Genomic DNA, 72,089 nt, shown 5'->3' on the forward strand with positions numbered 1-72,089 from the left:
CATATTCTAACAATCATATCTTTCACATAAATAATAATTTTTCCCTCTGAAATAAAATCAAAAAATAAGTATACCTTATTTTATTCTTTCGAATATTTTCATCTCACACTATGTAAAATGCTTAAAAAGTGATTCACTCTATCATTCTTTCCATAAAAATATTTTTTTATTTAATAAAAATAGAAAAATAATTTTATTTTTTTATTTTCTGACATTTTAAAATTTTTGTTAAAATACAAAAAAAACTTAAATACTTCATAATATAAATAATTGATTGAAAAATAGGGGATGACTCATGTTTTTATTTTCTATTAATGTTGTAAATCGGGAGTAGTAAAAAATATAAACTCACGTAATTGAAAAAATATTATATTATTTACTTTACGTACAACGTGGAGTGAAGTGCAAAAATTTCAACCTATCCGGATTAACTTCTGCATAAAATATGCATCTTCCTGCATGTCCGATGTCACCCCTGCACCATCTTATTTTTTGCACGGAACATTTTTACCAACATTCGCAGCCCATTTCTCTGCACCGTTGCGGGTGTCCATATAGTCACCAATATAATGCGGATTTACCTTCAAATAGGTTATTACATGCGTGGGTCCGTAGGTAGACCCTTTTTTTTTTTCTGATGCAAAATAGGTGGACTTTGTTTTGATGCACCGTTGACCGTTGCAACCTGTGTATCTCTATACTCAGAGTTGCTTCCCTATGGAGATATTATGTATCTGCATGTACATGCTCGTGATTTACGACTCAAAATGTATGGTTGGGTACATGTTTTGCTTACTTTTTTTTGTGGCCACCTGATCTGGAATCAAATCATGGATATTTAATTATTTTTATTTCTTATACCTTTTTCTGTAATGTTAATGTTGGGGGAAATTAGTCCTACATCAACTATAAATAAAAAATAACTCTATCTTATATGGTTGGATCCTTCTCTTTTTTTTGAAACTTCTTTTGGACTCTAGCCCGAGAAACAAAACTGTGTAGTAAAAGTATGCGAAGCAGCCCCCAAAATGAGCTTTTGCCTATGGAAAAATCTTCTTAACTCGGATGCCAAAGGTGTATAGAAGATTCTATCATCTTTGAGCTTAACTTTTTTGGGGGAGTCCGTCCAATGCCAAGGGTTCTAACCCAAGGGGCGACCATGCTAGCAACAAACTCCTCAAGGATAGAGCACGCTAGCAATTTCATTCAAAGGGAGTGTTGAGATCTAAGGTCCTATTTAGAAATTTAGTAGCATTGAGCTAGATTTCTCATTGAAATTAGAGAGTAGATAGTCTATTTGAGTAGCCCTGTATAAATCCAATATCTTCTCGTTCCAAATCTTGTGGGAGGGAAAAAAGGCCTTCTTTTACTAAAAAAAGCCAATAGCCCTATAAATAGGATTTAGCCTAAGAATAGGATAGACCTTTGGAAGAATATAGGGTGGGCAGACTAACAAGTTGGAATTTTTGTAGGAAATCCAGTCTAATTTTATAATTTTTGTAGGAAATCCAGTCTAATTTTACTAAATTTTCTAAACAGATCCTAAGGTTATGTTTGACGCGTGAAACAAAATATAGAATAGAGAACTTATTGCACCCCTGGCAAACTTTGTTTTTTGGAGATTGGAATAACATATTCTTTGACATGTACCATATTCCTCGTGAAAGGTAATAGGAGGATAGGATTGCTATGCTCCTCATCAAACTTCCAGACTTACCTACTGTGCCGATTTCCCTCTTTTTGTTATGCTATTGCTCCCATGCCAATTTCCCAACCTTGCCGTCCCCCTTCGGTTGCTGGTGAACTGATCAAACTCTGTGACTTCTCTGTCCATCACATTTGCGAGGTTGGCAGGTTTTGTCTCCCAGACCCACACCTATTCCTGTATTGTTGCTCCCTTTGTTGATGTGGATTCCACCCAGGTCCTCAACATGCTGTAGATAAGCTGATCCAGCATCTTGATTCTTTGGATATCAAGTTCTTTTCATTTATATGATGTGGATTCCACCCAAGTCCTTAACAACTGTAGATGAGCTGATCCAGTGTCTTAATTCTTTGGATAACAAGTACTTTTTTATTTATATGGATGTATATTTAGTCCTATATCGATCATTCATTAGAAAGATCTTCAGTATTTATATCGGATTAAAGAATCTGTTGCAGTCATAGGTCAAGGGGTTGAATCTCTGCATACGTGAGGTATTGTCTGCTTTGGTTCATGATCATTTTTGGATTTCAGTGGGCTTTGATCATTTAGAGCCTCATGGTTTTACCTTTTAAAAAGTGCATCACTTGGGAGAGAATGTTTCAATCTATATAAGTTATATTTTCTCTTAACTCTAACCAATGTGGGACTAAAGAAGCTATCTCTACACCACAACATAGCCCCCCAGATAAGAGAGAGTATGTGTAGATAGGTGGCTTCCCACAGATGGCGCCAATATTGCATTTATGGGTCAAGGGGTCGAATCTTCACATACGTGAGGTATTGTCCGTTTTGGCTCATGATCATTTTTGGGCTTCAGTGGACCTTAGGTTTCAGTAGGTCTTGGTCATTTAGAGCCTCATGATTTTGCTCTTTAAAAGGCGCCTCACTTGAGAGAGAATATTTCAATCTATATAAGCCATACTCTCTCTTGATTTTAACTAACGTGGGACTAAAGAAGCCATCTCTACACCACAACAGAACCTAAATAACATCTTCTGACTGATCTTTTTAAGTAAGATCCTAGATGGTTATAAATAATATGAAAGCCGATCAATCCATAGCCTCTATGACTAGGAGCTACTGCAACACGGATTTATTGGAGTTGACTATAGATCGATCATGGTGTTTATGTTTGGATCTTTATATTGGTGAGGATGTAAGGGCTTAAATGAGAAAAGTATATGAGGATCCATGTGGACTATTGATGAGCTAATCTGGCTCGATGACATGTCAACCGATCACCCCATCAAGGTTTAGAGCATCATGTCCCTGTTAGATGTGTGCCCTAGATGCCAGATCGGCTGACACATTCCTGTACAAATTTAAGGGCAAAATTATAATTTTGACTATAAATGAATAAAAGAGTTATTCTTCTATCACATTGTGTATATTGTATCTGTGATACATCCTTTAAGTTAGTGAGAATGTTAATTCATATTTTCAAGAGTTGAAAATTTAAAGCATGAATTTACATAACTAACTCATAAACTGCTCCTGACCATAGGATCATCACGAGGATGGTGATCGATCCAGAAGGTTGGTGTACGATCGCTTCCTTAGGGTAGATGAGTCTTGAGTCTACAGTGTGGAGACACCAGAGCGAGAATACAGGTATTCATTGAGAACGAAAGTACTGAGCATGACTACCTCGAGCAGTCATAAGGAAGTCTACCTTCTCGTCGATGACTAGCTCGATGCTATAACTCGATCTCCTAGCCATCCAGAACCCTGAGGTGTATGTTGACTGTAGCATATTCATTGTAGGAATCAGATCGCATCAAGATGAGATCTATCAACCTCAGTAGATGAGAGGAGTAGTCCTATGGTGATCGAAAGATCGAGCCCTTAAGCCCATGGCCATGATAGAGTGAAATAATGGAAAAGAGTTTTTCATTGGGGTTTCACATCGGACTCGGATCGATCGATTGATTCATATGACTGATGTTGGGTTTGACGAGTTCACCTTAACCCTAATTCAGTCGGGACTCATGATAGAGGAACTCAATCACACAGGTAGCTACACCGAGAGGTTCGTCTTCAGTTCTGATGGATTACCATTATATACTGCTAGGTGTCACTGATGGATTTTGAAAGCAATTAGAATGATTTTGATAATCGATCATTCTAATTATCTGAATCGGAAGAGTTCTGATCCATCGAAAGAAATTTCGATGATGTTGATGATGAGATCACGACATGTCTCATTACCATACAGAATTGAACCTAACTGGGTCACACAAACAAGGGTTAGGGTCTGGATGTCATCAATTGGCTAGCCCAATTGATTTGGATAAGATCCAATTAGGTTCAAAAAAATCGTGCTAGCACTCGATTGAGCCTAACTTTCTCCTCATGTAATCTTTTCTGTCTCTACTGAGCCAAATGTGATCTGGCTCATTCAGAGAACCTTGGGAAGGTTTCTCTCAGTTTAAATGAAGCTTGTTCAGCTCAAAAAAGGCTTGTCTTAATTCATGAGATAAATTTAAGACAACACCTGCTAATTTCTAGCACCTGCCAATTTCATTTTAGGACATCTGTCAAAAGTTGACATATGGGTCTTAAACTGAAGAGAACTTATTGGAGGATTTTTGTGGAGTGTCCATATGCCTAAACCTAATCAAATTGGATGCCATAATCAGATTATGGCATGAGCCCAATTGGATTTAAGTGGGTGCCCCAAATGGATAAGAACCAAAGAGTCCCGATAAACTTGGACTCTTTGGCACCACCTTATTTGAGCCTATCCATTGTTAGCGCCAACATAGGAGAGAGCATGGGGATTCTTATCTGATGTGATCAGATGACATCACTCCATCAATCAAATTTTTTTCAAAATTTATTGAAATTTTTTGATTGGTCGAATGATGTGGCACTGCGCAGCATACAGGGTCTATAAAAACCCTGCTGCACCTAGGGTTTCGGGGTAGAACTTGTTTTATACAAAAAACCCATTGGCTGCTGCCCCTCCCCTCTTCTCCACATCCTCCCTGCTCTCCTTTCTCCCCTCTTTACGTCCAAGAAGTTGGACGTTCATCTGGCATAGGTGCAAGACGTGGTGACGCCTGGAACAGAAGGCTGCAGGACTTCTTCGACAGGTTGCTGCTCCAACTTCAGGAAGACTTTTGAAGATCTTTCTAATCAGATTTAGATCTGATTTTTGGAGTGTAGAATCGCGAGGAGAAGACGTTCCAGATCCTACCTGAGTGGATATTGGTAGAGGCCAGGCACTTGCGTGGCTACATCAGAACCTCAGGCAGTGCTGCGATCATCTACAGGGTAATTAGATTACCCTTGAGATATGTCTATGTTTCTCATACTTTTAGATTTAATTTTAAAATTAAAATATCAGATAATAAAATTAGATCTAATAGATATTAGATCTGAAATAGCGTAGGATAAAAATTTAAAATTTATTCCGCCTCAGATTTGATGAAATCTGGAAGATCCTATACAGAAAAAATATGATTTTTTCTTCAGTCCCAAACTCAATGCACTATCTTGTGTTGTTGCTCCCCCATTGGTTTTGAGGCCCACAGGGATCTCATTCGGCTAGTGGCACACCAAGGTGAATTGGTTCTTTGCCCGACTAGCTACCACATCAGGTTGGGGGTTTGGTTTAACTGTCAAAGGATGGCTCTTTAATTTCTATGGCTCCAAATAGTTATCAATGAAAGTTGCTTGGTGTTTGAACAATATTTATACGCATTTGTTTTATTTGACACTATGATTTTGCATATATTGTATTAGGATTTTTCTATAGTACTCCAAAGGGCATTTTAGTATTTTTACTTTGTATCTATTTTTGATCATCGGATTAAATAAGGACTACTCAAATTTCAGCTCAGTAGAGTATCCATGTACATGGTTGGTGTGGTAAATATTTTAAAGTTAAGATTCATTTATACCACAACTAAATTGATTTTTTTTTTCAAAAATTATTTTCTATGGGCCATCGAAGGCAAAAGAGGCATAGAGAGAGAGGATCGTGGAGAAGCTACGGGCTGTCGGACGAGTGAGGGTGCGTAGAGGAGAAACTGCGGGACATTCGAAGTGGAGGGTAGGGATGTTGGTGGTAGCAAGAAGATGCCTCGAGTCACGTAGGGTGGGGGTGGGGTCAGGTGGAGGGGAACCACAAAGAAGCCATAGACTCCCAAAATGTGGGGGCGTGGAGAAGCCCCGGGCTGCACCCGAGGGGGGAAGGGGGGAGGTGTAGAGGGGAACCGCAAAGAAGCCACAGACTCCTGAGGTGTGGGGGCATCGAGAAGCCCTGGGTTGTGTTAGCAAGGTGGATGGTTGGTAGAAGAGCCATGGTGCCCTGGAAGGGGGGACAGGGGCATGCAAAGAAGCCGCGATGATAGGTGGGGAAGAGGGAGGGGGCAGGGGATGCAACCGAGAGGGGGGGGTGGTGGGTTACAGGGGTGTGAGGAGCAAAGGCACCAGGGGGTGCGGGGGGTGTTTTCCACAGATGCAAGAGAGTGGGGTGGTGGCATGGAAGAGCCATCGGTAGCATTTGAAAAATTGATAATGTGCAATATCTAAAATATTTTTTATAATATTTTATTATAAAAAAGTACTATAGTAAAACTCTTTGCATTAATGGTGGGTTGGTTTACATATTACACCCTTGTAGAATGTGTTCTTGGTTGATACACGTATACATTGTGAGAGGGCAAAACACTTCCTATGCCTATAAATATCCTTGATAATATGCTGCGAATCTTGATTTTGCTCTTAGCTTTACTTACATTGGATATCTTTCAATGATTTAGCTTTCTCGAAAAATTTCAAATGCTACCGGATGGTCGGAAGTTAATCATTGCACCTGCACTTAAGATGATGATGACACACCGAACACAAATGTCCGAGTGATTTACTTGGTTTGCTATGGATGTGGTGTCGCCATGATCTATTGGTTGGCAGTTGGCATAGCATATATTGCATGAAGCCGGCATTATCATAGTTCGCTGGTCAGCTATCTACTATGGCATGCATCCTATGTAAAACCAATAACAATGACATTTTCTTAGCCCGAGCCTTCATCATCTAATTAGGCGCTACTTATTGGATGCTACACAAACAAACAATGGATTAACTACAAGTACAGTTTCTCTCAAAATATTTTAAAATACAATTTCTCAGAGTAAGAACATTGTCATGTCATCTCAGTAATTCTTTAAAGAAAAATAAATGTCCCAGAATAAAAGATATAAAGAGAAAGAATGAGTTATCCAATATATATAAAAAAGAAAATATAAAGTCAGAAAAATGAACCAATCGTAACAGAGAAATAAATCAAATGAGTGAAAAGACACGCAAAGCTTAGCTAGATTCAGAAAAATGGTAAAGAAACTTAGCCATTTACTTGCGACAAGCTTGGCCAGACATATACAAGCACAGCGGTACCTGATTTTGCTCTGCCGAAGGGAAGTTAAAAGTTAATGAATTAGATAAAGGATGGAGCTGAACATATACTTGTTAATCTCCACACCCATTAGTCCAAGTACCATACATAGAGGAACCACATCTTTCCTTTCCCTATGTTAACTATGATGACAATCTTAGAAGCAGGAAACAAAAGCATGTGTGATGTCTCACTCACGCATAAACTTTCAAACTAAAGCTCAGTACTTTCCATACCTGTGCCAACAAAGAAGCATCACCACACATCTCCACACAATGTAGAGCCTTGACCGTTGCTCCTTCGCTGCAGCAAAGCACCCCATCCTCTCCGCCGCCACCTCCCTCTTCCTCCCCCACCCTTCCCTCCCCCGTGGCCGCCTCTGAGACTTTGCGCATTGGCCCATCTCTATAACTCACAATGAGGCTTGTGTCTCTCTTAAGACCCTTCTCCTTTAGAGCTATGAAGGGGCAGAGGAAAGAAGGGATAGGGGTCTTCTCCTCTGCTGCTCTTCAATTTCTATGAACGGCCAAACTGCCTTGCTACACTTTTCCTCTTGTCCTAGCTTGGCTCCATTTTTATCCTGCCTTTTGTCCTTTAACTGCCTTCCCCCATCACCAACTTACCGACCGGCTTTCATCTCGGAGGAGGAGGGAGCAAAGAGTAGTGGGTGAGGGTTGTTTCACGAGGGTGGATGTATCAACACAAATTTCGTAAATATTTCGTAAATATTGACATACTTGGAGATCCTCTGTATTCTTCTGGATCATTTGGTCCCCATCTTGCGTGAGCCAATCATTGTGGTGGAGGCAACATGAGAGTATTGACTCACGTACGGAACATGACAAATTAATCTTGAATCAAATTTAGATCAAGTTGAAGGTGCCATTGGCTCAAACTTTGTCTGAACACAAAATCCAACATAGGGATATATATATATATATATATATATATATAGTATATTTAATGACTCAAGTCTAGTATGTGATGCTTGAGATAGAAAAGCGATATATGACTCTGTTACCAAACATGATGAAATTTGTTAGTATTTATATATTTCATAAGCACACTTTTTATTGTTTCTTCCTTTCAAAATTAAAAAAAAAAAATTACACAAAGTAAATACGCTTATTGGGCAGTAATTACATGGTAGGAGACACAGACAAATAATTGAAATGTTGGCTGAATATTAGAATACTATGGATTTGTTTGTGGTTACAAATAACTATTAGCTGTGCTCGATTCACGGTAGCCATCCAGATGTATCTTGATCTGGCAGGGAATGTGCAAGGGTTGAGTTATAAGTCTAATTTGGATTTGAGATTTTAGTTCTCTTGCTCCTTTAGGTCAAGTTATGTTCGATTAGAGATATGAGTTAAACTTTATTGTTCTCATTTTCCTTGCCAAGAGATGACAAAAAGTGATTTCATTGGTTTCTATACCAACGGATAGCTTTCTTTCATTGTTATTGTTTAGAAGCACCAGGGGTGCCAACTAGCAAACCCAAGCCATTGGCAGATAAAGTAATGTTGGTCCAATCACAAAGTAGAAATGGCTTGAAAAAAAGTGGACCACCTACTTTGACTACGTTGCCTAACATGAAGTGGCAGTACAATTTCGATGCGTGTTTTTCATTAGTTTAGGCTGCGCCCTCTTTCCTGCAGCTGGGACTTTTTCCGGCATTAGAAAAAGACTGGTGGTGTTTGGATGGCACCTGTGACTCGGCGGGTACAAGCTTTTGGCTAGGAAAGGGACAGGTAAGCTTTCTTGCAAGTTACAACCCTTCCATTCATGAAGCTCCATCTCTTCTCTCTTATTGAGAACTTAAAGTGATAGCAATGTTCCATTACTCCATGATGTACGCCAGTCTCTCTCTCTCTCTCTCTCTCTCTCTCTCTCTCTGCGACATATCAACAGGAGTCAAATAAAGCCGTAAGTCAAGAGGGAGCATGTGGTCTAGCTTGGGGTTCGAGTCTTGAATCGGAGACAGCATATTTGATCACGATCTTGAAATGGCAAAAGAAGCACAAGTCAACATGAATCCTCAGGTCATGAGGGAGCATAAGGGCCCAACTTGGGGTTTTATCAAGGAAATGTTACCAATCTTCAATCGGAAACATAGCAAATTTGGTCATGATCTTGGGATGAAAAAAAAAAGGTTGGGGGAAATAAATCCATTAGAATCAGAAAATAAAATACTCAAAAATTGAACGGGAAGATTTATTGTGGGGTCCCATAGAGTAGTTTGGCCATATGAGCCACCATTTAGTTAGCCGCGCACTCTAAGCCTCCATATAAATACGAGATATGTCAAGTGAAAGCAAAATGTGCATCATTTACCAGCAGTCTTATAGAAGGGGATACAGTCTACGGGTAGAAGATGAAGGATCAGAAAGCCATCTGATGGTAGTCCATAAATCCCCTTCCAAACAAATATAAGAGGACCCTCAATATCTGTATAGCAAAAGTCAGTCCTCCTCATGCAACATATGGTTCAGTTATCAATATTTAGTTTGGGGGTTTTCGAGTAACATATATGATCATGGTATTTGGAAAAGAAAAATGAGATGATACCGCATCAAGATGGTAGGTCCAATTGATACCATGAAGTCCAACTTAGTAGGTGAATGGCGTATGAACATAAAAATTGTTGGAGTTTTTAATTTATAAAAAGATCTAAATTTTTAGAAAAAATATCAATCTTTATCTCCTAAATTTTAGTTGTTTAGAAGCTTTAACATACTTTTTAGTTTGACGCCTCCTTCCGAAGAGTTGGGACTCTTTAAAAGAGAGTGCTAATTTTTAATAGATTACGATGTTTCTAAATTATCGTATCAGCTCGAAGCTGTTGCATCTCCTCGATCTTTGGATGAAGTCTATAAATAGACTCTGAATTTAATTTTTCTGAAAAATTAGAGCACCATCCGATTCTTCTCTCTGTTCACTGTTCTGAGAGATAAAGATTTTATTTTTTTTTATTTTTTTTTATTTTTTTTTTCTAATCTAAAAATCTAAAAAAAATTATTTGGATTAGTCTCCCCAACGATTGTGCTCCTTCGAGGAGAATTGGGCTTAATCGGACTGTTGTATCTTACGGACGAAATCGTTGCCAACCGACAAATCACTTTTTTAGGACATTGTTCTCAAATATCCCGATCGCTCTTTTCAATCTTTTATTTTATTTTAAATAATTTATTTATTTTATAATCTTAATTTAGAATCACTACAAAAGTAATATAGTAATTTTTTTTTAAAAAAAAAATTCAACAAAAATCTCCTTCCTATCTAATATGAGGTTATTACCACTCTCATTAGTCATATTCTCATGGAGCATGGCTTGAGTATAATGGATAGCAAGATTAACGCCATGTTCTTGCATTTGATGCATGATAAATTGGCTGTTCAAGCATGAAAATCTCCCTCACATCTTTCCCGTTGAAGTGCGTGAAGGACGTGACATACGTCAAAGTTGTCAGCGATGCATGTGATGCTAATGTACATAGGGGTACCAGCACCACATGATGTTGCCACTTGGGGACCATGAAAACCTATTCCCATTTATGATTTCAGGAACTTTCTGTAGCTGTCCATAAACCTTCCATGCTGGTAGTGCGAAAGCGATGGGACTAGGCCTGCTGGTTTTAGGTGAACGAGAATCTGGTTTTAAAGCCAAAGAGATAGAATGGCTTTGTGATGTGGTGATCAGCCATCGGCGAAAACAATGTATAGGAAATCGGCTACCATCGATTTCATTTTCCTCTCTATTTAAACTCATTGTGCGAAAAGTTTAAAGATGGATCTTACAAGATGGACAAATGTCTGTAAGAGAGAGTTCTCAGCCACATGCACTTGCGTGAATGATCAGAGCATCTCTCTTATTAGTTTATTTGTAGCTCTATCTTCGCATCCCAAAATAATAGAATGATATATATTACAATATGGATCTTTTGGGTCGAGATAAGTACCGCATCATGCACCTTTGTCAAGCTATGTTTTGTTGCCTTTTTTTTATCAAATGCTTCGTATTTGGATCTAATTCTCCTCAACCGTGCGTTTTTGTAGCTGTCCATGTAACTGTTTCGTTTATAACAACACATTCCATTAATTCGAATGGCCGTAAAGAGGCATATGAGTTCGTTTTCTGCTGTTAAATCATATTGTGGTAAAGCAATAGCCATAACCCTAACTGCCACGTAGCACAATTTATAAGGAAGTAGATATTTAATGCAGTTTATTTTTTTTTGATCAATATATATATATATATATATATTACTCTATTTTGCTCAACCAAGATGTCATAGATAAGAACAAAACGTTATAATAATTCTATGGCATCATGTTGCATCCTATGACATTCTATTGTATTTGATATACAATTATTATAATATTATAAAAACTAACAAGATGTTATAATAATATTATGATATTTTATTACATTCTATAGACAATCATCGGGATGTCATAAAAACTAACAAGACACTATAATGATATTATGACATCCTGTTATAATCCTATGACATCATGTTGCATTCTATAGATAATTAATAAGATGTTATAAAAACTAATAAACTATTGCAATCCTATGATATCTTATTGCATTCTATAGACAATCATCGAGATGTCATAAAAATTTATAGGATGTCATAATAATATTATGATATCCTATTACAATTCTATGATATCCTGTTGTATCCTATAAATAATTATCAAGATGTCATAAAAACTAACAAGATATTATAATAATATTATGATATCCTGTTGTATTTTATAAATAATTATCATAATATTATAAAAACTAACATGACGCTATAATAATATTATGACATCCTTTTTGCATCCTATGACATCTTATTGCATCCTATAAATAATTATCAGGATGTTATAAAAACTTATAGAATATCATAATAATATTATGACATTCTATTGTAATCTTACAACATCATGTTGCATTCTATATACAATTATCTCAATCGGAAGGTCATAAAAACTAGCAGAACATCATAATAATATTATGATATCTTATTTGCATGCTATGACATTCTGTTGCATCTTATAAATAATTATCGAGATGTCATAAAAATTAAAAGAATATCATGATAATATTATGATATCCTGTTTGCATCCTATTACATGCTATTGTATGTTATGAAAAAGCAACAGGACGTCATAATATTAAAAAAAAATATTTTGGTTAGAAAAAAATTTGAGAAAAAAAGTTGAACTATATTAAACGTCTGTCTCCTTCTTAATTACGTTACGTGATGGAATATGATAAAATGGTATATTTTTTCTCTACTAGATGTGGTGGATAAAAAATTACTTCTTGAGACACTACCCGGAGGCTTTGTTGCTTGCTTTTGACTAGAACTGATGCATCATTGGGCTAGGCTGGGATCAGATTAGCCCTATGGTAGATATTATGTTCAATGTTTATAGCCAAGCCCGACCTGACGCAAACATCGGGTCCCTATGTTTTCCTTAGACCCAACTTGGTCCTAGAAGGTTAATATCCAGTCCCAACAATTCTAATATTGATATATTCATCAACGTATAGTATCAGATTTTATTATTACAATATATATTAGTTAATATAATTAATATATAAAAATATATTATATATAATTAATTATCTCGGGTTGGATCAGGTCAATTTTTAATTTTCCGATCCCTGGTCCTATATATATATATATATATATATATATATATATATATATATATATATGCATGCACGTGTGTGTAAAAGCCTTCGAAACGGCCATAGAAATCATAGAAATCTCGTGTCACCCACTATACCAGATCAACACGGATCCAACCATCTAAACAATGTAATGCGCACCACGTGAGCTCCCATGCTCGATTCCAGGTCGCAATCCCTCAGCTTTCTCCTTGATGTTAACAATCAAATCAGAAAGATAACATATGTTGCCTGCCATGGCGGATCAATGACAAGGTTACCCACCCTTCCAAAGATATCTGCAGGTAGAAATATGTGACGGTGGTTACTTCATAAAAATTTTATTATTTATTCGGTCCTCTGAAGATTTCCATCCTGTTATATTTTAAATACCTATCAGATCATCACTCGATGTCACGCTCAGGGATCGTTACAGTATACTATATAGCAAAAAAAACTTTAGATTTTTCTGCCGTGCTGCAAAGAATAATTTAATTTTTTTAATTTTTTATTTATTTTTAATTATCTGATTAAATATAAATTATTTAGATTTCAACTGAAGGACTCGTAACCGGCGCAATAAATATTTCAAAATCTAAATTGTTTCGACGTTGTAAATGAAGATTTTTTTTCTTTCAAAATCTTTGACTGGTTGAAGCATTGAGAGGGGTAGTGGCAGAGACGAAGGCGCATCAAGAATATCGTAGGTGAAGGATGGAGTACCGATGGATGGAGGATCCGACGGAGGATGGTGGGGGCATCGTGGGCGAGGGAAGGGGGCGTGATAGCGGAGTCATACAAATGGGAGAGCATCGACAGTTGGAGGACCCACAGGTGAGTAGTGGTGGAGAAGAAGAAAAAATAGAGGTGGGGTGCAGCGGAGGAGAAGAAAAAAGAGAGGGGGTGCGTTGCAGAAAAAGAAAGAAAAGAGAGGGGTGCAGCGGAGAAGAAAAAAGTAGAGAGGGAGGGGGACTGTGGCGGAGGAAAAAAAAAAAAAAAGCCACAGAAAGATGGCGTAGTTGAGGGAGGTAGGGCATGAGCGTCAGTGGAGGAGGGTCGAGGTATGGGATTGAAGGCCGCAGGATGGGGCGGCATGAATGCCGAGGGGGAGGGGGGAAGACCGTTGGAAAGGTAAAACCATGGAGTGGGATGGCACGAGCATCGGGGAAGGGGGAGGGAGACCGTCGGGGAGTGGGTAATAGGGCTGGCATGTGAAATGAGACGAATGGAAGAAGAAAAAAAATAAAATATCTAAAATATGTATTATAATAAAATATAATAAAAAAAATACCGTAGCAAAATCCAAAAATTTTTGGGGTGAAACTACTTTCTGGCTCACCATAAGTTTGTTTGGGATACCAAGGAATACCGAAAGCTAATTGGAGGACAGCGCATCCATTATCCCGACTAAAGACCGTGAATTCATCGTTCAGAAGCTGCCCTCTTCCATCATCTGCTCAAAGTCCACTAATTTTTAAGTGATCATAGTATATTCCTACATAATCACAATGTCAAAGTTGCATCACCATTATAATTGTGGTCTGTATCTTCCTAAGTTAGAATGCGATGCATCCTCAAAGCAAATCATCCTGATCGCATTTTAGTATAAGCAGCGTGTTTCGCATTCTAATATCACATATCTGTATATGCTTCCGTTTCGAATGAATTCAAGCATCTAATCTGTTGCATTTGCCAGGCCACCTGCAGCATTGCCGTCTGTCACCTGACCATTACTTGGGCCTATACATCGTGATATGGGGAGCATCCCTAGATGCCTGCATCATTTCTAAACGATATATCTCAGATAAGTATTAAAAAGAAAATATCCCTGCTCCCATAGGGGTCACCTGCAATGTCACCAGTGAATTGCTATACTAATTAAAGGGTCAAATGGGGAAAGATTCCGGGTTATCCGGACAGAATAAAGAGAGCACAACTCCTCTGGAATGGTCGTTTAGATTTCCTAACATGCGGAGGGAAAGCTGATGCAGAGCATCGATTGCTCCACCCACACGCAGACACCACTCCTGAACCACTAACACAATTCAGAAATACCTTTCCTATCTACTCTCATGCGCAACTTTGCTGAGAATTATTCACATTCTTAGTCACTGAAGTCAATTAAGTCAGGCAGCGTGGATACTGGGTAGAGATTGCTTCTAACAACAGCAATGCTATTCTCTTCAGGGCAATATATTTAGAACGTGGGTAAGAGTACCTTTGTGCGAATTCTTGTTTTTGTCAAAAGCAAATCCCACTAATAGAGACCTTGCTTTATTCTCTCCCACTCTATAAATATGTTCATATTCAGAAGGAAATAAGAGTGCCCACTGTACCTGTTTCCAACTTCCAGGCATCTGCTGCACCAGTCTACCTTCACCTCACACCTCGTCCCCATGGCTGGAGGAAGCCCCATCCAGGCTGTGCTCCGTGCCCGAGGGGTCAAGGGGAAGAAGGTATCAAACCTCAAAAGAGGCTCAAAGGAAGGTGTAACCAGCCTCATTCAGTCCATCATCACCAAGAAGCAAGAAGTGAAAGACCCCTTCTATATCTTGGACCTCGGTGTGGTTGTGGATCTCTTCAAGAAATGGAGCCATCATCTGGAGAAGGTCCAACCCTTCTATGCAATCAAATGCAACCCAGAGCCTGCCTTCCTTGGAGCAATGGCGGCCCTTGGCTCCGGCTTTGATTGTGCTAGCCGTGGGGAGATTGAGTCAGTCCTAGCCCTCGGAGTCTCTCCAGACCGCATCATCTACGCTAATCCATGCAAGGCTGAGTCTCACATCAAGTATGCCGCCAATGTTGGTGTCAACCTCACAACATTTGATTCCAGGGAAGAAATTGACAAAATACGCAGGTGGCATCCACAATGCGAGCTCTTAATCAGGCTTAAAGCTCCGGATGATGGTGCGGCCCGATGTCCCTTGGGACCCAAGTATGGTGCACTTCCTGAGGAGGTTGTTCCCTTGCTTCAGGCTGCAAATGATGCACGGCTTGCAGTTGTTGGTGTCTCATTCCATGTTGGGAGCGGGGTGATGCGATCACAGGTTTTCCATGGAGCGATCGCAGCTGCTAAAGCCGTGTTCAATGCAGCAGGTCAGCTTGGGATGCCCCATATGCATATCCTTAACATTGGCGGGGGGTTCACAGCAGGTGCACAGTTTGATGAAGCTTCAGGTTTCATCAACTCAGCGCTCCTTCAATACTTTGCTGATGAGCCCAGCCTGAAGGTAATAGCCGAACCAGGAAGGTTCTTTGCTGAGACTGCATTCACACTTGCCACCAACATCATAGGGAAGAGGGTGCGTGAGGAGCTGAGGGAGTACTGGATCAATGATGGGATATATGGTTCCATGAATTGCATCTTGTACGATCATGCAAGTGTGAATGCGCTGCCATTGGCTTGCTCCTCAGACAGCGATAATCCAACATGCCAAGGGAAGAAAAGGTACCCATCCACAGTTTTTGGCCCCACATGTGATGCACTTGACACAGTCCTCACTGGGCACCAACTTCCAGAACTGCATGTCAATGACTGGCTTGTGTTTCCCAACATGGGGGCATACACAGCATCTGCTGGGTCCAACTTCAATGGGTTCGCCACCTCTGCCATATGCACCTACCTGGCTTACTCCAATCCATTCCAACATGAATGAAGTGATCCTGTCCATGAAACCTTCTGTCTGCAACCCATGCTTGTGCGGATGAAGTGAACCCTTGTAACCCTCTTCTCATCTTTCCTTCACTCATAACAGAACAGCTGCAAAGGTAACTTTAAGTTGGTTTATATTTGCAAGAAGATTCCTACTAAATGGACTTTGATCATTCTCTTTCAATAATATGCACAATGATGATGGTAGTTTACAGTAAAATTTTACAACAGGAGCACTCAATTTTTTACGTAAGACCTTATTTTTAAACATAAAGTTCTGAAAAGTGATTTCTGAAACTCAAAACATACAGATAATAGGGATTTCTAGACATTTTCCCAACTGCGTTTACGATAACCATTCTGCTCAAGACAATCAAGGTTTTGTGTCTCTTTAGTGTGAGATGATAAATGATATTCATGGCTTAGGGCATGCATTAGTAGATCAACACATGACAAGGACTAAAACAACGACTGCCGACTTTGATTTTGTGTGCATGCCGCTGTTGCTACCATATGTATCAAAAACATATAGTAGAATACAAGAATAATCAAATATGCAACAATTCATACCTAGTTTATGTTTTCTGTCATTTCCTTCTGCTTGTTATCAGGAAAAGAAACACAGAAAAAAAATCCTATTATCTAAGAAAGGCCAAAGGAAAAATAAAGATTAAACAAAAGAAAAATTGTGCATGTACCTTTTCCAATCTTGGCAGTCATATCATTAGACAAGACCAATGATGTACCTCACTATCATATGATCCTCAAAAAAAAAAAGGCTATCATATGGATTGCCTTCAAAGTTCATCATCATTAAAGCCTTTCTTCCATGAAATTGAGTAAGCTATAAAGCAGAAAGTTGAGAAGATTTTGTGGAAGGACTCCATGCTTTCAATCAACAGACTAAGAATTCTTTGGCCAGCATTTCAGTACAAAGCGCACGAGAAACATAGAGACAGAGAGAGAGGACCAATGCTTTCAATCAACATACTAAGAATTCTTTCGCCACCATTTGAGTACAAAGCGTGCATGAGCAAGTGAGAGAGAGAGAGAGGTGCACACAATGGAGCTTATAGATTTGTAAATCATTCCATCATGAAAAGTGGTCAAAAGATTTCCACAGAAAACATTCTTATTTAATGTTTTCTTCATAAAATAATTATTTTCTGCATTAATAAAAGGCTGACAAAAGGAAATTTTCTGAAGTATAAGAGATGAGAAGTGGGGTCAACGGTTCAGCATGAGGATGTGTCCTCAACTTTATTACAATAACAAGGGTAAGAGTTATGAAGGCAGAAGACAATGTTGCCCTTAATAAGTTAGTGACCACTCTTTTTCTGATACTAAGTTAATGACCACTTATTTACATTTTTACATGGTTATGGGTGTAATTATGGACCAATTAAATGAAAATAAGATCAGAGAAGCCTAATAATCTGTCACATCCTGCAAACTAAATTACGTGGACAAAGAAAATAGATCAAACTTGAAATCATTAACAACATGACAGTGATAGATAGAAATAAGAGAGATATATGAGATGGTAGATGATTAGAAATAATATCAAGTACTTCAGCCATGGTATTCTTATTCTCTTTATCTATGTAGTTGATTTACAAGGGCAAAACAATATGCATCAACTCGCCATGATGCATTTTGTTAATGAATACAATTGGTCCTCCGTGGTCCAACATAGCACACCATATCACTGACCAAAAAAACAAAAAAGAAAGATACTGCACGATAATCACACTTACTGCCTATAGGACAATTCCAAACTCACTAACACTGTTCTGTTATATTGTCCTATAACATGCTTACAGAGAGAATGATTTGTATTCAGATTTGAGATATAAAAGAAGGCAATAGGATGCATATTTACCTGTAATGATATATCGATTTCCCAGGAACATGTAATCATGTAGGACAGCATCAGATGTGGAAATGTTTTCTGAAGCCATCTTGCCATCAACAGGGCAGCACAACTTTTCATTGTACATAGCATTCTACAGTTTGGGTGAGACTAATGACATCTTATTTGACTCCAAGATATGCTCCTCAAGTTGAACATATCTTTTTCAGAAAAAAAAATGCTTATTGTTAAGTTGAAATGCAATTTCAGATGTCGCAGTTAAATTTGAACAACTCTTTAATAAATTAGATAACAAACTTTGCACATTGCCTGCAGGTATGGCAAGCATGCATCTTGGATCTTAGACTTCATGCCAATAATCTGAATAAACAAGACATTGCAGCTCTCTGCGATTCTTTTGCAGCACTGTTTTCAACCTAAGATATTCTAGTGCTACAGATGCATGGTCTTGGTTTGCAAGACTGCATATGGACTTGCTAATGACTGGCATCCCAAAAAATTTTACTTCGATCCATGCTTGAGAACATACAGCTATGTTAATGCGGTAATATGACCTGATGAAGTACATGTGGATGACCTGTCGTAATCTAGTCCTATAATAATGAAGTTATTCTTCTCTGAAGAAATTATAGGCCCAAATTCATGTTAGATGGAAGAACAAAGATCATCTTCATACATATGCATTGTTTCGATGTCGGAAGAGAGTAATATGCAATAGACACAGGGTTAGATTCAACTTAAATGGCATAATTGGCAGGAAGTAGTGTGTAAAAGGGCCTAGAGAAAGTCACCAGACCTATCTATTATTGCATTCAGGAAAATAGCAATTTGAACAGGATAAAAATCTAGTTTAGGCACTACTCAGAGTTTTAGGATAGGTTGTCAGCAAGGTCAAATCAGGTACTACTTAGAGTTCTAAAGCTAGCCAAGAAAGCAATGCTACTTAGATCAGTCTGGCTAGCTGAAGAAAATAGTAAAACTAAAGGGAAGATCCCAATTGGTCCTTAGAGACTGCATAAAGCATACACTGCCAGGCTCTGGTGCCTTCAGATTGTGATTTGCCTGCATTATCCAGAGAACAATAACAACGACAATGAGAGTAGCTCCAGTGATGGGACTTCTGATGGCAATGGTGGTGTGGACACGGGGCCACCACATGTGAAACTAAGCTTATTTTTTTGCAAAGACAATTTTAATCACCACATCCTAGATTTGATCATAATCCTAGAGACAGTCATCTTCCTCCCTTTAGGCGGTACCAAAGAAGCAAGGATATGGAGAAGGGAACCTACAAATATCCATAAGGGGTACTATTAGGTCCATTTGAGGGCATCAAGAAGGCTCAAGTGCCACCAAGAAGGGAGTTGGATTGACAAGGTGGTTAAGTGTCATCAATCCTTACTACCAATGGGACGAACCATCCGAACACAATTCCATCATATTAGCATGGATTCCATGACACCTCCAACTCAAGATCAGCATCTGGAGGACCTTATATCATCGTCTATGATCTGAATCAAGTTTAGGTCCATATATGACTCTCACGTCTAGTTCAAGGCATTTTTAGTTGAGGTTCAGGATATATGATAATTGGCATGCCTACTTTGCACACAATCAGATTAGGCCATACTAGCCCACAACAGTTGATGTTCCAATGCTAATGCACATGCAGATGGTTTAACTGATCTATAGCATGATCCAAGGCAATGTTTGGAGTACATAAGGCAGTATCATGAGTGGCACCATAACTACATCCACTCCATCAGTACCTATGAGGACTCTCTATCAGATACACAATGTGAAAGTGGTAACTGAATGATTTTTATGAGCCTACCAGGCATTTGATGTGATAACAAGGTAAGGACCAAGGTTTTACAAGGCGGATTATAGCACTTCCTATTATTTATAAGAGCTCCTTGTTGGTGAGTTACCACATAAAAGAAAATATGGGTAAATGTGGAATAAAGAAGCAAAAGGAGAAGTAGGTGAGAAAGAAGAGAAAGAAACGAGGAAGATGAAGGATGTTTTTTGGTAAAATCGAGGAGCAAAACTAGATTAAAAAAGATAATACAAGGTTTGGATATTACAGATAGGAAGATTGAAGGATGTTAGTATAAGTTTAACTTAGTTGTGTTGCTCCTTGTTATCTTAGAGAGTATAAAAGATATGGAATCAGAGATAAACAATACCATTAACACTACTCCAAAAGCTAGTAATGCATACAGAGATCAAGCATGTCCAACTTGGCCACTAAGGGATGATCATGAGTCCATCCAGTTCCCTTGGCAATAATATCCACCACTTGATATAATGAATAATGAAGGAAATAGTGATTTTAATGATGAAAATTTTACTTCAATCAGAAAGGTATTTCTGGGGTGTCATATCACCAGAAAAGTCTTGGAAATACAAGGTAAGACTTTGTAAAATAGCAGTAAAGCAACAACCTGGCAATGCTGTTTAGTTCAACATGTCGAAAAGATTGTGTGCAAATAAGATGATCAAACAGAAACAATAATTTTAAGATGGATTTATTGGTAAAATACAAATCTAGAGAGTGACAAATGAGTATGTCAAAGGAAGTATATGGGAAACATTAGTTGAAGATGAAGTGGTGGAGAAACAACCGAGTTCAAAGAGGTCCTTGAAAATACACTGAAGTACCAAAAATAAGAGGAGACCTAGGTTAGCATGGATGAGAATTTTGAGAAAGGATTTACACAACTTTAGAATAACATTTGATGTTACCTACTTACCTTTAGTAGGAATTATTAATGGATAAAGAATCAAAAAGCTCATCCAAAACAGTTTTGGACAAGGTTTGGCAGCTATGGTTATAAGGCCATCATCATCAAGATGCTTAGTTTGTATGCAGGATTGTTCTAGCACATATGGTTGCATGTTCTAACTGTAAGGTAAAAGAATCTTTACTATCTAAATTGCTATACTCCAAGCACTGAATGGTTCAACGGGCTGCTCCTACACTTTGAATGAACATTTAATTACATGAATTGGTCCAAGAAGGCCCATGGACAGAAGCATAGTTGATCTCTTCAACAATCAAATTCGATTTGTTGCTTATGTGTCAAGCAGGCAAGAATTAGGAAACACAAGGTCACGAGCTTGAAGCACTGCAGAAAAATTTAAGCAGCACACATGAGTTTCTTTTTCTTTTTGCTTTTGAGAATGGGCATATATGAGTTTGCTTGTGCATGTATACACATTATATGAGACATTATATGAGTTTTTTCTCTCTTTTTTTTTCCTTTTTCTTTTGAGAACTTGCAAATATGAGTTTATTTGTGCATGTATACACATCAGAGAATAAATTAATAAAAGAGAACAATGATTTGTCAAGTCTGTTATTATAAAGTTACTCCATGCAGCATATGTGGGAATGTGCAAGGTTCCCATGACTAAATGCATAACATACTGCATTCATTCACTCTTATTGGGACATAGGGAAGAAGGTAATTGCCTAGCAGCCAACGTTTCAACACCATGTAGAAGGGGACCCAAAAAAAAAAAAAAAAAAAAGAACAAACAATTGTGTACAAGAAAAACATATCTCGTTGTCTACAAACATCAAATGTCATCAGATGAAGGCCTGATAGAACAAAGCCTAGCCAAGATTAGTAAAAGCTCAAAAACAATGATCCTCTGTTACTTACAAAACATGCAGCATCAGCGACATTCTTAAAGAAAATGATGAATTTAGAATGTGGACTTTGAATCGGTATAGCAAGCCGCAACAATCTTTTCTTCTTGATGGGATGAAACCCAGCCTAAATCACTGGGGGGCAGGACCAAACCCACGTCACTAATAACAATTTTTTCTCTCATTACATATTGTACAGAACTTATATTAGAAACAACAAAAGGTAATTTTGAACTTCAAGACTGATTTGGAAATCATTAATTAAACACCAGTTGTTTTTCTTAGGTTGCAAGAGTCAAAACAATGGATCATTAAAAAATTAACAAACAAGTTGAAACTGTAACCAAATCCTCATCAAATTCTTGAACCATGCTAAGCATTGAACAGCACATAATATGGTATGCCACATGTCCAAAATCCCAAAATTTTTACAAGTCCGGTAGACCAACCTAGATCGTCTTTCACACATTTATTGGTTAGTGTGTTCTCGTGAAGACATACATCCCCAATTCAATTCCTAACCAAAAACGAATACAAGCATCGACGCTTTTATACATGGAAGCAATCCGAGAAGGTTTCTTGGCAGTCCAAAAAAATCATTTCTTTTTGATCGAAAACAAAACAGAAACCATGAATCAACACAGAAAACCGACAAAGAACTGGTTATTGATAAATTCCGCAGCAATTCCTACCAAAAACCGACCTCTTGAATACCGAGAGAGACAAGAATTAAGGGGAGAAAGAAATGGGACCTGATAAGAAGAGAACGGCTGGGAGCAATTGGTCATCGTCATCGGCACCGCCCGCAACCGCCGCCATCTCCGACGGTCCCTTGATCGCCATCGCCAAGGGAAGCCTTGCAGGGGCGGAAGAGATCTCCGGTGGCGATATCCATCGAATCGGAGGACAGAACAGGGATCGGGTTCGGGAATTTGGTGGAGAAAGAAGAACCGGGCGTTGGCGGTCGGAGAAGACGAGGAGGAGGGAAAGGACGGGCGGAAAAGCCACGATGGGAGTGGATTCGAAGCATAATCGAAGCTAAAACAAAGAGAGAAAGGGGAATAAGGAGGAGAAGATGAGAACGTGGACTCCATGGTTGGTCAGGGAAGTTCTTAGCTTCCCGGCGACGACGGTGGGTAGACCGTTATTTCCTATGGACTGAGTACCGTGTGGTGTTTCGGTAGCGCCCGATATCTCCCTAGTAACAGCCGTTATTTTCTGGACTGACCGTAAAAAATGAATTTATTTTAATTGTTTAACAAAAACGTTGGAATGTAGTAGTGGCTAAATGACAGTCATTAGACAAAATTATATAGCATGACTTCTCTGGATTCATTATAATAGTCTTGGTACCAGCTTGTGCAAATCTAAAGAGAAAATGAAGCAGACTAAATAACACGTGACGAAACCTTTATATTTTTTAAACTATCTATAAAATTATTGGACCTTTTGATTTTTTTTTTTTTTTTTGGTCTTCAAAATCTAAAAAGAAAAGTAAAATAGATTAAACATGTGTGGTGGAACCCTTTTGTCTTTCAAATTGTTTATAAAATCTTTAGTGCTTTTGATCGCAAAGGTTTATTGTTTCGAAAAAAAAGTGAAAAGAAGAGACAGTAACGGGACTTTTCGTGTAAATGCTATTTTTTTTATCAATCTTATTATGATATTTCACGAATTTATTGAGAAATAAAAAAAAAGAAAAATAACAATAATATCAAATAAATGATGAGGAAAATCAGTGCATCTCATGGAATGTGGCCAGCGGATGCTTTACAATTCAATTTCACATTGATTAAAATCATTATATAACCAATTATTGGAATTCTGTATGCAATATAGGATCGGATTTCCACCTCCAAATGGAGGCTTTATTTATCAACGCCTGTTCCTATAAACCTGATAGTAAGATGGCAAAAAAAAGGAGACCATGACTTTCCAATAATCACATTGCAGAAAAGTTCACAAAGCTTTGTATTAAAAACTAGTACATTGTCTTACCAAAAAAAAAAACTAGTACATTGTAGATTTTGTTGGAAAATTTTTGCCGATATCTGCAAATAAATGGAAAATTAATGCTAAACTTTGGAAGCTATAAAATCGGGATTAGGAAATGGCGTCTGGATTTCAGGCATTTGGAGTATATTTCTCTGAGAACAATTTTTGCACCCTCATGCATGTATTCAGAAATATTGTGTCCAAGGTGCAACAAACTTAACACCAAAAGCCTCCTATCAAGAATTGATACGATCGTGTAAAAAATTATGACCCAAGAGCTTCCTTGTGTCATCCAAAAGAAAGAAAAGCAGAGAGAGCAGAAATTAGCATGCAGCGTGTAGAAATGCTTAAAAGGCCTCGATGGCTAGCCTCTTGAAGGCCATAAAGGCTTGCTAGAAGAAAGAAATGGAAGAGTACCTTATTAAGACCTCTAAAGCCTAATGCCTCAGCAAAGCAAGAATTAAATCTGAGTTAAAATGAGATTTAAAAGTTTCAATTTAAAATGGAGAAACATCTAAGTTATGCAAGAATAAAATAAAAATAATATTTTTAGCAGTATGCAAGAGCTTGATCCTGGTAACCTCCCGAGAGGCCCATAAAGATTTTAACAGTTAGCTTCTAGCACCTAAGGCTTCGAGAATACAAAAATAAAATGAAAGTTGTTGTGGTAATAGATGCGGTAACGGATCAAGAGATCGAATATCTCAGATGGTTAACTTATGTCTTCATCTTCGCATACATGAGGTATTGTCCATTTTGACTCGTAATCATATTAAAGCTTCAGTGAGTTTTGCTCATTTAGAATCTCATGATTCTGCTCTCTAAAAAATGCTTCACGTAGGAGAAAAATTATAACCTATATAAGTTATATTTTTTTTGACTCATAATCGATGTGGGATTAAAGAGATCTTTTCTGCACCACAATAAAAATTAAAGTGAGATTTGAGAGTTCGAGCTTAAATCGAAATAACACTTTAGCAATGCGGGGATAAAACAAAATCTTAGTTTGAAATGGGATTTGAAATTTGGAATTAAAGTCGGAGTGTGCACAAAAAGGTTAACCATGTGCTCAGGTAGTCTCCGACCAATGACCCACAAACGTAACTAGCCTTGAATTTAGTACACAAGTTAGGCCGATCGGTTTGAAGTTCAAGCAAAGGGGACTGGTTTTACTTGTTGCCTTTATGTCTATGTCAGTCTTGATCTTGAGAAGATTGAAGTGATGGATGTCGATTGATTTAAACTTGTGATGAAGTTTTATATATCTCTAAGGTTCTCTTAATTTCTCAACTTCAAATCTAAGGATCTCTCTCTCTCTCTCACACACACACTCCATAGCAAAAGGCCCAACATCCTTTCCACTCAGCCCAGTCCACGTCAATTTCATGAACCTCCTCACCCTTATATCACACAACAACTGCCCAGTGCAACTCTGAGAACAACCTGAAAATTCCTCCAAACCTCGATGATAATATTTGGTCATGACACTAACAATGCCAACCACATCAATTAAGCTCAAATGAGCCTTTCAAGCAAATCGATACTTGTGATGAAACACCAGAGAGCTTCACAATTGTTCTGCACAAAAAATCTTTTAAGCAACTTTTTAAGAGCATTCTTCATCAGATTATCTTGGTAGAGTTACATAGTGCTCAAGTGTACCTGGTATAAAATGATTGTCTGATCCTTTCCTTAGCCATCCCGTCTATCAAACTTAACATATGATTACCTCTCAACATTAAGATGCTGTTGGAAGTATCTGCTGGTCACCTTAGCTGGCCTGGCCAGTACGTCCCCTACTTACCACCTGCTCGCAAACCATGAATTCTGAAGCAAATTAAAGCAGTCCCTTAAGGGGCTGGGATTTGCTGTTCAATCTGAGCAGCAAATTCGCTGTGCACCATAGTAATAGCTATAGATTCACTGGTGTCAGGTACGTACACCATTCATGCCACAGTTGACCATCAAGTGGACTGGCAGCTATCATTACGTTCGACAGTATCCTATCGCTGCTCAGAAACAAAACAACAAAGCTTCTGTCTTGGCAGTCCAAATCATTCAGTGCACAGCTGAGGACCCATCTGCTCCTCACCAACCTCTAAGAATTGAGAGGGTGGGCTTCACACTAAATGTTTGGGTTGAGATTATCCTTTGTTTATATTATGAATTCAAAAGGTTTATTGATTGAGATCCTTTACTCTCCAACTTCTTTGCTCTATAAATATGTTTGCTTTGTTCATAAAAATGAAAATTTTCACATCATCATTCTTAAAGAGGAGATTAGGTGGACATTCGACCTTTCTGCAGGTGATAATATTAGTTTATGGGCTTCTTTTCTGATGTTTGTATCGTGTTAGAAACTTAGAACACGGGGTAGAGGAATGTATAATGCAGAGGGAATAAATAATGTAAGGTTCATGATAAAAATGGAGAGACGAATGGTGCTAAAAATAAGAGAAAGCGTTGAAAGCCAAGTCATTTCGTGAGATCTTTAAGCTTAAACTAGAAGATTGGCCTGGATCTTGCTCTTTGGAGCAAAAGATGGATTTAGACATGGTCCCCCCAACCTACAAGGTCATCACCAAGGCCAAAGAATAAGACGACAGTTACCAAATTCTTCTGCTGATTTGAATCTCTAATCTATTGCTTAGAAGACTGACACAAGAAAGAAAATGAGAAGCTACAACTTGGAAATATTATATTATTACCATGACAAGTCTCAAATTAATAGTTCCACCATCCATGTTTGGTAGGATGGTCTCAGATAAACGTCATAACATATAGTAGGAATTAGGATACTAGTGGGAATATTATAGCAAGAACTAAAACATAGTAGTTGGGAGCCATTTTTTTAATAATTTACAGAGAATGTTAATTGAAAGTTAGTAGTTGGAAGCTGAGAAGAAGCACTCGGGAGAACATATTCTGGTCAGTTATGCTCATTTTTTTCACAAAAATTATGAACACACAACCCCACATTACAAAAACATCTCAATCAGATTTTCCTTTTTTTTTTTTTTTCTGCAGTATGTGAAGGAGAGAAACACCCTCACATTGATGGTCACCTCTGAACTAGTAGTAAGCAATAATAACCAGGTACTACAAGTCATATAGGCTGGGGAAGCTGCCAGCAACCAAATCTGTTATTCACCTCCAAGCTTCTCACTGAGACAGAGATGCGCAAAAGCCCTGAAACCTGCTCCCCCTTGAATCTCTCTTCTACAAACACCTTCCTCCATATCCTGCATTCCTGAACAATGCCTGCTTTATCTCATCAGAGCTTATCACAGCCCTCTGCTCCACATCCTATCACAGCCACAATCACACAAAGATCACAGTTCAGAAACCAAGACACACAAACATGAACATAAAGTTCAGGTAATGAAACCCCACAACTATGCTCTATGCTAACCATCTTACCTCAGAGCAAGAAGCTTGCATTCCAAAGTCATTGAAGCAGCTAACAACACACTGCTGGATCTCCAGTCCCAGAGCCTCTAGAGTGTTCACGGTCGACAGCAGCAAACCTGGCTTCGCTGTACAGCAAATCTCTATTCGGGTGTCGGAGTCTCTCCTTTCGACATCAAACTACAACATAATTCACAAATTAGACTCACTGCCAAAGCAATGGACTTCAACCAGAACCAAGCACAAGACTAGCCATTTACCTTTGGAGAGTTCCTCACCAATATCTCATTGGGATTCAACTCCTTGAAGATGCCCAATAGATTCGGCTGATCCGGCCCCACTTCTATCTCTTCCTGCAGTCGTTTGATCCTTTCCAGCAGCTCTTTCATGTAATCTATGGTGTCACCAAGAATTGAAGTCCTATCCATCTGCCAATATCAAGTCTTCTCATCAACTCAACTACTCAACCATATATGATAGTGTTTATAAGTTCCAAAGCAACAATACTTCAAATTTAAACATCGAGGCCAAATCTGATCTAAGCCTTAACATTACCTTGCTGATCTTTGGAACAACAGACCGGAGCATCGACAGGCGATCGTTGAGCCGCTTCCTCCGCCTCCGTTCGGCCATCAGATTCTTCGACGGCAGACCCTCAGCTCTCTTCTTCTTCTTCCTCTCCATGCAGCCACCCATCCCAAACACCGCCGGCGCCTCCGCCGACGGCCCCATCTCCACCTTGCAAACTGCCTGCCCATCTCCCACCACACCATGCCGATCACCATGGACCAAACCAACCTTGGCATCCTCCAACGCCGGCCGGACCGACAGCGACTGGATCTCCGGTGCTGCCGGGGCAAACCCAGCACCAAACGGGCAGTAGACTTCACTCAAACAATCAAAATTCGGCTCCGCCGGCGGGGCGAGGCCTCCAAACGCTGAGAAGCTGGGAGGTACCAAGCCTTGGCCCTCTTGGAAGCAGTCCAAGCTGCCTTCACTGGAGAAGAACTCACTCATTCCAGTGGGAAGAGTGTCCCATGTATCCCTCCTGAGAGCCAGAAGCTCTTCCAGGAAGCCATGCTCATCGAGCTCCATTTTTCTTTTTTTTTTCCCTCCAAACCCTCAGAGACAAGAAGCGTACAGGAAAAAGAAGAGGGTGGTGTGAGGCTGCACCAACCTGAGGAATTATATATAAAAGCTTAGAGGAACAATTATTCCTTCTAATTAAGTAATGCAATATAGTATATATATCTATTAAGGTATGTTGGATGGATTAGAACCTATAGGTGGCTTAAGATTGGAATGGAATCTCTCTCTCTCTTTTGTTTTTATGATTTTTTTTTCTCTGTCACTGTGATTAATCTGCAGTCTTTTTCACGGAAATCTGCGATCTTGGGGTGGTGATAATTAAATGGCATGGGGCAGAGGCGTTTGACCCACAGGGCTGTCTGAAACGAAAAGGATGGGGAGGGTGGCAGAGAGTCAGAGGTTGTGTCAGGTTCTTTGTACATTAACATTCGCGTATAATATCATAAACAAATTGCAGGGGGTTCACGGCAAGCTACTGAGTGGGGCCATGTGTTCGTGGGACCACTACTTGTACTGGGAGGGAGAAGCCCCTGTTGGGTTTGGCCCTTGGGTGAGGCCAAGGATGCAAGTGGGTGTCGTGGATGGTGCCTTCTTTGGGGTTCTTGTAGAGTCGTTTTGTCTACATCTGTCTCTGAGTGCGCGCTGCTTAGATAGACCCATGTCTCTCAAATTTGTTGGTGACTGGTGGAACGTATGGGCGCTCCTATCTTTCCCTGACTTCACTGGCAAAGCATTGATTAGGATGGTAGTTAAGTACGATGGCTTTTTAGTCGATTAACTAAAAAAATTTAAAAAGGATATCTATCAAATTATTGGCATGAGTTCAACCATGCAGGCGCACAGCTATATTCATACCAAGTGGACACATTCTCTCCTAATCCTACTACAGGGTTAACATATGACGGCCTAGGATCTCATTAAAGAATATATATATATATATACACACACACACACACACATATATATATATATATATATATATATATATATATATATATATATATATATATATATATATATATATATATATATAATTTAAATTTTTTAATTTTATATAAAAACTAAAAATTTATCTAATGCACCCACCATATAAAATTAAAAATACATTTCTATTATTCTCACATATTTTTTTTATTAAAATTTAATATTTTTATCAAATTTAAAATTTAAAATTATATAAATTTACTCATAAATATCATAAATCTGATCATAAATATATGATTGAAGTAGAAATATTCCAAACATATCTTGTAGTTAATTAAATTTTAAAAAAATAAAAAAATAAAAATCAAAGCTAACATATGTACCGACATGAAAAATGTTAGTCATTACGAGTTGATCGCATATATTTCATATGCCAAAGGCTAAATTATCCAATGGAGACAAGTGGACAAGCATTTGGCCATGTTTAGCCACTAGAATTCCCCAACAGTGGTTGCATTTGTTGTATTATAATTTATATTAGGGTCTTCCTGCGCCCAATTCGCTCTTGCATGAATACTTAAGAAAACTCTTGGTCCAAACTTCTTTAACCTCTATTCCTTCCTTATACTATTATTTGTGCTTCATGCTCTCTTTGATTAATTAAGCTGGTCATGACTAACACTTCTCTGATACACCCAAGTTGCCCATGACCCGGGCATTATTATAACCAAACCCGATAATGATGGTTCTGCGCCATAGAATTCTTTGCCTTCGTGGATCAAGCAACAAGCAAGAGTGTTACCCAAAAAGAAAAAAAGGCAACAAGCAAGAGCCAATCAAAACAAGGAAAATAGATAGTGATAACAGGGTGATTTAAAGGGAAGCATTGATTTCGGAGTGGTGTTCATGCATTTAAACAAGAGTTCTTCCATTCTATCATCATCATCATCATCATCATCATCATCATCATCATCATCATCATCATCATCATCATCATCATCATCATCTTATACGTTTCATGTTGGCGTGGGTTTCTCCATTGCAACTTGCCAGGTACCTTAGCAGCAAACAACCCGGTGGCGTTCTCGGCCTATTTCTTAGGTGCACTGACATAACCCAGAGAATGGGCACATAAAAAGGATAGCGTTACTCCGAGGGCACATGATTGGAATCCTTGGATGGGGCCCAAGCCATCTCACTGCAAGACCTAGCAAGTCTATAGGGCGATGGGCGTTGGCACGAGAGACCCTATATCTCTCGAGAAGTAGGCGAACCATTGTATCAAAAAAAAAAAAAAAATAGACGAAGTACGTAGGGTATGCAGGCAACTGGCCGTAGATTGTGGTTGCCGTAGCTAAATGTTATCTAACCCATTATTGGAGTTTTAATATTCATAGAACATTGAGAGGTGTGTGTAGGAATCCCATGGGTGAGATTGGGAGTAGTGATAATGGGAGAACCATTGTACGATGTGTACTACTATACTGTGCTTGATTCTGTTTGTAACTAGGATTGCTTGGGTTTTCCCCAAAAATAAAGAAACAGGGTTAAAGTCGTGACTAGAAAAAACATTTGAGGAGTTTACTTTTCGCTGAAAAGGAATAGTAGAAGATCTGCCAGAAGAGGATTCTGGAGCAGAGACACAACGCACGCACTAAACGCATGGGAAGAAGCATGCAACCATTAGATCCCCTTGTGTTTCAAAGTTGCATGATGGTAACATGATGGTAATACGTGGCTCCTCAATCAGTAATGTTGCTCCTTTTACGCACGCAATATGAAGCAACAATTCACCACTCTATTATTTAGGCAATATCGAGTTGCATCCTTTAGAAGATGACTTAATGGATGGTTGTCAGTTAAAAATGTACGATAAGTTCATAACTTTGCTCTGCATAGAATAACAGCTAATGTATGACTTCTTATTTTAAGTTCGAAGTTGAGAAACTAAGTGAATACTATCTCCGAATTATAGAACTACTGTCTTAGTGTAGATTTCTTTGAATAAAACCAGTTTATCTCTTGTGCATGTTAAATCAGACACATCCTTCCATCCACCTCTTTTAGGAGAATACGAGCAATCATCTCCTGCTTCTTGTTTTATTATTATAGTCCAAAAAACTTTTGTCTTATGATGCTGATTATGGCAGTCTTCTCTTCTTTCAGCGTAGCTCTGCACCAAAGTGTTTCCTCTTGCCTTAACACGATCATGGATTTCCAAATCTTTTACAAAAGAGTACTGCAGTCACAAGCTGGCTGATTCCTCCCTCTCCTATAAATTATTAAATGTTCCTTGGATCCATAATCTATCTTTCTAATGCCAGGTTGAATCATCAAAGATTTTACCTCCAGGATGAAAATTATGTTTTTCCCATACTAAAATTTGCCATACCATACCGAACCGATCGATACACCCCATCTCGTATTGGACCGACGGAGAACTGGCACGATTCAATCGGTAAAATCGGTACACCGACGGTACCGAAGAAAAAAAAAATAAAAAGTAAGAAAGAGAGAGAGGAGAGGGGGAGAGGAAGGTGGAAGCCGCCAGAGGTCGGCGGTGGCCGGCTGCGACCGTCGGAGGACTTTCGAGCTCCGTATCGTCCGATAGAACTTTCAAGAAAGTAAAAAAGAGACAGCGAGCGCTCGGAGGAGGGGTGGGGAACCTATCGAACGGACGGTGCCTCAGTTGTGAGGCTTCCGGTGGCCGGTGAGTCGACGCCGACGGCCTGAGGACGGTCGAACGTGCGGAGCCTTCTTCTTTTTCGAAACAGACGACGTTTGTTTCGATTTTTTTTTTTTTTTTTAACTTATGAAGTCGACAACTGGATTGCCGACTTAAGAATTTTTAAAAAAAAAATAAAAATCATAAATCCGGCAAATCATTTGCCGACTTCACTTAAAATCATATTTTTTTTAAAAATTTGCGAAACAGGGGCGATGCCCCTGTTTCACGCCCGTGGCACCGCGCGCGTGGACTGTGCCTTCCGACGGCCACGACGACCAGTCGAAGGCCGTCCGATGGCGCCGCCGGCTCCTTCTCCTCCCTCATTTTTTTTCTTTCTCTTTCTATTTTTCTCTTTTTTTTTTCGATTTGGATCGTCGGTTCGGTACGATATGAAACCATACCGAACCATACCGTCGATCGATCGAAACGATCGATAATATCGGTTCAACATACCTTACCCCGTACAACCATTCTTGGAAGCAATTGACTCTTGTCGATGCAGTCTTATTCAACTACAAGAATCACAAGTCTTATATGTGGCAATTGCGAGTGGGACGCCATGCAGTATCCAGCTTAAACCCTTAGAGATCTTAGCTGTCCCATTTTGGCACGCAGTATCTCATTGAACTTGATCAAGGCAATATGAGGTGGTCCTCTCCTTCTATCAAATCAATTTGCCAATTAGGAATTAGAACAAGCATCTATCTATTTGTGTCTTTTACACAAAAAAAGAGGATTCACTTTTCTTCACGTGAACCATCATTGAATCGTGCAATAATTGTTTCAAAAACTGTACAATTAGATGAATAAAGAGGTTTGGATACTTTGAGATCCATGCAGGACACGATCTATGCTACGAAAGAAGATCAACCATTCTTTCGTATGAAAGATACAATCTAAACCCTATCTACTGTATCGGTTACAGCTGCAAATGTGATTCTAAATGTCAATTATCACTAATTGCACCTACCACAATATGTGGTAATCAACGGAACCGCACTAGACAGCAACCACGACGGTCATTATCAAAACCTTGTTACAGACTTTTCTCACTAAGCACCAAGAATCATTATGATAGCCATCGTAACCAGGATAGACAACAGTAACCATCGTCATTATCAAATCCATATGCTATCTAGACTTTAGATGAAGTAAATCCAAATAATACCAAATTCTCCACGCTACTAGCTAGCATGTGGGTGGATCGACACCGAATTCCCTATCCAAAACGGGGACAAGCATGATATAAGGCAAGATCTAGCCGATTGCGTCGTGTTAGGATCCAGTGACAAGACCAGGAACACGAGGACAACCAGATCAATCCCTCTCCCGGTGGGTTCACCCAACACCCCAAGCCTAAGTCCGACCCGCCTACCCGACAACGCGCGCTGGCCACACGCCACAAAAGAACCACCCCAAAACCGCGGCTCCCAACGATGGTTTCCTCGCCAGCCCACAATATTTCTCCTCACCACCCTCGCAAAACCACCACCACCTTCTCTCTGTTTTTGTCCCATCTCGCTCTCGATCACTCCTCTCTTATTTTTTTGGCCCACGGATGAGGACACGGACGCAAGAGGCCAGGACTGGGAACGGGCCAGGCTTTTCCCTGCTTCCTTGGTTTCTGTGTATATAGTAAAAAGGTTGGGGTGGGGATGGGAAAGGGTTGGAGGACTTGTGAGGGCAGCCTATACGCTATTATGCTGCCGACTTTTTCCATCTATCTCTTCTCTTTCTTTTGCGGTGCGTTCAAACAGAGGAAAAGGTCGTGGCCTTCCGTAAAGGGCGCCTATCTTCCCGTTTGGCCTTTTCTAGCTCTCTAATTTTTTTCTCTCTTGGACTTCGTGGAGTGAAAAGAAAATTGAGAAGAAGGGGGGGTGGAAAGGTCTTTTTATGTGTTCTTTCTTTCTTTTGAGCCTTCCTTTGGAATCATGGCAGAGGCGGAGGAGAGAACCTGGGGGCGGGGTAAAAGACAAGAAGAACTCGCCACCACCGTCAACCGCCAAGCGAACCTCGCGCGCGCGCGTAATGCGGACACGTGAACACGTGGTGAGATGCGAGAGCGAGCGAGAGAGAGAGAGAGAGAGAGATTGCCGGTGGCTCGTGAGGGGGAGTACGTACGTAGCTTCAAAAATAAAAGGTGGGGGAGTGCGTACGTAAGTAACGTACTACTGCTGGATGGTTTTCGGAGGGGCTTAAGGCAGCGTTTCAGAGGGGGATTGGGATTAGATTAATGACTAATGAGAGAGGAGCTAAAGATTAGTAGTTAATACCGGTCGTTTGCTTGCCTGCTTGGTTATTTGCGTTGCATGGAAACAGACAAGATCTGCAATTAACTGGCTGTCGACTATAAGATTTGATAGTTACCAATATGACCTCTTCACATTAGTTTTTGGCAAGAGTAGTGATTCATAAACCGAACACTGACTCCGCCCAAGGTTTCTTTGGTAGTCGACATTACAAATTTGGAGTTTTCATGTTACAAGCCAACAAAAACAGTAGCTGAGACGCTGAACATGGCCAATACCCAAAGCACCGCGGTTCACATTTTCACATTACTTTGACGGCAGGAATAGTCTTTTTCTTTTTTGCTAAAACGGCAGGAATAGTGATTGATAGAGTGAATAATAACTACGTATGCCTCAGCTTTGAGCTTTTGTGGAAACACAAAGCAAACACATTGTTGAACAGGCATTGCACCAGAGCCCGGAGCGGATACTACTTTGATTCCAGTCTGTTGTGGCATGAGGAGATCGGTGGAATTTTGGGAGTGGTTGGTGGGAATGGTTAAAACAGGGCCATTCACGGGGCGCCGCGTCAAGCACGAGGTCTGATTGGATGGTAATTGGATGTCGAGCCTCTTTTTTAGCATTGCTTCTGTTGTCACTACTAAGCCAATTAACCAAGTAGCTTGAAGGGCTGGAGGCTTGGAAGCAAAGCCCTATAGTGAAATTTGTTGGATCGACGAGTCAAAGCCAAAAATCTAGTGGATGATATATAATTGTATGGCACACACGCATTCACACATACACACGCGCGTACAGAGAGAGAGAGAGAGAGAGAGAGAGAGCAATATGCCGCGAGGATTGGACTGCTAGGATTGCTAGACTGAATCCACTTTCAAAATAGATCACTTGGTGGTAAATATGTGGTTTCTCAAAGAAAGTGCTAAAGATGTGACTTCTTGATTGTCTTGCTCATGTCTTAGGAAGAATTTCTTTTAGTTTAGGAAATTAAAATTCAAACTTTTCCTTTGACTTGTAGCAAGTGCTAGATGGTAAAACATTGTTTCCACTACGTTTCTGCAAGCAAAAGAATTTTAGTCATGCTAGTTCCAATCACGGGTAGGTTTAGTGCCTCTAGGTCGGCTATAATAGATCTTGAGTTGGGTAAGGTCAGGTTTAGTTGGCGTTATCGGTGCCAAGTCTAGTTAAGTCAGTCTTTAGGGTAGTTTTGTATTAAAAAAAAATGTCTTTAGATGGAATTGAAAGCAGGCTACAAGGATTCCTTTCCCCTCTTTCAGGACCCTTGACGTGACCTCTTGTGAAATTGAAGTAAAACGGTGAACGTGGAATAGATAAGACTTCGCTTTCAAATTTTTTATTAAAAAATTCTTCATGCACCGTGGGCGGCGTAGAAAATTCAACATGATATATACTACTTTATACGGTTGGTTCACAATAATATTATTTTTTAATATATATTTAATATTTATAATTTTATTTTTTTATTTAAAAATTTTAAAAGATGAAAAGATATCTATTTTTTTAAAAAAATTATGATAACATATGATATATTATGACATCATATGACATATTATGACATCCTGCATCAAATTATGATTTTCTGTATACATGATATCACAATATGACCCACAATATCAAAATATAAAAGGGATAGTTTTGTCCAATCATTTTCCAATGCGTATTTAATGCATGCAGTTCTGTTTTTTTGTTTGAAAATTTTAAATGATGAAAATATTCATGTTCTTTGGTATGTCATAATTTTTTCCAAAGAACAGAAGTATTTTCATCATTCAAAATTTTCAAACAAAAAAATAGAATTATAAATATTAAATATACGTTAAAAAATGATGACGATATAGATCAATCACATAAAAAGATATACTCTACGTCGGATTTTCAATATCATCCACGATGTCCAAAAAAAATTTTATTTTTTATTAGCTATTACTATGACACATCCGTCAAAACAAAATTGTCCCTGATTTCTAAGTGCAAACACCGTTGAATATTCAAAAACTCGCAACCTAAACGTAGAATAAGAAATTAATTATTTTGAAGGTAAGTATAATGAATGAAACATAGCAAACTTAAAAAAATCATCAAGTTTAATTATATTGTTTTCATCAAAAAAAAAAGATTTAATTATATCGTTGTGACCTCATTGGATCTCCACCTTTTGAGAGAAGAATCCATATAATGAACCACACGCTTACGGTTCATCTTTCCCAACTTTAGTTTTTATCTTTTTCTACGTTTTTCAAGGGAAGGTATGTCAAATTCGCTATCATGATATTGAGATGATTTGGTGCCAAGGTTACCGCGAAATGTCACGGAAAAGCTACAAGGCCGCTAAATCTCTTTTCTTTTTTTCCTCAATTGAGTAATGCACACGCCAGGCTCTCCTGCGTCTTCCCTGCCTTCACTGTACCGTACGTGTCCTTTCAAGCCTCCCATCTGAATCAAGCGCTCTCGGCTAAAATAATAGAAAAACAAAAAGGGTAACCTCCCACCATTACGTCCGAAACCCGTTCTCGCTCGCGGTCTCTCCATCTCCAATCCCAAGCCTCTTTGAAACACGGACACCATGAACCGAGCCCTCCAACTGCTTCCAGCGTTCTAGAGAAGTTTAGCAGGTCAGCCATAGCATCGGGTTTAGATCACGAGGCTGGGAACCGTATGTCGCTCTCTGATTTTTGTGTTGACCTTTCCATGTTACCCTGGCATTAGTCTTTTCGAACTGGCACCATGCACACTGCTAGATCGAGTGAAATGAAGGTCATTCTCTGCGTACTCCTTTTTATGCACGGCTTGAGTGAATTATTAAAGCTTTTCTCTGTTGAGATCTGAGTAGCAATCAAAAGGCCTTTTAGAATACTGCTGTATGACCTGTAATTCAACGCCTGGGAGATAGCAGCAGATCGGAGATGTGTCGGAAAGGAGCTAATTTTGTCTCCTGAACACATCATCCTATGAACTTTATATTCTTGTTCATATATTGGCATGCAATCATTCCACACTATAAAGCGTAAGATTGATGGGCACAAACAATAGTTTGGCAGCCAATGGAAACAACAATCATTCAAAAGGCAAACTGATGTCTCTAAGCAACTTTTTCACGTTCTTCAGAAAGTTAACCTATTTTTAAATCCATCAAACACCTACTGTTTGAAGCAAAGAAGGTAAAGAAAAGCCACACAGCCAGAACAGTTGAACAAACTAGGGATGACATGACTTCTGAAAGTCTAAAACTACATTCAATCCGGTTTAAATAAGGAAAACAAGCTTGAAGACCCAATCATCATCTCCACACCATCCATTAGTCATCCGGATCTAAGAACTGGGGCCAAAATTATCTGGCATACCCATTTGCACGTCGCCCATAGCCCCTATCAGGGCTTCCATATGGAGAGTAAGGTAGGGACCTTGATCGTTCTCTTCTTCCCCTACCACCACCATAAGGCGATCTCCGAGGGGAATAGTCACGACCACCCCGATAAGGTGAGGGTCTTGGAGATCGACGATAGCCGCCACCGTAGTCATCACGATCATAGCCTCCACGATATCTTCCACGGTCATGTCGATAGCCTGCAACAGAGACGAGGACAAAATGAGTGGAGTGAAGAATAGTACCACTGCAGAAATCTGATGAAAGAATCAGGGGGAAGAGCGATTAGATGATAACAAGGATCACATTTTGTTCATTGAGGGGCAAAACTTACTGTTGTCGCGAGAACTTTTCATACCAAGGTAATGTCCAGGCGTGGGTGTTCGTGCGCGTCCCCTCCTTGACTGAAAAGAAAACAAGAAATGCCTTTTAACTCTTTACAGCTTCCCCGAGCCCAAGCTGAGCATGCAATTAGAACATAATGATAGATGGTGTCCCTCATAAAACAACAGTTCTTGTTGAAAATCACATAGCAGAAGTATTAGTAGTCTTATTTCCAGGCCTCATATTTAAAAAACAAAAAAGACTACAAAAATACTAAAATCAAGACATGACTGGCAGAGCTGCTAGATGAATGCTATGTGCGAGATACCATATATGCCCGATTAGAGAGATGATAATGTCCACTGATTAGTTGTTGTAAGAGTTGAAGGTGAATTGCTGAAGTTGTTTAGTTGGAAATTTTGCTATGTTAAGTTGGTGTGATGCATGGAAAACCGTTAGGCTGGCCATTCATCAAGCTGTATGACTAAAGTTGAAATGGATGAACTGATCATCTTGATTGCTGCCAACATATCTGACGCAATGTCTTCTGAATATAGCCAAAAACCTCCAAGTCAAGGAAAGGATAAGATAAAAGGTCCTGCATGCTAATAATGAATGCAGCCATGGTGCAAAAAATTACCTTTTCCACAGTTATGTACCGCCCTTCCAGCACTGACTGGTTGAGATATTTGATGCAGCGCTCTGCATCTTCATTTGTGTCCATAGTCACAAATGCAAAACCCCGAGAGATGCGTGTACGGGGTTCAACAACCAAACGACATCCAACCACCTAAGAGAATACAAGACATTAACACCACCAATCCAGCACAATTAGAAAAAACATGAAATTTTCACAAAAACAAACCTTTCCCTCTCTGGAGAAGTGGTCCTCAAGATCCCTTTCTGTAACCCTAGAAGAAAGGCCCGTTACATAAAGAGTATTTCCAGGATTTCTTGCTTCAACCCTGCAACCACATGCAATAGATTTCTTGTTGGAGAATATATTTAACATAAAAGATTTATATTTTTAACATCTTACGTATGAACTGACGATCCAGAAAACAAAATTTAAAAAAAAAAAACTGAATACTTAAAAGACCTGCCACGACTTCCAGACCGTGATCGCGTTCGAGACCTGGGAAGGGGAGAGTGGGACCTGGACTGGGATCGACCCCTAGAATGGGATCTTGATCTAGAGTGATGCTTGTAAGGAGATGGCGACCGTGAAGACCTACAAACACTCAAAAATATATGAAGTAAACCTTCCAGAAGTTAAAAAGTTAAACATACACAAAGGAAGTGTTGAAAATAACTTTTCATTTGATAATTAATTCATTAATTTACAACAGACTAGTGAGCACTGGTTATATGGCAGTAGAAAGGCAGTTTAATTAACCAGGCTTGAACAGAACGCACTGGTGTCAACCGACCTCTTAAAGAATATAAGGAAAGATCAAGAAACATATCAGATTAGGAAGAACCATGAGAAAAAATAATTATGCTCAAATTATAGAAAGTTTAAGAAATTCAATATTTACCAATTTACCACATATACTCTGCAAACAATGTAGAAACTGACCCGTATTTTTTATTTAAAATGTGAACCATGGTTAACACTGTTCATAGAAAACATACATTCTGCCATCCAATACCTCATATAGAGTATACATCAACTATAAGCCTAGCACAAGTCATTTGCTCCACTCCCTATCATGTCAGCCAGGAAGCTATATTCATAGTAATACATGCTGAAACATATCATATCAATTGACACTAGTCTCTTCCACTTAACTTTCTATATGCCATTCTCATAAGATTCAGACATGTCTTAAAAGTTCAGAACGTCTGGTCAACACTGCTAGCCTATTTAAAGTAATACAAAACAGAAAAGCCTCCACAGATTATGGTTCCTGCAAAGCATCAATTGAAAGGCTTATGAATCTATTCCTTGCTCGGTATTCCATCTCAGTGATAAAGTATAGCCTTTTCTAGCTAAGCCCGACTTCTTTCAGTTGACTACCAAAGATCCTGAAGGCATAATTAAAGTGTCAAGATCAGCCTATGCTGTAGGAAACTGTACGCGTTGACTTGAGCATCATCCTATGGCATCCAATCATAGACCTACAGTCACGTTGGCAAGATGTTTATAGTCTACATGGGTAGCATACAACACAAAACCTGGGTGCACAATTTTCCTATTAAATATTGAACCATAAATTGATGTATGAATTGGACCCTCCTAAGCCTTCCAGCTTATAATGACCACAACAAGTTACATTGCTGGTTCTTGGTTAAAAGGCCCTCAATATCAGATTTAGCCAATGGGTTAGTAAGCTAAAACCTACCAGGGCCATAAAGGTCCATAAGGACACATCCTTCCTTAATGAGTTGGAAGGTGAGCTATACAAACCTCCTACTGCATGATTCTAAAGGACATGTCAATAGTGTGGAAATTTTCCTTCAGGTTTCACAAATATAGTAGAGAGGTGCCCAATCTGCATCAGTCAGAAAGAGCAGAGACCTGTCACTGCCCACTGTCAAGTCCACCAGATTAAGCTTCTCTAGTTCTCCCCATGTGGAGACCATATTTCCCATGTCATCAATGATGAGGCTGGAAACTTTACAGTTGCACATTAATCATTTACAATGGGTCACTGCAGCTAGCCTACATCACAAACACTGCTTGTCCAGTACCATATGTGGAGTAGGGAAAAGAAATTAACTATACTAAAATCATTATCATCATTCTAATTCTTTAGCCAAATCAATGACATTTGTAACACGCTCATTAGTTCAGACCAAAACAAATTATCACAAGACAAATTCATGCTGACAGGAACTAATACAGTTTAGTTCGAAGTGATTTTAAAGATAACGAAATCAATTCCTAGTTTTGATGTTTAAAGGTCTCTCAATTGTTTACCCCAAAAAGTTAAAGAAGAGACAATGTTTTTATGTTAGTAACAATCAAAATAAATGCTAACTTAAAAAAAAAAAAAAGAAAGAAAAAGAAATCCCAAAGGACACTAACAAACAGAAAACTTCATACTTCGCTACTTGATTGCTAGGGATAAGATTTCTATTTTATCTTATGACATCCCCTGTACTTTGCTTCTTTTTTTTTTTTTTCCGCAAGTATGGGGTAACACAAACATCTATTTCTTTGTATACCAATAATACTAATGGGGAAAAAAAGCAGCAATCAACTTTTGGCCAGACCCTTTCAAAAACAATACAACTAAGATTACATTAATTAATGCCTCATGTCTGGATAAACATGAGGCATGGACATCCAGGATTAATACATTTCTTACCATGAGACAGGCTACACAACATATTCACTTTTGTATTGGGTGCAGCTTTTTGGCTCTTAAAAAAAAGAAGGAAATGACAAGGTGATTCTTATAAAAATGGGTGTGCATTTATCAATGCAACGAGAGAAGTTGGGCAAAGGAGAGACAGTAACTAAAAAACCAAAACAAACAGCCCCACCACTGGAGTGACAATAGAAGACAAATAGGAAGATATCATAATATCATATTATCCTAAGACCTCCTAAGAACCACCAGATACATGACTACAAAAAAGGTTTTATAGGAATAGATCGGAAAAAAAGAAAGATGGATCACAATATCAGCAAATCCTAAGACATGCTAAAAGATGATTGATATGCAATTATGCATAACAACGGGAAAAATTACTGACAAATCACATTTTATCTATATAAGGTGACAACAGCATGAATCCTCTTTAGGTATTAAGAAAGAAGACACTATGTAAGCAAATTGTTTTGTCTAGATCATCAATTTATCACCAAAACTTCATCAAATAGGATACTAGGAAACCATTAGTTTGAAAGAGACCTTAAAAGTAGCATCTCATGGTCCTAAAGCCCATGTATTCAAGAGAAAAGAAATGCAAGGAAAGAAAGTGCTACTTAGGAATGACATACGCACAGGACCCCACCACATGATTTAATCTTGGGTTTACGTCATGGCTAAGATTTGTCTTTTGAGGGAAAGGGGTTCAGATACTTCTTTCTTTTTTTTTTCTTTTTTTCTTTTTAGTGGGGCAAGAGGGGGGGGGCGGGGGTTGGCAGGTCATGGTACCAATATTAAGAAGGAAGAAAAAAGAGGTGAGCATTTTCTACCTACCACCAGTAGCCAAGGTCACATGTTGTTGCCTTATTTACTGATCTAACCTTTTCATTAAAAAAAAATCCAAAATATTATCCATCTAAATTTGGAATTCACCATGGATGAAGTGCTCTTTGCGTCCCTTTAATAAATACAAGGAGTTGTGATAGCTGCAAGTTTGGTTGCACTAAACCTACCAGCACGATATTGTTAGGCATGAAACAATTTGACCCAAACCAACCCAACTGCCCATATTTTGCAAACAAAATTTAACAATTACTAGTATATTGTTTAAACTAAGTTTTGCTTAACCGTGCCAAACCAACTAGTATGACAGATCGGGGACCAACATAGTTTGACCTATGAAAACGTTATGGGGACCGGTTCGCTTAAATTCCCCCTCTCCATGCTATTAAAATCACATTTGACCCCTCCCCCGACTTTTAAACTATGTTCGGCCTAGCTATTAAATCACATCGGCCCACACAGCCTGCAATTCAGAAGTCTCTCTCTCTCTCTCTCATAGGTTTGGGTTAGGCCCCCCCCCCCGAGCTGATCACCGGCAAGTACCCCATCTAGTACCAATTCAGCGAACCTTGGTCTAAACAGGCCAATTTGCATCCCTACCACTATGTAACAAGCATGGATTAAAAAAAATCAAAATAGTATAACCATGTAATAAGAAAAGTATAGTAATATGATACTAAAGTTTTTAAATATACATAACAAAATATCATGACATGTGGCACCAGAATAAGTTCATCCATCATCACAAAATTCAAAGTCTAAATAAAAGAGATTAAGTGATCATGTATTCACAGCATATCTCTGCTAATCTTGGTTGATAGCCTGAAACAAAACATTTCATCTGTATCAATGACATATAAAACAGAACGTCTTGAAATGCCAAATTCAAGTGCATCAAACTATCAGTCGAACTTAATATATTTTAGAAAGAAATAAATCAATGGAAAATTAGGGAAAACAGCACATACGTGTATAAAACCTACCTATAACATGGGTTTTTTTTAGATACTGCATCTACAAAAAGAGATCTAAAAATTTTCATATATTCACAAAAATTATGCAAGAACCAAGAAAAAACCATCAAACTTGCGGGAAAAGGAAAAATCATTGCCAAACAATTTAAAACCACTAAGATGCTTCTTAGCTATATCTAGAGAAGGCACTTTATTGATGAAGTTTGAGCCGATGCAGTTTTGAGGACTTCTCCTATTCTTAACTTATCAAAGCCACAACGTAACCCTATCCTGCTTCACTTGTTTAATCCATAGTAACTATAATCGATATGGGAACAAATCAATCATTTCATAACAGTAGCTTATACTCAGTTCCATGTTTAAAAGACTATTGCCAACCAAAAGATAATCTAAATAAATTACCTGGAGAAAACCTCTTCAGATTATTTACTTCAACATCTCAGCAATATTTTTCAGGTGAATAATATGAACATAGAGACAATGGTCACACAATCTAGATGATGTTGAAGACTTGAAGCTGTAACTACTCATATTTTAATAAGTTTTAACAAGCACATGCTGGGCATAAGCCACAAACAAGTGTTCGGAAAGGGCTTAAACCTTACATGAAGGTACAAGACCAATAAACAAGCTATATTACACATTTTGTGCTGACAAGTACCAAAGAATCAAAGAATGCATTCAGAAAGTGAACCAAATCAATATGTTTATGATGTACATGCTCCACTAAAGTTTCTGACACAAATCCCCCTCCCCCAAACAAAACCTCATTGCTGCTCTCCCTCCATGCTTATGCTTCTTGAACTCAATGTTGATCATCCATAAAGAACATATAAGAGGAAAACTAAAGATTGCCATGAGTCATATGGAATCAGCCAACAAGGAAGGGATGGTGTGCGAGATGGTATAATGACCAGATGAAAGCAATAGAAGTGCTAAATCTAATGGGTGACTAAAGAAAGTGAAACTCAAATATATAACCCACATATGAGTCATCAGATTCAGAAAATTAAGATAACAAACAAAACTCACTAAAGACTAATGCTAGTTCTAACAAGCACCCTCAACAACCATAGAACTATATGTATGCTTAATGAACTAATAAAAAAGCTCATAAAATCAAGAAGAGTCCCATAACTAGATATCAGCAAATATGTCAATTCCCATGCTGAAACAGCCATATGCGCATGCAGACTACATGATCCATTTTTAAGTATCATTAAGCCAAACAAGAAACACAGATTACATTACATCCAGCTTAATTTTAAAGGAAGAAACTAGTTCAAATTGAGGCAATGTCTGATACGTAATCTGACAATAAAGCATACATTGCAAAGTTGCACCATTGCCCCACAAAATTGCATGTCTGCCTTATTAATTATCAGCAATTCAACCCCCCCCCAAAAAAAAAACAAAAAAAAAAAGAAGGAAAGAAAAAAAAAGTAAAAAGCATGCAGTCCAGAACCAGCATGGGAAAATACAAATATCATCTAAACAATGATTATTTGGTCCTAATCCAGGATGATGATGGCATAAATTTCGTCTAAGGGCCTGTTTGAATGATTGGGCCCAAAATCCCATGGGATTCGTAAGTTGCATCAGTACAACCACAAAAAACATTGAATTACAGACTGGACTAGACCCTTTTTTTTCCCGATGGGGTTTTTCCCCAAAATTCCCACTTCGCGCCCCCCCCCCCCCCCCCGACCCTGGATCGTCGGGAACATAGCGGGTAATGACCCTTTTTTCTAAAAAAAATTGGTTCATGGATCATAAATAGATGATATGAACGACGATAGCAGTCAAAAAACGCTAATTCTTGCACAGCCAAACATCATTTCGGATGAAATAGAACCATCTACAAACCAGAAAACGAAGACAAAAAGCGGCCCAAACCCTAATAAATTTCAAGAAATTGGGACCAAAAGCAGCGAGAACAATGGGAACAAATCCCAAACCCCAGAAATCCGAACCATAAAACACTGCGAGGAGAATCCGCTGAGAAAAGGAACAGGAACTAGGGTCTTACCTTCTGCGAGGAGAATCCGCCTGCGAGGAAAACGAAAGAACAAGAAAACCCGAAGCATTAAGAGACGAGATGAGGAGATAGAGTTGAGGACAGGAAGGAAAAGGAGGTGATCGAGGGAGAAGAGGAGTACCATTTGGGGATTGAACTGATGAAACCCTTGAAGGCGGAAGTCTGGGTGCTAGGGTTTTTCTCTCTCTTTCCAATGGAGGTCCGAGTCCTTCCGATGGGGCTTATATATACGTCAGGCGTGACAAAAGTTTGCGGGATGTGGGAATAATTCTCTCAGGACGTGGCCATAGAAATTTCTATGCGGAATTTTTAAAAAGAAAATGCCCCTCTGCCATCTTACTTTGCTGGTAACTTAAAAAAAAAAAAAAAGGATACTCACCAACGGACAGCGATCGCCGTCGTTTCACCCCGGATGCCGTTAGATATTGACACGGTGCGCGACTTCCACATCCCTGTGACTTACGTTAATCAAAAATTGTTTAACAAATCCATGATCCAATCAACGTTAATATTGTTTTCTGATAAAAAAAAACTAGTGGCTAGGCGGTGCCTGGGCTATTGATTTTGTACAAAATACGAGATCTAATTTTTTTTTAATTACTTTATAATTCATTCGGAGAGGTCAAGCCTTCGAGGTCTCCAAAATTTTTTTTTTTTTCTTTTACTCCTTGCTACCTTATGTACACAGCATGCATGACCTGAAAATTTTTTTCTATTGCTTTATGATTCATGCAAAAAAATTAAAACTTTAAAAATATTTTTTTTTAATTTTATAATTCATACATGAAAAATCAATGAACCTGTATGATGAAAAATCAATACTATGCTTCCACCACATCCGCACCTACGATCGTACTCTCTTCACCTACCCCATGTCCACTCCAATGCCGTCAATATCTAGATGCACTCCTCTGAACTCAGCCTGACAGTGAAGTATAAGGCTGTTCGTATCCTCCGCATTGGGGTTCCATTTGACGGACTCGTCGGTAAGGAAGATCCATAGAGTGACAGCATCGATCTTTCGGATGGTGGTTCACCATGGATTCGTCCGCCCCAATCCACTCTGACTAATCGAAGCCTCCCAACCAATTGGGACTCGTGAGAATGGAAAAATAGAAGAAAAATGAAGAAATTACGAGAAAAAATGAGACGACTCGGGAGGGGTTCGAAGAAAAAAATAATAATAATACATCATGGGAACAAAAAAAATAAATATCATAGAGGCTTCCAAACTTGACACGTGGCCTGTTGAAAGATTATTCTATAATTTTACATGTCAATACAGAAGGTTACCCCCAATATCCTTTTATCGTTTTACTATTATTTTATAGATAGATATAGATTCGTGCAAAAAAATCGAAGCTTCAAAAATATTTTTTTTTAATTTTATGATTCATACATGAAAAATCAATGAAACTGTACGATGAAAAATCAATGCTATGCTTCCACCACATTCGCACCTGCGACCGTACTCTCTTCACCTGCCCCATGTCCTCTTCGATGTTGCCAATATCTAGATGCACTCCTCTGAACTCTGCCCGACAGTGAAGTATAAGGCTATCCGCATCCTCCGCATTGGGGTCCCATTTGACGGACTCGTCGGCAAGGAGAATCCATAGGGTGACAGCATCGATCTTTCGGATGGTGGTTCACCAGGGATTCGTCCGCCCCAATCCGCTCTGACTGATCGAAGCCTCCCAACCAATTGGGACTCATGAGAATGAAAAATTAGAAGAAAAATGGAGAAATTAAGAGAAAAAATGAGGTGACTCGAGAGGGGTTCGAAGAAAAAATAATAATAATACACCATGGAAACAAAAAAAATAAATATCATAGAGGCTTCCAAACTTGACACATGGCCTGTTGAAAGATTATTCTATAATTTTACGTGTCAATACAGAAGGTTACCCTCAATATCCATTTATCATTTTATTATTATTTTATAGATAGATATAGATAGATAGATAATAATTTAAAATATTTTTTTATTTTTTATCATATTATTTATATTTATATTTTTTATTTTAAAAAATATAAAAAATAAAATTTGATATGTGGCATTGTAGAAGATTATTTTATAATCTTACGTGTCAATATGGACTGCCACCTCTAATACCCATACATGACTTTACTATTATTATATAGAAATATTTTTATTTTTTTAATTATAATATTTATATTTATATTTTTTATTTAAAAAATATAAAAAATAAAAAAAATTTGACATGTGGCATTGTGGAAGATTATTCTATAATCTTATGTGTCAATATGGAATGCCATCCCTAATACCCATGTATTACTTTACTATTATTATATAGATAGATTTAAAATATTTTTTATTTTTTTATCATACTATTTATATTTATATTTTTTATTTAAAATATAAAAAATTTTAAAAAATAAAAACTTGATACGTGGCATTGCGGGAGATTATCCTATAATCTTATGTGTCAATACGGAATGTCGCCCCTAATATCCGTATGTCGCTTTATTATTATTATATATATATAGATAGATTTAAAATATTTTTTATTTTTTTATCATACTATTTATATTTTTTTTTCTTATTTAAAAAAATAAAAAATAAAAATTTTTATTTTTATTTTTTATTTAAAAATATAAAAATAAAAAAAATAAAATTTGACATATTGTATTACGGGAGATTATCCTATAATCTTACGTGTCAATACGGAATGTCACCCATAATATCTATGTATCGCTTTATTATTATTATATAGATTTATATTTATATTTTTTATTTAAAAATATAAAAAATAAAAAATAAATAAAATTTGATATGTGGCATTGCGGAAGATTATCCTATAATCTTAGTGTCAATAAGAATGCCACTCCTAATATTTATATATCGATTTACTATTATTATATAGATTATACTAACATAGTGGTCGGGCGATGCTCGGGCCTATTAATTTTGCACGATGCGTGGGATCTGAAATTTTTTTCTATTGCTTTATGATTCGTGTAAAGAGATCGAGGCTTTAAAAATATATTTTTTTTATTTTACTCTTTGCGGCCTCACTTGCACAGCACGTGTGATCTGAATTTTTTTTCTATTACTTTGTAATTCGTGCAAAAAAATCAAAGCTTTAAAATTATTTTTTTCTTTTACTTTATGATTCGTGCGTGAAAAAGCAACAGAACTGTGCGATGAAAAATCAACGCTCTGCCTCCACCACACCTGCATCTGCGACCGTACCTGCTCTACATCCACTCTGACATTGCTAGCATGCGGATGCACTCCTCCGAACCTAGCTAGATCGTCAAGTGTAGGGCTGTCTGGCCATCCACATCCTCCGCGTTGAGGTCCCATTCGATGGACTTGTCGATAAGGAGGATCCATAGGATGGCAGTGTCGATCTTCTGAGGGGCAGTCCATCAGGGTTCGTCTGCCCCATATAAAATATTTTTTTCTTTTTTCTTTTACTCCTTACTGCCTCATATGCACAGCACGTGTGATTTGAAAACTTTTTTTCTGTTGCTTTGTGATTCGTGTGAAGAGGTCGGAGCTTCAAAAATATTTTTTTTTACTTTATAATTCGTGCATGAAAATCAACGAAATTATGCAATGAAAAATCAACGCTCTACCTCCATCACACCCATGCCTGCGGTCGTACCCTCTTCACCTGCTCCACATCCGTTCCGACACCACGAGCATCTAGATGCAGTCCTCCGAACCCAACCTGATCGTAAAGTGTAGGGCCGTCTAGCCATCTACATCCTCCACATCAGGGTCCCATTTGACGAACTCATCAGCAAGGAGAGGCCATAGGATGGCGGCATCGATCTTCTGGGTGACGATCCACCAGGGGTCCATCCACCCCATATTCACTTCGATCGCTCGAAGCCTCCCAATAGATTGAGACTCGTGAAAACGAGAACATAAAGGAAAAATGGAGAAATTAAAAAAAAAAGAATGAGATGACTCGAGAGGGGTTTGAAGAAAGAAAAGAGAAAAAAATACATTGCGGGAGCAAAAAAAAAAATCATAAAGGCTTCTAAACTTGACACATGGCGTGTTAGAAGATTATTCTAAAATCTTACGTGTCCACGTGAAATATCACCTCCAATATCCGTTTATTGTTTTACTATTATTATATATATTATATAGATAGATATAGATAGATGATAGTAATTTGAAATATTCTTTATTTTTTATTATACTATTTATATTTTTTATTTTTTATTTAAAAAAATAAAAAAATAAAAAAATAAAATTTGATATATGGTGTTGCGGGAGATTATCCTATAATCTTATGCATTAATATAAAATATTATTTTTAATATTTATATATTATTTTATTATTATTATATAGATACTCATGTATAAAGAAAAGATGTCAGAGAGACGAATGAAGCATATAAGCCAACTGAGACAATTTTGAGCCTCTTCATCAACCAACATCATGAGACCAATTGATGCAAAATCAAATAACCTATCAGTACCACCATTTAGATGACTATATAGTTAGACTATGATATTGTCATAATGATTCGAGGCATGGATAATATTGTGGTTTGTCTCTGATAGGATATTCAGTCAAGAGTTGAACCACTATACTTGAGCATCGAACAACGGAAAGCCAGAAAAAGATGCCCACTGGCTGGAGAAAGGACACAATCGAGAGAGCCAAAGACAAGAGTGAGGGCTCATGATCTGTTGAACTGAAAATTAGACAAAGATCGGATCAATGAAAATCGAATGGAAAGATCGATCGGCGACGATTGGAAGTGGCAGCTGGACCTGCAAGGTAAGTCCTCACTGGAGGTTGCTCCAATGAGGATCTTCCGACGCTCAAGTTAGTTTCTAACTCAACAAATAGGAGAGCAAAAGAAGCAGAATTTTGGCTCTGTATTTTTGTACATACTTGTCAGAGGTCCTTTCTTATCTCTATTTATAAAGGGAGCAAGGTCAATGATGGAAGGATGGGAGGTCATTCCAATCATGTCCCATGGTCTGGAGCCGCAACGGACATCTTTAAATGATCCTGACGGCGGATGTGCCTTTTGTTCAGTGCGCAGGTGGCCATGGCGGCGGATCTTACCGTGCGTGTGGCGAAATTAATAACTATGTAGTTTTCCATCATGGCACACAGTCTGCCGCCCAAGGTATGGTTCCTAAGTGATGTGACTTTACGTGACCTGACAGGGTAGCGTGATGACCATGCTTGATATTCAGCTGCTCGACTGACGCTCGTCGAATGGTGCCACCCGTCATCGATTCCGATAATCGATAGGGCACCGAGTAAGTAGTCGATCATTTGTCGAATATTACACCTCATCGTAGGCAGCACGTCGAATCGGGTTGGCTTAGTACTGACTCGATTAAGTATGTTGCCCTTAGTCAGTCAAGTATCGTCGATCTCAATCGGTAGAGAGCTGATTGGGGTAAAACATGTTGATCCAAGTCGAGTTGGGCCACAACAATCTGATTGGTGCAACGTACTTGGTCGGTCGGGAGGTGAGAAAGAAGGTTAGCCAGTTAGGCGACGAAGATCTATCCCAACAAATAACTTTTATGACTTCTATTAATTTTTTTATTATTAATAAAAATATATATGTAAAATTTTAGATTTCAGTTTCCTCGGGATTTGACTAAGTAACAGGCAATGCAGGATGAGCATAACTTGTCAAAATCAAATTTTCATCCATGTAAGATTGTATCCCAACAACTAGGTTGATTCTTCCTCTTAGCTTCTACTGTAATCATAGAGCATAAGGAGTTCTAAGGAGTTAAATTTTGATAAAGCAAAATTCTAACTTAATAATAAAATATGGATATCCTTTTTAAAAATATGTTGTGATATATTTAATATGATAAATTTTTTCAATAAAACTTAAAAAAATTTGAAAAGAATTTCAAAAAATAGAGTATTTTCTGTGAATTATAAAAATTATTATGTTTAAAGATATCTAATGGACTCAAATAGAGCATGGATGGAATGTCAATTCAGCAATCTATAATTTAAAAGTCAAACTTTCTACTCAAAAAAATTATTTATCCATCTAATTTGCAACAACATCCTCCGTGTCCTGTGAATAAAATTAAATCAAGAAGCTTTGATGGGTGGGATAATGATGCTATTTATTCTAAACCAATTAATCGGTGATGGACACCACCATTGAATGGTTCAATAAATTCTTGCATATAATTCCTAGTATTTCCTAGCATTATGCTTTCATCTTTGCCATTGTGCATAGATAATATTTATGAAATATGTTTTATAGATTTTTTACATGCTTAGACTTATGTGTGGGTGAACCATCAATCAAAATAAACTTGCACAACATGTTCTTTGATCAATGCTTTGTAATTCATGGAGTAAAACAAGAAACAAGATTAAGGAATCTAACAACAAAGCTAATTAAAGATTTCATTATTTATGATTTTCAAATTTTTAATAGGTATATTAGGTTCAGGTTGGATTGGATAGTAGATGAGAATATTCAAATCAGATCGATATAACAAACAGATCATATCATATTAGGTTAGAACACAATAAACTTAAACATAATTTGAACCGTTGAACAGGTCCAAATTTAGAACTTGATCCACTCCCATGGATCCATAAATAGGGTTTGGATCAAACCTAGGTGGATCAGGTCAGGACATAGATTAATTTGACCCATTTGCAATTTTATCCATATTCGATTCACAAATAATTTAAACCAATATATTTTAGCAATTTTATTTCAATAAGTAAAATGTTCATTGTCAATCAGTCTCAAATAGTATTAACTTTTAACTTAGTTAAAACTAAATAAGTGCAAAGAAAATGCTTTTCAGTTTTTTTTCAAAATCCTAAAAATGCCCCTTATTATCGGGAATTTATCAAATAGTGAAAATATTTATTTAGTTCAATAAACTTAAATATATAGAGATAAAATTAAATTTTATTTAGGTTTATTTATTTTTGTTTGGGAGTCAAAGAGAACCTCAAAAATAGAGGTTTATCACGTTAGTCTGCTTAGCGGTTAGGTTCAGGCTCAATTGGTTAGGAAATAAAATAAGTATAAGACTCGAGAAAGAGACCATATATCATTTACGACTCTTCATCGCTCTCTTTTTTTATTTCTTTCTTTCTTTTTACTTTTTTAACAAAGTTACTGTGGACCAAACTTTATTTAAAAAATCATAGCTTGACAAGTTGGAAATAATTCCTGACACAACTATTCCTAATTCCAGTCGTATTAGATATCCTTATTCCAATGGACACAGATATTCATATTCCAGTATACTACTCCTTATTTAACACATCTTATGGTTCCCCTTTCTGCGTAGCCGTTGGATGTAAATCCAGTGGAAGCAAAGCTGGCAACCCATAAAAAAGTCTCGTATTAAAGGCGGCACCTGTATCCCCGTGTTCTCCACTTTGCAAAGGCCTGTCAGGAAGAAAGGCTCGTAGGAGACATCCAGAGAGTCCTTCGTCGAGAATAAAACCAGTGTGTCCCGGCACCTTTTTGGCGCTAGGTTTCCGACGGTGAGACTCAATAAGCCTTCTCTCTCGGGCATTTGGTCGAGCACTGGTGCGGGAAAAGAGGAGATGGGGGGCGTCGGCAAGAGGAAGAGGAGTTTTCGGCATGGGATATTGGATTTACGGCAGCGGGAGGTCGGGGACCTCGCCCCAAGAACCTTCGCCCATCGCCTTGGGGCCTCCGAGGTCGGTTCCCAACTTTATCCCCATCTTTTGTATTCGTTTTCGTATTTCTTTGATACTGGGGTGATTGTTTTGGGCGTTTAGGTAGGCTTAGTCTCAACGAGGGATCCTGTACAAGAATTTCCGTGTTAATTTTGTTGTAATTAGGATTCTGCTATGAATTAGGTGGTCAAAAAGAATCAGCTTTATAATGGGAGAGGGTGAGGGGAAGTACGTAACAGAAAGACTATCAACTAGAATTTGATATTCGGATTCAGGTAGTAACTATTTGGTTTCTACAATCTGATCCAAAAACAAACTAAGATGACTGCGATCCAAACATAAATAGGGCAAGGAAACATATATACATAATTCTAAGCGTGTATCATTTTCTATTATTTGGTGATTTTGGTGTTTTTGAGCTGTAACGCTAAAAGTGCCAAAGAATCATAAGATCACTAAAAACTAAAAAAATGTGTAACATTGAATTCTTTGGTTACAGTTTAATTCTTGAAACACCTTCTAGTGCAAATGTCTAGACTAAAATTTACAAACTATCATTTTAAGCACCAAGTACCAACACATGCAGTGGTACTAAGTATGAAAAAAATTATATTTCGATACATCATCTTAATGCTTATGTGATTTAACCTAAGTAGCAGCAAAACTTCAACCTTAAATCTTCTGAATCATGCTATTTGTCATCCATAAGTTAATTTCTCATCTTTTGACTTAAAAGTTGAAAACATGGCCCAATGTTGTCACTGTTTAGGCATATTTACTCAGAAAATAGGGAAAAACAAGCCTAGAATGACATTAAGGGGGTGTTTGGTTCGTAATCGGAATCGAAATTGGAATGGATTAGAATTGGAACCGGAATGATCAAATCCCTTGAAGCATTTGGTTCGTAACCAGAATCGGAATGAAAATTTGAATCCTTAGAAGAGAGTAGGGATTGAGTTTTAGGTAAATTGGGCCATTTCTATTCTGTCCTAGAATCGAAATTGGAATCAGAATGGGATTCCTCTCAATCAAATGATTAGAATGGGAGCCATCCATTCCTATTCTGATTCCGGACCCCAACTCTCCCCAACCAAACACCTCCAAGTACTATAATATTTGGAGAATTGGGCCTTGAGTGACACTAAATATTGATATAGCAAATAGTAAATATAACATTCATAGCCATTTGGTCCACTAAAATTGGAGCAAAACCAGTCAATCTTGGTTGAAGTTAAGTCAAATTTGACTTTAGGGGTCAATTTCAGCTTTGGTTATGATGTAAACAAATTTGTTCAGCGAAAACTTCAACCTAGCTATTACCACCACCTTGACTCAAAGATCCTAAGTAATTGAACCCACTGTAACTTAACACAAACCCATAACCACAACCAAAGACCAAACATGAAAAAAACCTTCCAATCAATCTAAAGCTTAAACCATCACCCAGATCCGACCCAATTAACCTTTCTAGTGTTCAACCGTCAGCTTTAAACTTGAAGGGCATCGGTACCTCACTTGTCAAGTTCATTTAAGGGGAACTAAACAAGTCAAAACACATTCATGATGTGATTGCACAAGGTACTTTAGAAACATACAGTCAGCTCAACTAAAATAGCTAATGAGGCAGTCCTGTATTGAGCAAAGCTGCAAGCCACCAGGTAAATGACCTATAGAAGATTTCCAAACTCAAGTCAAAATCTTAACTATTCTTCCATCTCCAAACTTAAAACTTTATTCACTTCCCTCCAGTTCCATGCCTGAGCTTTTCACATTTTTTCACCTTCAAAGTTAAAATTTCCATCCCCTTTCCTTGCTTCCATAACCCAAAGCTTTCATTCTCGCCTAAAGCTCAATCTAGTCTCCATAACTAGCTCCTTTTGAAACTCACACCATTATCCACCAACATTTAAGTTCTTCCAAGTTTTAAATCTATACCCCTAAACCATGAATCTAGAGCTTTCTCAGTGCCCTGGACAAACATCTTGTGACGTCAGCTGCTATGAAACCTAAATCCATTAATTTCAAGTAGATTATATGGAGATGGAATCATGGAAGGACTGAAAAACATGTATGTGTCAGCTCAGCTCCAACCCCTGCCTCCACAGTGCTTCCTTCCTATCTTAGTGCATTATTGCTTTTGGAGCTGCATTTCACCCCTCGGTCCCCCAGCTAAGGGGGAATGATGCTTTAAATTGTGATCATGTTTGATGCAGTGGTTAGGAGATATTAAACTTGCTAGCTGGCAAGGGTTTGAAAGGACGCATTGGAGATTAAGAACTTCTTTGCCTTGACAATTTATGTGTGTTGTGGATGGAATCTTGTAATGTTTGGACATTAACATATTAAATTTTCACCAATCATATAAGTAAAAAAAAATTGATGAATATTGAATATCTCTTATGTAGTCTGCTTTGATAGGATAAGACAATGTTTTAGATAGCCATGTTTCCCCCCCATAGGTCAATTGTAGAACTAATCAAATCCTTGGAAAGATTGACCAGCGCAATGGGGTGACAAACTCTCATACATTTGTGCCATCTTTTTTTTATGCATCCATTGTTATCACTGCTTTCTATGAATTAGATTGAGGTTATAGTGAAAAAGGGATTATCCTCTCATATGCCTAGCTTTTGTGAATGTATTTTATAAAAGATGACAAACCTTCTCCAGCAACCATCTTGTAGTCCTTTCAGACATACTCTGGAAGAAATGTTTGAGAAGGCATTCAATGGTTCCTCAAATGAATTAGTTCTTCAATTGATGTGATGAGTACAAAATTTTCTGCTACTTTTCTAACCCTTGAAAGTCATTTCTTCTTGGATTTTTCTTTGGAAGTCTGGCAAACAGTTGCAGCAGAAAAAGGATATTTTGTTTAAGGACTAGTCTATCTCCAATGGCCAGTTGGCATGTCTAGAAAGCACCAAGATGCATTAACAAATAAGATCTACAAGTTGGACGGATCTCTTAGTCCTAATGCTGCATACTATTTTGCACAAGCAAGTTTCATTTTTGCTTTTGCTCATAACTCCACTTATGATCCCTATTTTTACTTCACATTCCAAATAATGTAGCTATGAATTAGATAAGCAGTTACCAACAGAAAGGTGAAAGAATTCAAAAGTCATTAAATGCTTGAGTTGTATTACCATATATATGCTCCCATAAAAGTATTTTTGCTGAAATTTCACTTTGTTTGAACTTTAAACTGCTTGATTTGCTGCATTGCAGCACTATGATCACTGTGCCCATTGTTTCATAGAAAGGCATTGTGCAGCCAACTTGATTTAGCCTATTTTTCCTGAGCAGGATCTTATTCTGCGTTTGCAAATCCTCAGAAGGCTGGACAAGCATAGGGGTTGTGTCAATACTGTAAGCTTTAATGCAGATGGGAACATTCTGGTGTCAGGATCTGATGATAGAATGATAATCCTGTGGGATTGGGAAGCTGGGCTGGCTAGATCATCATTCCACTCAGGCCACACAGACAATGTTTTCCAAGCACGCTTCATGCCATATACTGATGATCGAACAATTGTGACATGTGCTGCAGATGGGGAGGTAAATATTCTCTGTCACTTCCTCTCATGTGCTGCCTCCTCTTTAATATTTTGTTTTATTTTATTTGATAAGAGACACCTTTATTTTCATTATGCCCCAGGTAAGGCATTCCCAGTTAGGGGAAGGTGGACGGGTAGCCACAATGATGCTAGCGCAACATGAGGGCCGGGTTCACAAGATGGCTATTGAGCCTGGAAGTCCTCACATATTTTATAGCTGTGGCGAAGATGGCCTGGTTCAGCATGTGAGTTTTTGATTCATCTATTCTGGTTGCAATTTTACATCTTTCTGCTGCTTGATGTTATTCTGACAGTGTCCCTTATCTTGCAGTTTGATCTGAGAACAAATTGTGCGACAAGGCTCTTTGTCTGCAGATCTTTTCAAGATGGATCAGCTTATATGCCAATTGTTCCGCTGCATGCCATTGCAATAAATCCAAGAAACCCCAATCTCTTTGCGATTGCAGGAAGTGATGAATATGCTCAAATTTATGATATCCGCAAGTACAAATGGGATGGATCAACCAATTGTGGCCATCCCACTGATTGCTTCTGCCCTTCACATCTAATTGGTGATGATGTTGGATTTGGAATCACAGGTTTGGCTTTCTCAGACTCTAGTGAGCTTCTTGTCTCATACAATGATGAGCACATCTATCTCTTCTCAAGGGATCAAGGACTAGGCCCCAATCCAACTCCTGCATCACCTGTTTCAGCGATGGATAGAGATTCCCCTGATGGGTCTAATCTAGTTCCATCATCTCCATCTGCTACTGATCCAAATTCCAGGTCTGAACCTCAGGTCTATAAGGGACATTTAAACAGAGATACGATCAAGGGCGTGAGCTTCTTTGGTCCCAATTGTGAGTATGTTGTTAGTGGATCAGATTGTGGTCACATATTTATTTGGAGGAAGAAAGATGGGGAGCTGTTACGTGTGATGGAAGGAGACAAAGATGTTGTAAACTGTATTGAACCACATCCTTATACCACCATGATTGCTAGTAGTGGCATTGAGGATGACATCAAGATTTGGACTCCCAGTGCAATGGAACCTGCTCCTCCAGTAAATTTGGAGAAGGTACATACACAATTTTGCCTTCTGCTCCTTGTTCTATATTCCTAGTAGCACTGGCTTGATGTTTCTAGGATAGATGTTCAGTTGATGCAATTTCATGTTTTAGTGACAAAGGGATCAAACTAACATAAATCCACTATAATATTATGATAGGGTTACCTTCTAACACTAAGTTCTTTTGTCATAGGTTTTTATCATCTTAGAATTTAACTTGTTTACTTTTTATGCTTCCTTTAATACTAACATAAGTTAGACTTCCACCGAATTTTATTTTTTGAGGAAAACTTGCACCAAATTTTGTTTCTGAGATTTATATGAAAACAAGTTTTGATTGTAATTCTGCTGTTATATGTTCTGTGGGAAGGTTCTGATGGCTAATTGCTTTGCAATCAATGACTCTGATTTCGACTATGATGAGGATGGTGACGATGATGATGAAAATGATGATATCGATTTTGATGATGAGGATGATGATGATAGTGACATGGATGGTTGTGATGATGAGGATGAGGATGATGCCACTAATGATGATGATATTTATTGTGATGATGATGATGTGGACGACGAAGATGATGGCTGTGATGTCAGTGTTGATGATACGACATCTTTCATCAACAGTTCCAGCAAAAGAAAAGATCAGCGCTTTCGCGATATTTGTCCCCCCAAGATTTGATACCACAGATTTTGGCTGTGCAACGGCAACAATCCAGTTCAGTTCAGAGTTGGCGGGATCTTATAATGAATTATATGGGCAGTGATGATTCCTCAAAGCACTCAGAAGATACCTATCCTGGGTGATTGTATGGTCAGCTAAATTGTGGTGCTTCTAGCGAGAACTTCACAAAACAAATATGTACATCCCTTTTGAATAAACTATGCTAGTTTGGTGTTTCTGATGACCAAGGGTACTTGATTTTTCCCACTCTAAATTATGTTAGAGCCAATTGTATGTTGTTTATGATGAACTCTTCTACTTCTAGATGCTGCTACTTTTTTTTTTCACATTGATAGGAATGTCAATTCTATACGGTAAAACTTTTTCTTATATAAGAGAAAGTAGTAATCTTTAATGATGGAGATATTGGTTGTGCCCCTTTTTGTTGGCCTGGTATTTATGGGATAAGACTTTGCTGTGAAGGTCTAAAAGTTAATGGGACAAAAGATGCTAATACAAAGATGAGTCATTTATTGGGGAGTCATTTTTTGCACTAGTATTAAAATCAAGAGAGACAATTTGAAATTTTTTTTTATTGATTGATTAATGTTTCAGCTTTACGGAGCTTATATACAGGTTGTTGTAACAAGCTTCATAACAATATAACAAATTGAAACTAATTTTAACTAACTAAGCCACTAACTACTTGCCATGTGTACTGATTGTTATATCTGCTAATCATAATTTTAACTGTTCAGCTAACTAACTACTTCTCAACACACTTTCTCAAACTGGAGGTGAAAACAAGTTTTGAACTCCCAGCATGCCTAACAATCGTAAATGTTGAGCTTTGTCGAGAGACTTAGTAAGTAGATCAGCTAACTGATCTTGTGATTACACAAACTCAGTAAATATCACTCCTTGCAATTTATCCCTGACTAAGTGGCAATTAAGTTCTATGTGTTTAGTACGTTCGTGAAATACTAGATTTCAAGCTATATACAATGCTGCTTGATTATCACAATACATTGGAGTAGCTTCCTTCAACTTCACTCCTATTTCAAATAATAGTCTTCTCAACCAGATTAATTCACAAATGAGGTCAGCCATGGACCTATATTCAACTTCTGCTGATGATTTGGAGATAGTGTGCTACCTCTTTGCTTTCCAAGATACAAAAGAATCTCCAATCAAAGTACAGTATCCTGTAATAGATCTTCTAGTATTAGGACAGCTAGTCCAGTCAGAATCACAAAAAATTTTCAAGGTTAAAGGACTTGCAGCAGACATAAACACCTCTTATCCTGACGAAGCTTTAATATATCTCATTACATGATAAGCAATTTCCATGTGAGCTTTTCTTGGAGAGTGCATAAATTGACTTTAATTTTGCACAGCAAATGTAATATCTGGTCTCGTAATTGTTAAGTAAATCAACTGACCAATTAATCTTTGATAAACTATAGGATCAGGAAGTAAGTCACCTTAATCATTGTGCAATTTTAACTTCTGCTTCGTGGGTGTCGCTGCTGGTTTACTTACAGTAAGATCTAAATTCTAAAGCAACTCTAATATATACTTTTTCTGAGAGATATAGATGCCTCTATCTGACAGTGCAACTTCCAAACTAAAGAAATATTTCAAGCTTTCCAGGTATTTGATGAGAAACTGTGTATTCAAATATTTCTTAAGCTTATTTATTTCTTCAATATTATCACCTGCAATGATGACATCATCAACATACACTAAAATGATTAAAGTTTCGGAGTTAGAATATTTTGTAAAGAGAGAATAATCAAATTTAGATTGCACAAAATCATTAGCAATCATAGCTGAAGATAATTTTGCAAACCACTGTCTGCTGGCTTGCCTTAACCCATGTAGAGACTTGGTAAGTTTGGAGACTTGTGTACCTATCACCTCCTGCTCTGGATGGGTTAAATGATAACCAAGAGGTAAGTCCATATAAATCTCTTCATTAAGATCCCCATTTAAAAATACATTATTGACATCCATTTGAAATAAATGCCACTTCTTGATAGCAGCAACCGCTAATAGATTTCGAATAGTAGATATTTTGGCCACTAGTGAAAAACTTTTATGAAAATCCACATCCTCCTACCGTGTGTAACCCTTAGCCATAAGTCTTGCTTTAAACCTTTCAATAGATCCATCTGATTTTAGCTTTACTTTGTACACCCATTTGCACCTAATGGATACTTTTTCTTGTGGTAAAGTCACTAACTGCCAAGTATTGTTTCGTTCTAAGGCTTTAAGTTCCTCTTGCATTGCCTACACCCATTCTAGAATCATGAACAGCTTCTGTATAGTTTTTAGGTTCTTGAATATGATCAAGTTGAGTGAGATATGCTTGGTAATTTGAAGAAAAAAGTTTAGGTGAGTAAATAGAAGAAAGAGAATAAAGAATACCTGGAGAGGAAGATGTTGAAGAAAATTGAGATTTGGCTGGAACAGTATTACAGCTATAGTCTTTAAGCCAAGTTGGTGGTTTGGTTGGTCTGGTACTCCTTCTAACAGGTAAAGATGGTAATAACTGAGGTATAAGATCAAGAAAAATTTATGGAAGAGTAACAGGTGGAGAAGGAGCTATTAAAGAAGAAGCATTTAATGTAGAAACAGGTAGAGATTGATGAATGGGAAGAGTTAAGGGATCAAGGATATCTGCTACATATATATCAGGTGAAGGAAAAATTGGTTGATTTGAAACAAGAGAGTCATGGAAAGAAAAAATAGTTTCATGAAAGATAACATCTCTTGATACAAATGACTACTTAGTGATAAGATCATAGAGTACATATTCTTTTTGATCCTGAGGATAACTTAATATAATACTTTTAATAGCTCGTTGATCAAACTTATCTTTATGAGGAACAGTTGTTGTTGCATAGCAAAGACATCCAATGATTCTCAAATGATTCAATGGAGGAAAACCAAATAAGGCTTCAAAAGGTGTTTTATTTCATAAAATAGGAGTAGGTAACCTGTTAATCAAATATGTGGTAGCAAGAATGCAATCACTCCAAAAAGATTTGAAAAAATTTGCTTGAAAATGTACGGCTCTCGCCACTTCAAGAATATGTCTGTGCTTCCTCTCTATCAAACCATTCTGTTGGAGAGTATGTACACAAGAACTTTCATGTATGATACCCCAGGATTGAAAAAAAAAAAATCAAGTCATGAAAAAAAAATTCAAGACCATTATCTGCTCGAATTTTTTTGATAGTAATTTGAAATTGATTTTGAATCAGATGAATAAGATTTTTAATATGAAAATTAACTTCAATTTTAGTGGTCATTAGAAAAGTCCAAGTGACTCTACTAAAATCATCAACCACAGTTAAAAAATACGTTGCATTAGTTTGAGACATAATCTTATAGACCCAATATATGCATACGTAATAAATCAAACATCTGAGAAGAAATAAAAGTACTAATTAGAAATGGAATCCTTGATTGCTTTGAATAAGCACAAGTGTCATAGACAATTTTATTACATTGAGAAAGATGGGGAATTAAAGATTTTATTCTTGAAAATGAACTATAGCCTAACCTAGCATGCCAACTTGAATAAAGAATGTTCTCTTGATTGCTTGATGAGTAGCCTTGATGAATAGATAAGATGGTTGGTGAAATTGGCTGTAGACAATATAAGCCTTGCTGTTCTTTACCAATCTTCAGCAACTTCTTTGATTGTAGGTCTTGTATAATACAAGAATCAGGAAGAAAAGTAACACTATAGTTGAGATCTTTGGTTAGTTTGCTGACAGATAGTAGATTGAAGTGAAATTGAGGGCAACAAAGAGCATTTTTAATGACAGATTAGGTTACAAGTTAATGTGACCCGTGTGTGTGATAAAAGCTAAACCACCTGCTGGTAGCTTAACTTGAGAATCTAAAGTAGGTGTTTTAGTGTGAAAATAGAATAAGAAGTATGTAATGTGGTCAGATGCACCACTGTCTATGATCCAATTAGATGGTAATGCAGAAAGTGTAAGTATATTAATAATAACAGCCATAGATACATGTTCAGAAGATGATGCACTCAGAGCATTGCCAGAGATAGACTGAAGATAGAGGCTATCTACTGCAACTTAGCTTGAGTAAAGAAATCTTCAAAAGTAGTTGAATGAAAACCTCGAACATCAGAATTATTAGGAATAGAATCATCAGTGGTTTGAGCAACTTGACTCCTGATAGCCTGAGTCTGCTGAAACTAGAAGACTGATAGGTAGCATTAGCCTTTACACGAGGGTTATTAAACTTGAAGTTAGGAGGATATCCAATAAGTTTGTCATAAGAATCTTTCTTATGATCAGGCTTATTACAGTGCCCGCATATCACATTCATATTCTTCTTCCCTTTGTAATTAGGATTATAAGTAGCATTAGCAGTTTCCTGAGCAATCAAAGTAGCTAAAAGTGGTTGAGCGGCATGAATATGCTTTTGAGATTCTTTTTGTACCAATTTGCCATACAGTTGAGTAACTATAGGCAGAAGATCCATCATAAGAAGTTGATTACAAGTAGCACCATAAGACTCATTGAGTTCCATGAGAAACTCCATGTAATGATCAAAATCAGTAGGTCTAGGAAGATTAGTTCCGCTGGTTAACTCTCGCAACTCATCCCATATCTTCCTCAATTTAGAGTAATACACAGCAATAAAATCTGTTTCTTGATTAATTGAATGAATCTCTTTTTTCAACTAAAAAATTCTAATAGCATTATGACCTGAATAATGCTGAGATAGTTCCTTCCAAATTTCACTAGCTATTGAAAGATATAATATAGTATTTGTAATTTCCTTCGAGACTGTACAAAGAAGCCACAATTTGACAAGACTATTACACCTACGCCAGAGAGGCCAAAGAGGATCTGATTCATTCAGGGGTTTGAATGAACCATCGACAAACGTGATCTTATTCTTCACTTCCAATGCAACAATCATTGATTGTTTTCAAGCACCATAATTGTGAGTACCTTCGAGTATATACGAAACAAGTTTCGCTCCAGATATATTCGAAGGTAGAATGAACAGTGGATGATGAATATCCATAGCAGATAAAGGAGAAGATGAAGTTCTTTGAGCCTGCGATTGAGTAGTCTCTGTTTCTGACATTGTGAATCAGAAAACAAAGCTCGAAAATAGTGGCGAGATCTAAAATGCCAAAAGTGGTTACCAAAATCCAAGAGCTCTGATACCATATTAAAACCAAGAGAGAAACAGTTTGAGAATTTTTTTTATTGATTGATTAATGCTTCAGCTTTACAGAGCTTATATACAGGTTGCTGTAATAAACTCTATAACAGTATAACAAATTGAAACTAACTTCAACTAACTAAACCACTAACTACTTGCCATGTATACTAGCTGTTACATCAACTAATCATAATTTAAACCATCCAGCTAACTAACTACTTCTCAACAACTAAGAAGTTCTATGGCATGTGATGATTTGATATCGGTTTTACTCCCAATAATTGTTGCCAATTTTAAGGTACTTGGGTATTAAGACTACATTTGGCATAATTGCCATTTTTTTTTTAATTCAAAAATTTGGAAGCATGAATTCTATTTCTATTTTTTTTTCTATAATAAAAATATATTGTATTTGTATTTTTTTTTAAAAAAATTACAACGAAAGTTGAGGGCCAATGATATAAACTGGTGACAAGGGAGAGGAGGGATGGGATGGTTAAGAACTAGAGATAGCTCAATGTTGGGTGAAGAGTCGGGGGAGTAGCAGAGAAAAAGAAAGTGGGGATGGGGTCGGCAATGTAACCAGAGATAAGGGATAGCTCGGTATCAGTGGCAAGATTCAAAGAGCTTATGTGATTGGACGAGAATATTAGGGCTAAGGGCAAGATTGAGCAGAAGAATAGGGATTGGGAGGAGAACAGTGAAGCTCACTTTTAAAAGTAGCCAAATACATACGTTCTTTTCATTGAATTTTATATTTTTATTTTTTTTGAAAAATAAATAAATAAATAAAATAGTACCAGAAAGGCACAAGTGGTATTTATAAATCAATACAATATTTTTTTGGCAATGATCTTTAATCTTAAAAAATATTTTTGATTTTATATGTACCATGATTTTAAATTTTAATTATTAAAATTATGAATTTATGATAATTTAAAATTTATATTATCATAATAGTTTAATGCTTAAATCGATGTATGGTTAAGGGTGTTATGCATGCCTAATATGATTAGGGTTTGTCATATTTTTTGGATATGCTTGTCATATGTTATGACTTCAATTGCACCCTTATTTAATTTTGGCATGATTATATGTTTGCTAGTATGTTTTATAATTACATGCCATATTGCATAATATGTAAAGTACATTTATGTAGTTGTAGTTAGGATGCGTCGAGATAAGTTCAAAGTCTCTCCTAAAAATTATATTAAGTTGTAATATTGGGATTCACTTTCAATTCAAAAGTCAAATTCTTTAGATCAATTGGTGTTGAGAAAAGTGTGATAGGTGGTTTTCTAATTAGGTCCGTATGCTGGCCTGACCAACTATATTGGTGTCTAAGAAATGCTATGGAGAGCCTCCCACCTATTGACCTGATCAATTTGGTCTTATTGAATTTCGAACTTAGATTAATTAGTGATGTAGACACTACAATGATCTTCCTTCGAACTTAGTCGATAGAGTATGTTAAGATCTTAGTGAGCTTATTGTGCTATCCACAAGGCTTACTATAGAAATTGATATGATGTTGATCAAGTGCATATTAATGCTTATGGCATATTTTGAATAGTATTGCTTTGTTGTGCTATCCACAAAAACAGCATTGTTTAAGTATGATCATATGGGATTGAAGGGTCCACTTAACTAGAACACTATAGTTTGTTGTGCTATCCATAAGGCTATATGTGATCTAGAGGCTAGAAAAAAAAATATTGAGAATTATAGAAATACAATTGGTAAAGAGTTACTTACTCTTGAACTCATGAATACTTGTTGTGCTATCCACAAGATATTTGTGAGGAATAGGGATCTTAACCCTACTAAGAAATATTAGTATATTTTTTGATTTTCATAGATGAGGACTATGAAGTTCGATAAAATAGTGAGAGACACAATTAGACAAAAGTCCTAATCTAGTTATGAATATCATCATGAGTCATCTACTTATATTATGTTCTTATTATTGTAGATTAACTACACACATGGCATCCTCACTGTCACTTAGAGGCATCCTAGATGCAAACAAATTGACACCTTTGCAAATCGTTGCAGGGTCTACAGGAAATAAAGAGATTGAATAAAGGTGACTTCGAGCTATTCGGTGCTAGTGGAGAGTCCATTCAGATCGAAGTTGTAGGAATCAGAATTTTGAAGTTATCTTCAGACAAAATTTTGGAACTGAAGATCCATTATTACATTCCAAATATCGTTAAAAATATTATTTCTATACCATTATTGTTGGAATAAGATTTTAAAATAAATGTAAAGAATAATAGTTATTCTATATATTTTTTTAATGAATATTATAGAAGTACTTTTATTGATAATGGTCTTTTATTTCTTTTACTTAATGATAATATATTTTATATTAATAATATGAAGAAAAAAAAGAGAGAGAATGTGAATGTCACATACCTCTGTCATTGCCAACTTGGCCATATAAATGAGTCAAGAATTAACAAGTTATTCAAAGATAAATTCTTTGATCCTTATGATTATGAATCATATAGAACTTGTGAATCTTGCCTCATGAAAAAATGATCAAGACTCCATTTACTGGACATGGAGAAAGGGCAAGTGACATTTTGGATCTTATACATACTGATGTTTGTAGTCTAATGTCGACTCAAGTCAGAGGTAGATACTCTTATTTCATCATATTTACTGATGATAGGTCTAGATTTGGATATATGTATTTAATGAAATACAAATCCGAAACCTTTGACAAATTTGAAGAGTATCAAAGGATGGTTGAGAAACAAACTGGTAGAAGTATTACAACTCTTCGATTTGATCGAGGAAGAGAATACTTGTCTAGTGAGTTTCTCGATTATTTAAAATAAAATAGAATACTCTCACAATGGACACCTCCTTATACTCCACAATTAAATGAAATTGCGGCAAGGAGGAATTATACATTATTAGATATGATGTTGTCCATGATGTGTTTCACGGATCTTCCGCTATCCTTTTAGGGATATGCTCTCGAGGCTGCAGCATATATCTTAAATAAAATACCTTCTAAATCTATTTCTAGCACGCTATATGAAATATGAAAAGGAAAAAAATTCAATCTTAAGCATCTTAAGATTTAGGGTTGCCCAGCCTATGTGAAAAATGTTGATGGATATAAGCTGGATGCTAAATCAGAAAAATACAGGTTTATAGGTTATCCCAAAGAGAGTATAAGATACTAGTTCTATAATCCTACTCAATAAAAGGTGTTTGTTGGTAGGCATACCATTTTTTTGGAGAAAGAGTTTATCCAAAAAGGTGGTAGTGGGAGGTCTGTTGAACTTGAAGAAGTTCAAAACCTACAATCCATCCAAGATTCACAAATATTTCTCAACCAGATATGCCCATTGTTGAGGCACAGCTACTACACACACTTCCTCTCCGAAGGTCAAGTAGAGTACGTAATATACCACTCAGGTATGGGTTTGTCATTGAGAATGACAATACATCCCACATTATTAAGAATGATGCTCCCACGACCTATTCAGAAGCTGTCATGAGTAGTGACTCTGACAAATGGCTCAATGCCATAAAATTCGAAATAGACTCTATGTATACTAACTAAGTTTGGACCTTGATTGATGCGCCTGAGGGTGTGACCCTATAGGCTGCAAATGGATCTTCAAAAAGAAAAGAAGATTAGAGCAGATGGCTAGGTCGAGACCTATAAGGCCAGACTAGTGGTAAAAGATTTCAAACAAAAATAAGATGTTGATTATGAAGAAATCTTTTCACCGGTAGCCGTGCTCAAGTCTATTCGGATAATGCTTGCTATTGCAGCATACCACGACTATAAGATCTGATAGATGGATGTCAAGATTGCCTTCTTCAATGAAAATCTTAAGGAAGAAATCTATATGACTCAGTCAAAAGAATTTATCTCTAGTGGGAGAAAAAATCAGGTATGCAAACTGAATAGATCCATTTATGGATTAAAGCAAGCATCGAGGAGCTGGAACATCTATTTTGATGAGACAGTCAAATCGTTTGGCTTCATCAAAAATGTGGATGAACTTTATGTGTACAAGAAAATTAGTAAGAGTGCTATTGTCTTCTTGGTCTTGTATATGGATGACATACTGTTCATTAAAAATGATATCCCAATGTTGCAAGCGGTCAAGACTTGACTATCACAAAAATTTTCTATGAAAGACTTGGGTGAAGCATCTTATGTACTTGGTATAAAGATCTATAGAGATAGATCAAAAAGGATGCTAGGCTTGTCCTAGTCTAGGTACATTGACCTTGTGTTGAAGAGGTTCAACATAGAGAGAAGTAAAAAAATTATTTGCCCATAAGTCATGGCATACAACTCTCTAAGAAGATGTCTCCTAAGACACCTGAAGAGAGAAATTGAATGAGTTCTATTCCTTATGTTTCGGCTGTAGGATCGATTATGTATGCTATGTTATGTACCAGGCCTGATGTGGCTTATGCCTTGGGTATTGTAAGCAGATTTCAAGCTGATCTCGGAGAGGATCATTGAAAAGCTGTAAAAAATATACTCAAATACTTGAGAAGGGCTAGAGATGTTTTTCTAATATATGATGGATCTGATTTAAAACTGAAAGGTTATACTGATTCTAGTTTTTAATCTGATCCGGATGATAGTAGATCTATATCTAGGTATGTGTTCACTCTGTATGGTGGTGCAGTAAGTTGAAAAAATTTCAAACAGCAAACTGTTGCTGACTCGATCACTGAGGCTGAGTATATTGCTGCTAGTGAGGCTGCTAAGGAGATCGTTTGGATGAAGAAATTCATCACAGAATTGGATGTAGTTTCAGAGATTGAACAATCTGTGCCCCTTTATTGTGATAATACTGGGGCAGTTGCTCAAGCCAAAGAACTAAAGTCTCTCATAAATCCAAGCACATCCTAAGATGGTTCCATCTCGTTCGAGAGATAGTTGAAAGATGCGATGTGATCATGGAGTGAGTTGACATCAAGAATAATATAGCGGACTCGTTCACTAAAATCTTGTCAATACAGCAGTTTAACCGTCATCTTGATAGCATGGATATCAAGTATAGGGGCGATTGGCTTTAGTGTAAGTGGGAGATTAAAAGAATAATGCCCTATAAGTCAATCGCATATGGGATGCGATAGGATGTTTATTGTAATTTATCTTTTAGACTCATATAATTGATATTTATGTTATTAATAAAATAGATATTTTTGATTCATTATATGTTGCATCTTATTATTTTTAAGATTATAATGAACTCCATAGGTCCAGATAATGATTTTAGGACCGTGATGAGATCACGCCAGTGAGATCTAAATCTTTGATAGCCATGACTTAAAATATTTTTAGTCGTTGGTTCATTGAGTCAAAGATCAATGATACCGATAAGACTAGCATATCCTATGTATGCTCAAAAATGAGGGTGGCTGATCTCACAACCACTTGTGTGGCGACACTAATATAATGATATGGATGCTCATTAGAGAATAAGTTTACTAAATAGACCTACGAAAGAATATTAGATGGAGTCTCATTTATATGTCAACTGATGATTCTCTAGTGGGAGTTGTGTAAGTGATCCTTTGACCTGAGATCACCATGGTACCTTATGTACTTGGATCTATATTTTGGTTCACTTCTTAACTTGGTTCTCTGATCCTTGTATGGGATGTTCTGGATATGGTGAAGAGTGCATGGAGATTGTGAATGATCAATAAGAGATTAGTCACTCCTAATAAGGGGAGCAAACATCCTATGTGATCTCATAGGTCGATGATTTGGAAGACTTTGGCCAAAGCAGGATGATAATTAGAAAATTTTTTTTAATGTATCATCAACTGAATCATCACCTTCTGATCGAGTTACATAATGATAAGTGATTGGGTTTGACATATTTTCATACCCACAGCTCATCTGAGATGTTGTTTGACTGAAGGATTGAATTACATGATAACTTGTCACTGAAGGATATTTTGATAATTTTTATCAAAGTTTTAAATCTTTCGGATAGTCATGACATGTTGCTAGACGTCAATCTTGACTTGTGGATTTATCAAAATTAAAAGAGTTTAATTCTAAAATCAATTTGGAAGAGTCCAAGTTGATTGAGACTCTTCGGGTGACCTAATCTCATCGGATTAGGATTACGTCGAAAGTCTTGATCCACTGCTAGCTAGATTTGGAACCCAATGGGTCACACACTTTGGGATTTGGTCTTAGTCTGATTTAATTAGAATTTAATGTAAATTTTATGGGTTAATTAGATATGCTAGCACATTGTATTAACCCATGTTCCTAAATTGGTTTAGATCAAAATGTTTGAGCTAACCTAGACCAGTTGTCTTTGACTTAATGGGATTGGGTCTATCTTAATTGATTTTCTACCGAACTTAAAATAGTTTCAAGTGGAGAAGGACTCCTCTGCGCCCACCAGATGCCACGCTAAAATTTTAATGCCGCCCTATTCATTTTAATGTGTGAAGATGAAGAGTCCTTCTTAAAGAAGGAACTTATCTTAACGCATTGCCTTAAATGATAAATCAGAAGTCCTTTGATTTGTCGCTAAATTAATATGGGATTTTTATGACACGCAGAAGAGAGAGAGTCCTTCTGTGTGAAGGCTCTCTTGCACCATAATTCCACACAGTAAATTTATTCTCCATATGAGAAGTTGGAGCGCCAAAGGTTGGCGCCCCTTAGTCCCATGACACATCCCTTGGTCCCTTATTTAAATGGGACGTCCCACTGGCTTGGCTATTGAGTTTTAGGGTTGGAACCAGAGTTAAGGGGTGTGGAAATCATAGAAAAAATTCTGAAAAAAATCTGAGAAAAAGGCAAGAAGAAATTGAGTGGCAAAATTTGCAAGAAGGGTAGTGAGAGATATAGCAAGTGTTGCTAGTGTGTCCTAGGATTTGATTTTTTCATATGTTGGAGCCAAAAATCAAATTCTAAGTTGTGAGATATCTGAAGAGTGTCTTCTTAGTATCATTCTGTTGGCAAGTTCGGAAGCAACCGGGCTTTGGCGCGATCGTTCCTAGAGTTCGAAGCTGGCAGTATTCTTGAGAAGAAAAGGCTGCGGCAGTGCACCGGTTAGGAAGGATCTTGGCTAACTTCTGTGTGGATCACCGTTGGAGGACTTCTACTTTAGAGTCTCATAGAGAACACCAATATGCCACTTTTTTATTTTAGTGAAAGTATAAAATTCTATCTCTTTTGCATGCTTATTTTTATTTTGATCGATATCGGCAAGATGATTTTAGGGTCATGGGTTCGACTCAATAGTTTTAATAGTTAAAACTATTGACTTGTTTAATTTTAAAATTTTTAAAAATCACTTACCTCATTAACCTAATTTAGTTTTCTAATACGTTTCTTTAATACCTTTGTACTGGATACCATCTTGCTTTCATTTTGTTCCCACAAATTCTTATAATCTTAGGTTCCTAAGCCTCAAAAGTCAGCAATAATACAAAACTTTCTCCCCAGAACTTTAATTCCAAAACAACCAAGCATGCTACCAGTGCGAATATAAGCTTCTATAAGATCAGTGGCTAGCACTATAAATATAAGCAAGTGCCGGTTCGTGGTTGGACTAAGAGGGTATGTGCTCAAATCTTACACCCTAATGCCCGCCTGGGGTTCCATTCCGGGATTCCATCGAGTCCTCAAAAGAGACTCCTTTTACTATTCTCGCCTCTTGCAATGCCATTCCAGCCCGAAGTCCGTCGCCCGAATCCACGCCCAAATCATCGCTACCGGCCACGGCCACAACCCCTTCCTCGCCTCCAAGCTCGTATCCCGGTACACAGATCTCGGCGGCCGAGGCATCGACGACGCGCGCCGGGTGTTCGACCGTGCGCCCCAGAGGGACATTCTTCTATGGAACGTGATGATCCGGAGCTACGCCAATTCCGGGCCCCAGACTGAAGCCATTATCCTCTATTGTCACCTTCGGCGGACCTCCGTCCGACCGAATTGCTACACCTATCCATTCGTTATCAAGGCTTGCGCTGCGCTGGGAGATGAGAACGAGGGCCGGGCTGTCCACGCCGACGCGGTGAGAGCTGGGCTCGACTCGGATCTCTTCGTCAGCAATGCTCTCGTGGCCTTTTATGCGAAATGCTGTGAGATCGAGACTGCGAGGAACCTGTTCGATGAAATCCCGGTGAAGGACCTGGTTAGCTGGAATTCGATGATAGCTGGTTACAGCCAAAATGATTGCGCCTACGAAGCGATCGCGCTTCTTCACCAGATGCTGCGAGAAGATGTTGTGACCAAGCCTGATCGTGTCACCATTGCCGCCCTTCTTCCGGCTTGCGCTGCATTGGCCGCGGTGCAAGAAGGCATGTGGGCTCACTCTTATGTCATAAAGACTGGAATGGAAATGGACGCCAGGTTGGGCAGTGGCCTCGTCAGTATGTACGCGAACTGTGGTCGCTTGGACACCGCCCAAGAGCTTTTCGAGCGAGTTCGCGAGCCCAATCTCATTTTGTATAATTCTATCATTCGGGCATACGGAATGCATGGTCATGCTAAAGAAGCAGTGGTGATATTCTCAAAGATGTTGGAGATGGGCATTGAGCCAGACGGTATATGTTTCATTTGTGCGCTTTCTGCTTGCAGTCATGCAGGGATGGTCCATGAAGGCTTTGAGATCTTTGAAATGATGGACAGCTATGGGGTGGAGAAAGGTCAGGTT

General features: G+C 37.8%; 5 protein-coding genes across 5 annotated transcripts in view; 3 read left to right on the plus strand and 2 right to left on the minus strand.

Annotated features, from left to right (window-relative positions):
- The first annotated feature begins 15,130 nt into the window (after positions 1-15,130).
- LOC105055151 (ornithine decarboxylase) lies at positions 15,131-16,567 on the plus strand. Its single transcript, XM_010936890.4, has one exon. It carries the CDS (start codon positions 15,177-15,179, stop codon positions 16,434-16,436), a length of 1,260 nt encoding a protein of 419 aa, XP_010935192.1. The 5' UTR covers positions 15,131-15,176; the 3' UTR covers positions 16,437-16,567.
- A 10,301-nt stretch (positions 16,568-26,868) lies between these two features.
- LOC105055150 (transcription factor BHLH3) lies at positions 26,869-28,536 on the minus strand. The gene is made up of 4 exons (XM_010936889.4): positions 27,922-28,536; positions 27,627-27,794; positions 27,379-27,546; positions 26,869-27,264 (listed from the first exon to the last, which is right to left on the minus strand). The coding sequence occupies exons 1-4, from the start codon at positions 28,459-28,461 to the stop codon at positions 27,178-27,180; spliced, it is 963 nt and encodes a 320-aa protein (XP_010935191.1). The 5' UTR covers positions 28,462-28,536; the 3' UTR covers positions 26,869-27,177.
- An 8,868-nt stretch (positions 28,537-37,404) lies between these two features.
- LOC105055148 (uncharacterized RNA-binding protein C25G10.01) lies at positions 37,405-45,491 on the minus strand. Its single transcript, XM_010936887.4, has 7 exons — positions 45,359-45,491; positions 45,229-45,248; positions 39,162-39,293; positions 38,928-39,027; positions 38,703-38,852; positions 38,073-38,142; positions 37,405-37,938 (listed from the first exon to the last, which is right to left on the minus strand). The coding sequence occupies exons 1-7, from the start codon at positions 45,359-45,361 to the stop codon at positions 37,703-37,705; spliced, it is 711 nt and encodes a 236-aa protein (XP_010935189.1). The 5' UTR covers positions 45,362-45,491; the 3' UTR covers positions 37,405-37,702.
- A 7,151-nt stretch (positions 45,492-52,642) lies between these two features.
- On the plus strand, positions 52,643-58,426 carry LOC105055147 (uncharacterized). Its single transcript, XM_010936884.4, has 5 exons — positions 52,643-52,916; positions 56,202-56,453; positions 56,554-56,697; positions 56,784-57,533; positions 57,895-58,426. The coding sequence occupies exons 1-5, from the start codon at positions 52,800-52,802 to the stop codon at positions 58,201-58,203; spliced, it is 1,572 nt and encodes a 523-aa protein (XP_010935186.1). The 5' UTR covers positions 52,643-52,799; the 3' UTR covers positions 58,204-58,426.
- Positions 58,427-70,831: 12,405 nt separating this feature from the next.
- LOC105055146 (pentatricopeptide repeat-containing protein CRR2, chloroplastic) overlaps positions 70,832-72,089 on the plus strand; it is a 2,396-nt gene continuing 1,138 nt past the window's right edge. Inside the window, exon 1 of the mRNA XM_010936883.4 lies at positions 70,832-72,089. This exon is cut by the window's right edge and continues 1,138 nt beyond it. Within this exon, the coding sequence (XP_010935185.1) occupies positions 71,016-72,089 (1,074 nt within the window). The 5' untranslated portion in view covers positions 70,832-71,015.

Source organism: Elaeis guineensis, chromosome 12, assembly GCF_000442705.2.
Source record: "Elaeis guineensis isolate ETL-2024a chromosome 12, EG11, whole genome shotgun sequence".
Lineage (NCBI taxonomy): Eukaryota > Viridiplantae > Streptophyta > Magnoliopsida > Arecales > Arecaceae > Elaeis > Elaeis guineensis.

What these genes read in the sequence shown, in the direction of transcription:
- LOC105055151 (XM_010936890.4), top strand. Translation starts at nt 15,177, where the DNA reads ATGGCTGGAGGAAGCCCCATCCAGGCTGTGCTCCGTGCCCGAGGGGTC.
- LOC105055150 (XM_010936889.4), bottom strand. Translation starts at nt 28,461, where the DNA reads ATGGAGCTCGATGAGCATGGCTTCCTGGAAGAGCTTCTGGCTCTCAGG. An exon ending in TTGTTCCAAAGATCAGCAAG is followed by an intron (nt 27,795 to 27,921) that starts GTAATGTTAAGG and finishes TGATATTGGCAG; the next exon opens with ATGGATAGGACTTCAATTCT. An exon ending in TGGTGAGGAACTCTCCAAAG is followed by an intron (nt 27,547 to 27,626) that starts GTAAATGGCTAG and finishes ATTATGTTGTAG; the next exon opens with TTTGATGTCGAAAGGAGAGA.
- LOC105055148 (XM_010936887.4), bottom strand. An exon ending in GCGGATTCTCCTCGCAGAAG is followed by an intron (nt 39,294 to 45,228) that starts GTAAGACCCTAG and finishes GAGTGTTTGTAG; the next exon opens with GTCTTCACGGTCGCCATCTC. An exon ending in CGGTCTGGAAGTCGTGGCAG is followed by an intron (nt 39,028 to 39,161) that starts GTCTTTTAAGTA and finishes ATGTGGTTGCAG; the next exon opens with GGTTGAAGCAAGAAATCCTG.
- LOC105055147 (XM_010936884.4), top strand. Translation starts at nt 52,800, where the DNA reads ATGGGGGGCGTCGGCAAGAGGAAGAGGAGTTTTCGGCATGGGATATTG. An exon ending in ATCGCCTTGGGGCCTCCGAG is followed by an intron (nt 52,917 to 56,201) that starts GTCGGTTCCCAA and finishes TTTCCTGAGCAG; the next exon opens with GATCTTATTCTGCGTTTGCA. An exon ending in CTCCAGTAAATTTGGAGAAG is followed by an intron (nt 57,534 to 57,894) that starts GTACATACACAA and finishes TTCTGTGGGAAG; the next exon opens with GTTCTGATGGCTAATTGCTT.